This window comes from Zingiber officinale, chromosome 6A (genome assembly GCF_018446385.1).
Source record: "Zingiber officinale cultivar Zhangliang chromosome 6A, Zo_v1.1, whole genome shotgun sequence".
Classification (NCBI taxonomy): domain Eukaryota; kingdom Viridiplantae; phylum Streptophyta; class Magnoliopsida; order Zingiberales; family Zingiberaceae; genus Zingiber; species Zingiber officinale.
Window position 1 is genome coordinate 46,220,421 of NC_055997.1, and position 72,089 is coordinate 46,292,509.

At 37.4% G+C, this 72,089-nt stretch overlaps 1 protein-coding gene across 1 annotated transcript; it reads left to right on the top strand.

The window, feature by feature from the left end:
• Positions 1 to 8,396: 8,396 nt before the first annotated feature.
• Positions 8,397 to 12,894, top strand: LOC121996339 (60S ribosomal protein L9). Its single transcript, XM_042550273.1, has 3 exons — positions 8,397 to 8,805; positions 12,358 to 12,480; positions 12,591 to 12,894. Exons 1-3 carry the CDS (start codon positions 8,443 to 8,445, stop codon positions 12,675 to 12,677), a joined length of 573 nt encoding a protein of 190 aa, XP_042406207.1. The 5' UTR covers positions 8,397 to 8,442; the 3' UTR covers positions 12,678 to 12,894.
• Positions 12,895 to 72,089: the final 59,195 nt, after the last annotated feature.

Consider the following 72,089-nt stretch of genomic DNA (forward strand, 5'->3'; position numbering starts at 1 on the left):
CCTCTGTTGGAGGCGCCCTGGACCTCCGAGATAGAATTTCGAAGGGCTATAAAAGGACCCCTGGAGCTAGGAATTCATAATCAACTCAAGCAATCAATTCTGTAGTCCTTTCTAGCAACTAGTGAGCGTTTTAAGTGTGTAAAAGGCTTCTCCGCCTTCAACAAAGGAGTGTTTCTTACTGCGCTTTTCTTACTGCCCTAGATTAACAACCCTCTTGGTTGTAATCAGGTTAATTTCTGTCTCCTTTTATTTCTTCTATTAATTTTATTATAGTTGCTTTACTTTTGAGTTGAAAGATTCGAGGAGGGTATAATCTTTATTTTCAGAAGCAATTCACCCCCCTCTTGCCGACCTCCGCTGCACCTACACACATATCTAATCACATCAGGGTTAAGAGCCATAACCATGCACCATGTCATATTAAACACATGTTCTTTTATATCACATATAAAATAGAACTAAAACAATGTATACACATTCACAAGTGGCTCTGAAACCACTGTAAGGATATGATGTATAAAATAACACATAACACAACGAAAAAATGATTCCTCTAGAGATCCTTGCAAATACTGTATACTATGTTTTCCTATTCTATCAGATAGAATAGTTACCTTTGTTACATGAACTAGTAGTCCCGACAATAACTTTGATTCGAACGTAGATCTCAGCATGATCAACACGTCTGCACCTCTATGGTATCCACACAAATATGTTCTCCATCCTTCTCACAAACTCACGACTTGGAGAAGAAACAACTTTTATTGTGCTAGCAACTACATAAGGTTGTTTTTGGCCCAGAGAAGAAGAGGAAGAAGAGTAAAAACCAAGAAAATCACCATCAACCAAAAGGTTACTTAACCTATATAAGGTGACTTCACCAAAAGGCTACTTTACTAAAAGATTACTTTACCAAAAAAGTTACTTCATCTAAAGATTACTTTTATAAATAGCTTTTGTACTCATCCAATGAATACAAAAATATTTTTGTCTCTTGATCTTCCTTTTAATTAAAGATGTATTAATCTCTATTAATATTCATAAATCTTATTGGGTTGGATTTAGTATATTAGATTAACCATTAACCCAATAAGCCATTAACCCAATAAACTAATGAGTCTAATGGGTTACTCAATAAGTCTAATCTGAATTCATTTGAGTCTAACTCAATATGTATATTCAGATTAGATTTAACCCTATAACCCATCTCTAAATCAACATATTCTTTGTGTGTGACCCAATAAGCTCTCGTAACGTTGGTAATGTATCTAAAACCATTTTAGATATATAAGCAATGAGTGGGCATCTAACAATGCATCATTACCACCCAAGTGATGACAATTCGACCTAACCTTTCTATATCTATTATCTTGTATGACTCAATCCTTCTATCTTTGATTTCTAGATTGATCAATGAGGCATAGACCGTGTCATCCTCTTATCAATCTTTGTGTTTCTTGATCTCTAAGTAGACACACTCAAACAAATAAGCTCAATATCTCATATTGACTTATTTGAGCATGGTCATGCATTATTGTGTCTTACTAATCAAGGGGCCCACAAATATTGCTTCCGTCATATGGAAGGGATAGATCACATCTACATCACTCACATCCCTTCTCATAACTTATTGTATACCTAGTTATCAACTTTATGATCCACCTTGTTACAGGTGACGTTTGCCAATACTAAAGTATACAACTCCTTATGTAGGGAACCGTAGTAACTTCAGGTCTAAGGACTATTCATACCAATAATCACATGAGAATGTTTATAACACTCATATAACTATCTATGAAATATTCTCATGCTGGGTCATTCAGTATATATTCTCTAATATATACCCATGTATCAACTTGATATCTCATATCCATAACTTATGATATTAAGTCATATGTTGACATATATGCTAATTTTAATGCATTAATATTGTCCTTGTATATTAATTCTTGATTAGAAATAGTTAAGAGTAGCATTCTATATATATATATATATCTATAATATCTCACTATCAATTCAACCAATTGATATGTTGTAGATTAGAACTTTCTACTTTAGGACATTATTATACTTATTCATTTGTCACTGAATTAGTTGATCGCATCAAAACCATCTCAGGGTACTAACACCCGCGACTTGATTAGTACCTTCATCACCGGTCAACTCCTTGGTTGATTTGATCAACAAAATACTATGGCTTTCTAATTTAGCCTCTCTGTACACATCCATCTCCTTGTCATCTAGCTTGGTGGAGTCTCTAAGACAAGGTTTCCCCCAAAATAGAAAAATAAATTAGTTAGATACAATAGTAAGGGAAATTGAATTTCTCAATTAAACTATCAGGCAGTCAAACTTTGATGGGACTTAGACTGAAGTTATACAAAATGTCCTCCAACAACAGCTTGTGAATATGAACTTCAAATTGGCTAGCTAATTAGAGGCATTGAGGTAGATCAACTCCTATCGAAATACGCCTACCTCAGGAACTAGGGGCAATTCCATTTGTCAACCAATCGGGAAGGTTACTAGAGGGACTGATTAAAGATAGAAATAATGAGACTTCCAACCTTTAATGGATATGGGCTTCTTGTCATAAAAAATAGAACCCACTCGAGCTTGGAATAGGAAGACACCTAACCAGATTTTTTTGGGTAATAGAAATAATGAAAGACTCAGGAATGTTGTGGAATTATATTAAATATAAGAGAAATTAAATAATGACTCCATACAATAACCTAATGGAATTAGGGGCTAACTATTGTAGGAGAATGTGGAAGTAATTGTAAACTTTGGTGAAGAATAGATGTAAGGGAAAGCAAAGGCAGGCTAAAAATTGGTCCTTAAAGAAAGTTAAGTAGCCGGCCAGGGATGATTGTAGCCAGTTGGAATGATGATATGATGATCATGGGGGAGATTGTAAGTGAGTTACATTTGGTCCACTTCCCCACCGTTGAAGTCAGAAGTAATGGAAGTGTACCAGAGGTCATGAACAACAATGGGAGGAGTGGAAGCCATGATGAAAAGGAAAGGTGAATGGAAAAGGGAAGGAAAATGCACTTATGCTAAAGAGAGGGAACTTGAACAAACATCGATAACAAAAAAAGAAGGTGAAGATGAAGGCGAAGAAGAAGATGAAGAGGAGAATACAAAAACATGAAGGGTTGCATTGGATAGCATAAACCTTAAAAACCCTTGTGGTGGTATCGCAGTCGTCCTATCACAAATGTGAAGGAGAGAGGATTAATCTAGATCATTGAATTTGAATCAACAAAGGTCATATCAAATCTCATTTCAGATATTCTTTTTGTAGGAGTGCACCATGTGGAGGAAAGATACAGGCCACAATTATTAGGGATGGGAGGCGATAAGCACGCTTATGATAAAAATGTGTGCTCATCATATTAAGCATTAATGATAATTGACATACCCAATTTCCAAAGTGCCCATGTGACGTCACCTCAAGCTTGCTGGGTGCTACTTGGAATATCATTCTGTTTCCCTTGTATAAAAAAATGTGTACAAGCACAGAACTTTTCCTAGCACCCCATGTGCTCTTCAGAAGTTAAACTTGGATTGGAAAGGAAACTTAACATTTTTACTCCAAGTTCGTTCTTCAAAGTTAAACCTGGATTGGAAACAAAACTTAATATTTTTACTTCAAGTTCAACTCTTGTGTTCTTCTGAAGTTAAACCATATTACAGAAGTTGATTAAATATTTATTTCAAGGATCGGCTTCCAGGTCGTAGGCGAGGCACTAGGCCTTCTTGGTTATGGAATCATCCACCACTTCCTAGACAAAGCATTTTAAAGAAAATGAATATTTAAACTTCTCACAGTAACCTTAGGTTTAACTATAGAGATCTCAATCAAAGCACAAGATTGAAACACGAAATCGCTAGCCTCTTGTGTTGATATTTCAGGATCCATACAAAGAAAACAAAACTAGTTGTACTACGGAATAAATAACTAGTTGTACCTTTCTTCGTAGACAAAGACCTCTTGATCTTCTGTCGTATTCCTCTCCTCTTCTTGAACGTCGTGTGGGCGATGATCTACCAAGACAAAAATACCTAAACCCTTTTTGTTTCCAAGCCACCTACCACTAAAGGATACAAAGAAAAGAACGCCTCCTTCTTCTTCTTCTCCTCCAAACCGCCAGCCACCAAGGTGCTTCGTCTCTTCATTTTCTTTTTCTCCAAGCTCCGGCCACCATGAGAAGATGGGGCGTCGGCCCTAGAGGGAAGAAAATGGAAGAAGAAAAGAAGTGGGGCACCGACCCTAGAGGAAAGAAAAGAAAGAATGGGGTGTCGACCTTAAGGGAAAGGAGAGGGTTTTTAGTTGTGGAGAAAAACTTATCAATTCTTAATTGAATTATTGATTTTTTTGTGGCACAACCTCCTCTCCTTTTATAACCCTTTGCCCCAAATAAAAAAGGAGAAAAGCGAATAGATTTTTGTTTAGAAAAAATCTCTAGAAATGTATTAACATAATTCTTTTTAGAAAAATTTCTTAAGAAAGAATTAGTATAATTCTTTTTAGAAAATTTCTAAGAAAGAACCAACATAATTCTTTTTAGAAAAATCTCTAGGAAAGAATTAACTTAATTCTTTTTAGAAAAATTTCTTAAGAATTAATATAATTCTTTTTAGAAAATTTCTAAGAAAGAATCAGCATAATTTTTTTTAGAAAAATCTTTAATTCTGTTGAGAAAAAATCTCCCCTTTTTTTCTTTTCTTTTTCTTTTCTTTTCTTTTCCTTTTGGTTTGGCCGACCCCTTGCTTGGGCACCAAGCAAGGCTTGGCCTGCCCCTTTCTTGGGTAGGAAGCAAGGCTTGGTCGGCCCCTTGGTTTGTTGTGGACATTTTATTGTGCGAGACATCCATTGATCGAAGGGTGATGCCTTTCAAATTTTGGATCAATATCAGCAAGGTGCTCACGACTATAGAGTTTTAAATATGATACCTATAAGATTGAAGAGCAAATTTAAATTTTACATCAACTAGCATTTATACAACAATATAAACATACATATGAATATTGGAAGCTCACCGCTGTACCAAATTCATATTTGTATTTTCTTCCACTTGCTAGAGAATTGTAATGATTCAACGCCATTGATTTGGTGTCCACCATCAACAAGTGGAAGTGTGTATTATCACTGAACAAAGGTATAAAAATATACCTAACCTCTCCATCTTCTGTATCTGTCTTTATCAGTTGTTGGAAGGTAACCTTACTTGAGAATTTTATTAATGACTATAAATATGCAAAGTCATACATACTTAACCAAATAATAAAATGCATTCAAATTTTTACTATTCTCAAATTGATTCCTTATTGTGAAGAAGGTTGAACAATAAATAAACTTGTTGTATGTCCAACCAGACGAGGATGCCCCCCTAAATAGAATTTTACAATACGTGGCAATCACCTCCCCATTTGTCAGCATCTGTCTATTCACACCGGATAAGAGGGAATACACATTTAAAAGCAAAGGGTGGTTCCTCCCAAACTAAATTATTTGTAAACCTACAAAGTAAATCAATGATTATAAGTCATAAAATTTAATTAGAGAACCGTATAATTATCTAAATTAGAAAATCATATAATTGTCTTGACATATAAATTAATTAAATCACCTATGTAATTCATATACTTTAGTTTCTCCAACACTTTTAACAAGTACACCACATCTTCCTCTTATTTTTTTTTCTTCAAAGTCTTAAATTGCTTCTTCACAAACTATGCCCATCAACATAAAAGGAATTTAAATAATGAATTCAATCAAACATATTACTATAAAATTTGCAAATATCTACATACATCAATGGCTTGTGTCGTCATTTTGTTATGTTTGGCAATCCTATCTGCATCCTTCTCTGCCTCATCTCCAGATTTGTCTTCCTTCAATTGTATAATGTCTATTTCTTCTTCCATATCATCTACATTAATTTTTCCTTTCCCCTTCTTCAGAACATCAGTTTCTTTTAAACATTTTTCCCCCTCTCCTTATCTTGAAATGTTCTCCAAAGGCTCACATATTTGTATATTTTTCCGCTGTCTCTTAGGTAAAATTTAGAGCCATAATGGACTATCAATTGGAGTATCCCTGTAATTATAACAACTTTTGTCACGTCCTCTCTTCCTTCTTGTTGCAAAAGCTATTGGTTCACATTGAGAATTGTCTACAGACTCGCTATATTGAGATTGCATGCCTTTATTTTCTAATATTTTAAGTAATTCTTTCACCTTATCATTCAAATGCATGTTCTCCATTGTTAGCTCCTTAATTCTATTTACTTGAATAATGCAATTACAACATTCCTTATTACTTTGGCTTCCTTCTTTATTTACTTCAAATTGTGATGCCTCCATGCACATGGAATGTCATAAACTCCAATAAGGTTCTCAACCAATGATTTCTCGTATTAGGTAGGAATTAGGTCAATCATAACCTATCAAATTATTATAACACATGTTAAAAAAGGATTGTAACCTAACTAAAGTCACAGTAATGAAAATTTACCTCTTCAGATGAGACTCGATCGAACAAATCCCTCACCTTATTAATATGTGAAGGAATATTCCTCCACTTATTTATTCTTACTCTTTCTATTTTATATGATTTTTGGATTGGAACATGCTCCAAAAATCATGCCTGATTCACCATCACAAGTGTTAACTATTCATACATGTCTGTAAATTATTGTTAAATTTAACATCATTTGTAAACTTACTGCCAAAAGACCAACAAAACCCTTTAGGTAAGGGAGGTTGGTGTTAGAATGTAATGCCCGATTTGATGAAAATATGCCCCCAATCTTAGGTGATTGTGGAGCCATAAATTCATGGATAGCTTCAACCCAATTGAATCTAGCAAGATTCTCAAAATCATCTATTATAAATATAGAATTTACAAAATAATAAAACATTATCTTCTCCTTCAACGCGGTTGACATAAAATTTAAGCAACTCCTCAATTCTTGATCTAGTAGCTTCTTTTTTGTTTAAGAAGTATGTTAGAAAGAGTTCACCGGATGCTTTATTTGAATTGATCGGAATCGAAGCTCATCGGTCTGCAATACCAAGCAGCAATGAAACGTCTCTTCTTGTGAAGGCAACCAGAACACCTAACCAAATTAAATGATTAGTTAACATCTACGAACATATATATAAGTATTGGGCACACCGTGGGCCTGATATGATATTGTATCAGGCCCACGTTAGGCTTGATATGATCGTATCAGGCCTACGTTAGACCTGATATTATATCGTATCAGACCCTCGTTTGCCATAAGACCCCACTATTAGTGTTATTAACTGACTAAATTATTCACCGTTGCAAAATATTTTATTTTACTATACAACTACTTCGTGATTTAATTACAAAATTATAAATTGTACCTGAGAATCTAAAGGTTTGAGCACTTGAATCTCAATTTTGAAATATATTGGCTAATATACCATGGATATGCTGCATATCTTGTATGTCTAAAAATATACTAAAGGGTGAATGTTTGATTAATGCTATGTGTCGGTCATGTAAAATAATAGATCCATGATGTCTTCCTTTCTTTGTAGACGCTTGAAAAAAACTTTTAAAGTGACCTAAAATACTGTTCCAATGCAGTTTCTGTCCAATATCAACTGAACTCTACAATTTAGAAAATTTAAAAATTTTTATTCATACTCGTTGAGCTTTTCAAAATCACAGAGTTTTAAATCAAAGAGTTTCTAAGGTGATCCCTTCACAGATAATTGAAGTGGAGAAGATGATACACTCAATCCACTTCTTTGCGCCATTATGAAAGGAGATTATTGACGAAAACCCTAAAACCCTTCACCGGAGCCTCACGAACACTTGAATTTTTAGGTCTATATGCTTGATGCCGCTTGAGGGAGACAGGAAGACATTATGTAGGGTTTCACTACTGGGACGATTTCACCATAAAATTGGAGCTGCAATCGGAGAATTACGAACAGTTGACAGAGGGAAGGAGAAAAATGATCGCATATTTGTTTTTAAATCAAATTGCTTCAAAATGTGATTCGGATGTCTGGAAAATTATGATTGAAGAGGAGATGTTGGCGAGAGGATTAAAATGAAAATTACACATCATTTAACTATGTCATTTTTTGATAATTTTCATATTCTACGTACGTCTTTTGATAAATTATCATTTAATTTTGCATGAGCCATTTGATGATGTGGTTCTAAATTTGGAAAGTAGGAAAGGAAGACTTCTTGATTTTCTTCCATTTCCTTCTCACCACTCTCCATCGTTAATCACAGGCTTAGATTGCAATCCAACGGTTATTACAACGTAGGAAAGCCCCCGCAACCTACGGACCCTTGACTGCTGCTATAAATACGAATCATTGATAGATTGCCTTAGGGTTTTCTGTCATACGGCCGGCCGTAGAGCAGTCAACGATAGGGGGATGAAGACAATTCTTTCCTCCCAGACGATGGACATCCCTGAAGGGATCACCGTGAAGGTTAACGCGAAGATCGTTGAGGTCGAAGGTCCCCGCGGAAAGCTCACCCGCAACTTCAAACACCTCAACCTTGACTTTGCTCTCCTCGAGGGAGGGAAGAAGCTGAAGGTGGAAGCGTGGTTTGGATCCCGCAAGACCATGGCTGCCATCCGCACCGCCATCAGTCATATACAAAATTTGATCACCGGTGTTACCAAGGGTTATAGGTACAAGATGCGTCTTGTTTACGCCCATTTCCCTATCAATGCATCCATCCCTAATAATAACGACTCCATAGAGATCAGGAACTTCCTTGGGGAGAAAAAGGTACGATCTTGCTCAATAATAATGCCTTTTGTTTTCTATCTATTTCGTGCTTTCCTTTTTACCTTTTGATTCCACTTTGGTTGATCGAAGGCGATTTTACACTCTGTATGAGAAGCTTTCTAGTAAATTGGACTGTTTGGGTCTTAGGTTTGCAAAAGTTTTTGTCTTGGGTAAAGGACATATATCCTATTGCTATGTTATGCTATTTCTTGAAGAAATAAGTTCATGACGCCATCTATCAGATCAGTACTTGCTGTTGTTTGTCTTCAAAATTAGCATTTTGGAATGCAAGATTTAACATTCCACTGGTTTATAGGATTATAGTTATATATAAGATCATGCACCAGTAAGTTACTACATTCTTCCATTAGCTGCCACTAAAGTACTGAGCAAGAAAATTGGTATATGCAATATCAACTCAGCTTTCTCAATCTGGAAATTTTAACATGATTTAGCATTTTTTAAACTGACTTAGTTTTCTAGACTGCCTGAAGGGTGAGAACATGGTTCAGGCATTTCATATCAGTGGTAATCTTATCAAATCATCAATGCTGATTGTAGAATTATGTGTTTTGAATTATGCGAAAGCAAATAGGGTATACTCCTTATTCTCGTTAACTCTTATTTATAATAAATTTGAGATGTAAAAAATTACAAAAGTATTCCTATTAGACAACTAAATAGGAAATAATAGCTAAAACATATGTATCCCTATCAACACTCCCTCTCAAGATAGTGTATGGATATTTGTCATACCTATCTTGTACACAAAGGAATAAAATAATTTTCTACACACACCTCGCCCCACATTTTCACCAATGAAGGCACAATATGTAGAAGTGTAGATCTACCATTAGGAGATGCTGCCAATCAACATCAGTTTGTAAAGAGTAATCCTCTCTAGAATTAAATTTTTGATATAGTAGAATTTTAAAAACAACCTTAACATGTATAGATCTAGAGTGATGCATAAATTTACTTACTATACTTATTGTATAGGCAATGTCAAGCTTGTGTATGAGAAAGAAAAATGAGTCTCTCAAATAATCTTTGGTGCTGTTCAATATCAATTAATTTTCCAACATCTCTACTTGCCTATGATTGACTTCAATGGGGGTATTTGCAAGTTTACAGCTTAACATATGCTGTTTTTTGATTGAACAACTTTTATCTCAAGAAAATATCTTAGTTGGTCCAAATCTTTAATCTCAAACTCAGTAGCTTTGTAGGCAAATGTTTTTTCAGTCCAGTTATCTTTTCTTGATTATCATGTGCCTTCACTATATCATCAACATGTACAATAAGTACAGTAATCTTACCATCAAGATATTTGATGAATTTAGTTTGATTTGCATAGTTTTACTAGTAGCCAAAATTGATAATTGCATTTTATTGAATTTGTCAAATGAAGCCCTTTGAGTTGTCTGTTTAAACCTTTAACAAGACAAACAAGGTGGGATTTGGGATTTCTATATAAACTTCTTCTAACTTGCCATGTATGCAAACACTTTTGACATCAAATTGCTAAATATTCCGTCTATGATTAGCAGCACAAGATAAGATAACTTGTAGCAAATTCATTTTGGCAACGGGTGCAAAAGTTTCTTAGCAATCAATTGTGTAGGTTTGGTTGGAACCCTTTTCTACCAATCTTTAACCTCTTAATAGAATTATTTGCCCTATGCTTCACTGTGAATGCCCACTTACATCCTACTTGCTTTTTTTCCAACTAGATCTCAAGTTCTATTTTGACTAAGGCTTTCCAGCTGAGAGTCTCTGTGTTGCCACATCAGTTTTAATTTGATCTCTGTTCAAAATTTTATTATTGCTTTAATGCTCCATTCTCCCCCCGACCACAATATATAGGCAACTTAAGAATAGGTTGAGTCACCTCTTCCACATCATTAGTCTCCTCTTGGAGAAGTCATAGCATAGGAAAAAATATTCTGCCTGTTGAAAAGTAACATCCAAACTCACATAAAACTTTTTAGTGGGTAGATGATACCATTTATAGTCTTTTAGCTAAGTACCCAATAAAAGCATATTTCAAGGGTTTAAGTTCAAGTTTCCCTCAGTGTAATTATGCACAAAACAAATACACCCAAACTTTATCGTGGCCTAAACAAGAAGTATAGGCGAGAGATCTTTTATGAGCACTAGTCATATGATTAGATGTACCTAAATCTAAAATCCTCATTAGCAAAAATACCATAAATATTTTGGACATGATTAGTATTAAAAGATGAACATGGTGTACGAATATACAAGATGAGAAGGAAGTACTATGGTGGAAGAATACTCAAATCTTTCCATAAGGAACTTGAGATTTTGCAATTTCTCATTGGACAATTCACTGGAAGAATTGGTTTCTCTTGGTAGCCTGTTATCAACAGTTTGAGACATATGAGGTTGAGGCCGTGAACCACTAAATTTTTTCCCCACCTTGACCGCGTGGTGGTAGCCTGTTTGGTTTAATGAATCTTTTTCATTAGCTCATATATCTAGGCATCATTAGCTGATTGGGAGTAAGTCTGAGCAGTTATATCTTAAATCTTCTGAACTGTATCTAGAAAGTAACCTTGTACAAACTATGGTTGCATTGAATTCATCAACCATGGCACCTATTTGTTTAATCAAAGATTAGCAATCTCAATATTTGTTTTTTTTCCATTATTGATGATCCTTGTATTCCTCTAGTTTGAATAAATAACAAGCATGATAACGACCAGGTAAGGTAGTTTATTTCATCTAGTTAAGGATTGTCAAGCAATTTTGTTGCCATCATCTTTTGCCTTAGCTAAAGATCCCCTCCTTTATGTCACATGGCTGTTCTCTCCTTAATCAAATCTTTGCAGCGCCAATCACACCTTTCATCCATCATTATCAAGACGCGAGAGATGAGGAAGAGGAGGCTAGGGTTAGCAGTCCTTCAATGGTTGAGGCAAGACAGAAGATTAGGGATTAGAGTGACTGACAAGGGTTTGGAGAGATGTCTAAGATTTGCTCTGATTCCATGTAGAATTAAGCATATAGGATTTTGTGAAAGAAAATAAGGCTATGTTTCATATTTTAGGTAACTCTTATTTATACTAAACTTTGAGATACAAAAATTACAAAATACTATACAACTTTGTTTCTGCAATATTTTGGTCCATGCTGATGCCTCACAATTTACATTCTTTGGGGAAATTTCATTGCACCCCTACAGTTTCCTCTGTTCAAAAGGGCCTTATAGTTTCATCCACCTGTTATTTTACCCTCGATCTGCAATATTGCTATTTCAGATGATGAAATTGTGATGTGGCAAACATGGTATTATTCAAATCCACATGTCATTATTCTGTTACATGATAGTATCAATAGCTAGGACATCAGATATTGAAAATTTTGGTGGCATTTTGACAATTTTGGAAGTACATGGAGATTTTGAAAAAAAAACTAAAAAAAGGAACCTATGGTCTTTTAATGCTGTATTTTATGTTGTAACGTTGTCAATAGCTCAGGTATCTGAGACAGGCATATTTACGATGACAATTATGTCTGTTGTTGCAGGTCAGAAAAGTTGATATGCTTGAAGGTGTGAAAATTCTTCGGTCTGAGAAGGTGAAGGATGAACTTATCCTCGATGGAAATGATGTTGAACTTGTTTCTCGCTCTGCTGCCTTGATCAACCAGGTTTGCATATTTTCAACACGATTTTCCCCTTGTACTTGTTGAGAAGCAATGCAATTTTTTTTCCAGCCCTTTGTTTGTCCAGCAAGCTGATTTTCTTTCATATCTGACAGAAATGCCATGTAAAGAACAAGGATATCAGGAAGTTCTTGGATGGTATCTATGTCAGCGAGAAGGGAACAATTGTTGAAGAAGCATAGTTGTCTTAGGTAGTGAGAAAACTAAACTAGTTGAGTTTGGATTTGAGGCATTGGGTATTTTAAAGCTTATGTTATAAAGCTTGCTTGGATTTGGTTCAATCTGTTTTTTGTTTTTTTTTTCTTGTGAGAACCCTGTATCTCTGTTGTTATTTTCTAATTTCAATACATTTATCCATCTTTTTGGCTTCCGTTTTAATGAATCAACAATTTTGTGATTTTTGTTGCTTTAGCCAGTACAAGTTTATGCAATAGTAAAATTGTTAGTGTGATCATGAGTTTGAGTTATGAACATAATCTCTTATAATACAGGATAAGGTTGGATGATTTAATATGGTTCAATCTTTTCTCGAGACTGTGTTAGTGGGAGTTTAGTGCTTGTCTTTTTTTTTTTATTTAGTACAAGTTTATGAAGATGCTTGCACTTTTTCTACTGGAATTGTTGAGGGGATTTTGTCTCTCGAAATTACTTGTGTCACGGCCAATTGGCTCGGCGTTGGAAGACATTGAGGACAGATGAACACCCAGTTCTGGTTCTTTTATGTGAAAATGTTCAATTCAAGGTTCTTTGTTTATCATATTAATTTGTCCTCTCCCATACCATGAGTTGTTGGGCTTTGTGAGAGAAAATTGATTATATTTGAAGCATATTCAAAAGTTTTATTGTATAATCTTTGAAGTAAACATATTCATAAGGTTTATGGTATAAATTCATTATCTTTGAAGTAAGTATATTCATACGAGCATTTTAATAGGGTGTTAAATGAACATTGTGAATTGTGAATTGTGAATATGTATTATAATATCCCCTCACAAAATAGAGGAGAGAGTGTTCTCAATTTTTTTTTAAATTTTTTTAATTGTAAAATTTTTAATATTATTTTTTTAAAATAGTAAAATTATTTTTTTACAAGTAAGATTATTATTAAAAATAATAATAATTTAAATATTTAAAAATATATTTAAAATATATTTATTTAATATAATATAATTTTAAGATAAGTGAGTGGAAATATGGATGAAAGAGATATATTGTTATAATAAGTATGTGACAATGGACTCATATTTTTTGATGAAATGATGAGTATTATAATGATGATACATTACGAATGCTCTAAGATTTATTGTATAAATTCATTATCTTTGAAGCATAAATTCATTATCCATTCTTTACTTAACCCTATTAGTTTTTCAAAGTAAACTTCTTCAATAAAATTATTGAAGAAATTTAATTTTATATCTAATTGGAAATTTTCTATTTTATTTCTATGGTTATAGCAATAATCAATCTAATTACTTCCATTTGACAATATATTAGAATCAGTTAGATTCATAAAATCTTTTCGATCTAGTTAGTTAAGATTACTAAGAAGTGGAATACTAAAAAAAAAGAAAAATACTAACACAAAATGATTTAATACGATTCAGAAATGGTGGGCCTATTCTACTGCTAATGGACTTGTAAGGTTGTATCAATCTTCATAAAATCTACTATGTTTACTCCTTGTCACTAAAAAAACAGCAGGCAATTTGGGATGAATTCTAAAATGAATTTTTAAAAAAAATTGTAGCAAAAAATTTTAAAATGAATTGTGCGATGAAAATTTTTTCGTCCTTAAATTGCCGTCGCCAAGTTTTGCAATGAAAAAAACTTTTAAATTAGACGTTAAATTTGGCGACAAATTTGATTTTCATCGCCGACTTCGTTGTAATTCTGCAACGAAAACAAAATTTATCTCAAAATTCCCAAATGCTAAGATGCGACGAAATTGTGATTTCATCGCAATTTTAGCTACGAAACTCATTTTCATCACAGATTTGACAATGAAAATGGATTTGTCGTCAAATGTGGGATACCCAAATAATTTCGTCAGCAAATCTGTAATGAATACAGATTCGTCGCTAATATACTAATTCGACAATTCTATGACGAATCTTCTTTCATTGCAGTTGCAAATTCTGCGATAAATCTATGGATTTGTTGGAGAATCTGGGACGAAAGAAGATTCATCGCAAAATAGTCAATATTACAATAATTTATAATAATTTGATGACGGACTATTTTCATTGTCAAATTCATCCCAAAATGAAAAAAATTTAAACAAAACTAAATTCATTTCTACATTTTATCGTGTTAATACAATCCAATCCAATCCAATCCAATTCAATCCAATATAATCCATTTACAAAATGTTACTATCATTGTCACATCTTATTCATAAAGTACACATTCTATTTAACATATATCACATCTTATCTACAAGATACGTATCCTATTAATATTCAAAACTAAATCTATAATAATACAAGTCCAAAGTTGTCAAAATAAAACCATACAAATAAGTCAAAAGAAACATATCAAATCCATATAAGTTATCATATCCAAAAATATCTAATATTCTCTAAGAAGTTTAATAAGTTAATTAAAATGAAAATACACAGACATCACTAACTCATCTTCTTCTTCCACAAAAACTATCTTCTCCTTCCATTCTTCTTTTCCTACATCAAAACAAACAAACAAACAAACAAATAAACAAATAAACAAAAAAAAATGATCATTTATAACAAGAAAGAAAATCCCTTAAATTAACACAAAACTTAATACTTACTTTTTCCCTCCAACGTGAATTTTCAATTTGTACTAGTTTACTTGGCCTCATTAACCTTGTATAAAATAACTTAACGATAAAAATAAAAAAATATAAAATTTAAAGGTTCATAATCAAATAATTAATGTTAAAAAAATACTAATTATGAGATAAATAATATTCAAACATAATTAAAGTCATGAAGAACTATCACCACCATCATTGTTGTTGTCATTGTCGCCACCAACATCACCGGAACAGGGAGAAATCTAACTTAGAGTGGAGCTAAACTGAAGATATTGCATTATGAAGTCCTGTTGTTGATGCAAATTGTTAATTTCTTGATCCCTTTTGCAACATTTGTTGATCCCTTTGCACAATTTCTTGATCCCTTTGCAATATTATCCCCTTCAAATGGCTAACCTCTTCAATAAAGCTATTTATTTGGTCCCTTACTACTGGTGGGGTAGAAGTGTTAGGACTAAAAGAATTTAGATATATCCACAATGATATGATACTGTTCATTTTATGTAGCGCCCGACCTTCTACCCTTACCTCATATAGGACAGACGTTACCTTTTTCTGTATATCTTAAAATTTTGTCATTCTTACATATTATATACTGCTCAGTCCATAGGTCTATTCTAACTCATTTCGACTGATAGGACATGACCTGGAGCCAAGCAGAGCTGCACGATTATGTGAATCCATACGACCGTGCCCCCTTGACTAAGAAAAAGGGGTGCACGACCGTGTGAATTCACACGGCTGTGTCCCCTTGGCCGGAATGAAGAGGGGCACGACCGTGTGAATCCACACGGCCGTGTCCCCTTGGCCGAGAGGAAGAGGAGCAGAGCTGCACAGTTGTGTGAATCCACATGACCGTGTCCCCTTGATTGAGAGAAAGGGGTGCATGACTGTGTAAATCCACACGACCGTGTCCCCTTGGCCGGAATGAAGAGGTGCACAGTCGTGTGAATCCACATGACCGTGTCCCCTTGGCCGAGAGGAAGATGTAGGGGGCCGTGTGAATCCGCACGGTCGTGACACAGGTCGTGCAGAGGTCACACCCCACTCTACAAAAGGTGTGCTCTTCCCTTTGTACTTATCATTGCCACTCCAATTTCTGCCAAATCGATAAATTTATCCTAAGCAACTAATGATAACATTTAATGTAAAGCGGAAAGGAGAAAGATACTTTAGCATCAGTTCTAACATATTCAGATATTCACAAGTTCCCAAATCTTCTTCCATTGTTCCGTTACATACACACAAAACATCTCTCCTGCCGCCTCCTCTTACTTGTGCTTTCCTTTACCTTTATCTGCAGTATAAGGAAATGCAAATCTATAAGCGAATGCTTAGTAAGTACTATCTACTCACAAAATGATGCATTTAAAGAGAACATGCTTTTAAAACTACTTGCAGAAAGCACAAAACTTACACTTAACCGTAATTCACGCTAAAACGCATAAATCAAAGTTATATACATGGCATGCATTTTTAAATAGGTTGATCATGCAAAACATCAACTCAAACCATGCTAGTAATATAATGAAAACAGGAATCTTGGCATATTATGGATTTTATCAATGCTGTACTTTATAACTCAAGTTCTCAAACTTAGGAAGATTTCCACTAAGACAACCAATGAATTTTAAAATCTTTATATTACATAACTAGTGAAAATAGTAAACAACTTACTTTGGGACCGACATTGTACCACTTTGGGTGCATCTTTAATAAGATTCGAGGTAGCTAATCCCGAACCCATTAAGGTACTACTAGGCGAACTAGGGGCCTAGGGGCGATGTAGGAGCCCATCCATGAACCTTGTGTCCAGTACATGCCACTTCAAAGTAAAATACTTCTTTTAAATATTGCTTTCTTATACTTTGCACTTGTCATTTAAACAAGCACCTTATGTACACTTAATCCCCCACACTTATAGGGAAGCATTTTAGGGCACTTGATTATGTTTCTTAGTCCCAAACTAAATGGGAAGCAATTCAAGATACGCTAACCATGCTCTAAATCCCCAAACTTAGAGGGGCATTTCACATATCATGGCTTAAATCTTCTTTAACATGCATATTTCTTAATCATGCATACAACCATACCAACCTACAACAAAGGGGTTCATACATGCATAATCGAAGCAACTTATACTGCAGGTGAGTAGTACTTACATCCTTTCGCTATTTCTTTCAATTATACCACTAAGGTTTTGGGAGAATAAGCCTCCCTTGTATGTCTTGGCCTCCGGATTTCTCTTCACCCGCGTACTAATTCCCGGAAGGACACCCTCCTCTTAGATTCTCCTCTTGAGAAGCTTCAAAGAATGGAACCCTAAGGTTCTTGGCCGAAAATTGAAGGGAGGAAGGTTCTTGGCCGAAAATTGAAGGGAGGAGGGAGAAATTTCGGCTAAAGGAGAAGAGGAAAGGAAAAGATTTTTAGGTTTTGATCTCTTCCATTCCCTTTTATACTAAGTAGAAGTTGAAGCATCTCTTCCCACATAATCTATACATAAGGAATTGTTTCCTATTGTCAATGTGATGCTTTACCACCTCCCTAATGGCAGCTTTAACCAATCATAGATAAAAGGTCTTGGGTTCAATCCTAGCTCAAGGCCATTATAAATCTATTTTTATTTCTTTTATCTTCCCTTATTTCTTTTTTCTCTTTTGAAAGAGAGGAAAATTTACGGGCATTGCAATCCCCCATATCTTATAAAAAGTTCGAACTTAGAACAATTATGAATACTTCTATCTCATATCTTCCTCACGTTCCCATGTTGCTTCTTCATACTGTTGACTTTGCCACAACACTTTCACTAATGGTCCCCTCTTTGTTGCTCAGCTTCTTAACTTCTCGATTTATTATCTAAATAGGTCGACTTTTATAACTGAGATCCTCTTGAACCTATACCGTCTGTGGCTGAATCACTTGCTTTGCATTAGGAACATGCTTCTTCAACATTGAGACATGAAATACATTATGAATGACTGACATTTCCTGTGGTAGTTCCAACTCATAAGCTACCTTGCCAACCCTTTTAGTGATCCGGTATGGCTCCACGTAATGTGGACTCAACTTTCCTTTCTTTCCAAACCGCATCACTCCTTTCATAGGCGCTACTTTGAGGAACACTGAGTCCCCAACCTCAAATTCCAGCAGTCTACGACGCACATTCGCATAGCTCTTCTGTCGGCTTTGAGCAGTTTCTATTCTCTGGAGAATGCTCTGAATGGCTTTGGTGGTATCCTCGATAAAATCTGTCTGAAGTCCCATTTCTTTCTTTTTACCACCTTCATACCAGTAGATAGGAGATCTACATCTCCTCCCATATAGAGCCTCGTAGGGTGTCATTCTGATAGTAGCTTGATAGCTATTATTATATGTGAATTCTGCTAAGCATAGGTATCAACACCAGCTCCCTTTGAAATCTAATGCACAAGCCCATAGCATATCCTCCAGAACTTGATTTACTCGTTCTGTTTGCCCATCAGTTTGAGGATGAAATGCAGTGCTAAACCGCAGCTTAGTGCCAAGAGCCCTCTGAACACACTCCCAGAAGTGTGAAGTAAAACGACCATCTCTATCAGAAATTATGATCTTGGGAACTCCATGCAATCTGATGACCTCTTTAACGTACAATTACGCTAACTGTTCAATAGAGTAGGATATTCTGATAGCTAGAAAATGAGCAGACTTAGTCAATCTGTCCACTATTACCCAGATAGCGTCGTAACTATTCGTCGTTCTGGGTAATCCTACTATAAAATCCATAGATATATCCTCCCACTTCCACTCTGGAATCTGGATAGACTGTAGAACTCCGCCTGGTCTCAAATATTCTGCTTTAACTTGTTGACACGTCGGACAGGTACTGACATATCTAGCAACATCTCTTTTCATTCCAGACCACCAGAAGCTTTCCTTTATATCTTGGTACATCTTGGTGGAACCAGGATGCATAGCGTAGGGTGTTCCATGGGATTCATCTAGAATTTTCTTTCGTAGTTCCTCTTGATTAAGGACACAGTGGCGATTACCGAAATATAATATCCCACGGTCTGATACTTGAAACTCTCCATTTTCTTCTTCCTGTATTCCCTGCTTGATCTTCTGAATATTAGGATCTTCATCCTGCCCTTTCTGTATATTTTCAATCAGAGTTGACACTAATGTCAAGGTGGAGAGCTGCCCGGTAATAATTTCAAGCTCAAAATTTACTATTTCTTTCTGTAGGGAATGGGACATAACAGATATAAACAATAACGTTGCACAAGATTTCCTACTTAGTGCATCTGTCACTTTGTTCGCTTTCCCTAGATAGTAGAGCATTTCACAGTCATAGTCTTTGACCAGCTCCAGCTATCTCCGATGTCTCATGTTCAGATCTTTCTGAGTGAACAAATACCTAAGACTCTGGTGATCGCTGTAAATCTTGTACTAAGCTCCGTATAAGTAATATCTCTAAATTTTGAGAGCGAAGACTACTGCTGCTAACTCAAGGTCATGAGTAGGATAACTCTTCTCATAATCTTTGAGTTGTCTCGAGGCGTAGGCAATGACTTTGTCATTCTGTATCAGTATAACTTCGAGTCCCAATTTAGAAGCATCGCTGTAAATATCAAAGCTCCCGCTATGTTTTGGAAGAGTCAGGATTGGAGCACTGGTCAATCTCCTTTTCAGTTCAATGAAACTCTTCTCACAATCCGTTGCCCACTCAAATTTTCTATTATTTCTGGTAAGTATTGTCAATGGAGAGGCGATCATTGAGAAGTTCTCTACAAATTTCCTATAGTAGCCTGCTAGCCCAAGGAAACTTCTGATTTCACAGACATTCTTGGGTCTATTTCAGTTACTCACAACTTCTATTTTTGTCGGGTCTACCATAACCCCATCTTTGGAAATAATGTGACCTAGGAAGGACACTTGATCGAGCTAAAACTCGCACTTGGAGAACTTCGCGTACAACTGTCTCTGGTGAAGAATCTGTAATACCGTCTTCAGATGTTCAGCATGTTCTTCCTGAGTTCTGGAGTATATAAGGATATCATCTATGAAGACGATTACAAATTTATCCAAATACGCTTTGAATACTCTGTTCATCAGGTCCATAAACGTAGCAGGAGCGTCCGTCACTCCAAAAGGCATGACTACGAACTCGTAGTGTCCATACCTCGTTTGGAATGTCGTCTTCGGTACATCTTCTGCTTTCACTTTTACTTGATGATATCCGGACTACAAGTCTATCTTGTAAAAGCTTGTGGCTCCCTTTAACTGATCAAATAGATCATCAATTCTCGGTAGGGGATACCTATTCTTGATTGTTACTTTGTTCAGCGTCCGGTAGTCCACACACATTCGCATGGACCCATCCTTCTTCTTTACGAACAACACCAGAGCTCCCCATGGTGAGTGACTAGGGCGAATGAGACCCTTGTCGAATAACTCCTATAACTGTCCCTGAAATTCTTTTAATTCTGCCAGAGCCATGCAGTAAGATGCTTTTGAGATTGGATGAGTACCAGAAATGAGTTCAACCATAAATTCAATTTGTCACGCCCCAGGAAGTCCCTGTCAGAAGAAATTTCGATAGCATCTCCTCTGTACGGGTGACAATATAAAACTTTCTACAATGGCCTCAGGGCCACATATACATCGGCCAACACGGTCGGAACAATAACAATAAAAATAAAAGTACAATAAGCAAGCATCCACGCAGTTTAATAGTAACAACTAAACTAAAGCAAAGATAAGGAAATCATCGTAAAATTCCTACTCAACTACACCGATAAAACACAAATCACCAGCATACATCCAAACAAAAATCCATCGATAATAAGGAAACATACAAGATCCAAATACCAGAAGACACAAGTCTGAAACATAGTCCAACATAATAAGAAAAACCAAAATGTGCGAACTCGTCGCGACACGCAGTTGTGGGGAACTAGCGACTAGAACCTCCTGAACAACCTCAACCTGAAAATAGTAATAACGGGGTGTGAGTCCAACACTCAGCGGATACCTAGCTGACATGCATAGTAAATAATAACCAGTAGTAATAAATATGCGTACAGTCTCCTAGATAGAAAATGCAAAACTGTAAGGTAAGGAGAAGTTGTACTAACCGAAACCTGAGTATAGGGATATCAAGGTCGTCAGACCCAGAATATCATAAATCCTGTATGCATGTCAAATAATGCATCCACCAAAAATACAGCATATTAAGTGCAGCAAACATAAGGCCGTCAGACCCAGAGTATCATAAATCCTGTATGCATGTCAAACAATGCATCCACAAAAAATACAGCATATAAAGTGCAGAAAACACAAGCAATAAATGCAAATAATGCATATGATGCCAATAACATGTCCTGGTCACCCCTGACGCCAGTCAACCATCTCACACACGATAGTGAGATCGAGTGGGCAGGGTTGTGACAACCGTGTACTCTGTCATCACTGCTCTTGAGCGACCGAGTGGACGGGATCATGTCGGAGTACACCTATCCTCCTACTCCAAATCATAAGTGAGGGAGCGCAATGCTCTCATCTCCCTGAGCCAGCCCAGAGGAGGGATCCCTACCGGCTACCACACTGCGTCACACTACCCATGAGCGGACCAACAGAGCCAAACAGAGCAACCTGCTGCACACACCCTGCCTGAATAAAAACCACTAACCCATGAGTGGTTGTGTGTGTAAATCCATGTAACTAGCGATGCGCTCAATAATAATGGAGCCGACTATCGCACAGCATGCAATCATGTTAGATGGTGCATGACACTAAGCATAGAAATATCCTGATCCTATCTACCTCCATAAAACCATGTACCATATATATGGATCAAATAATATGATCTAGGTACACATGTCAGATATGGTGTCTAACTAGTCCGGTATATCATAAAGCATGACATGTCACTACCTCCATACCATAAATAATAAACAGGGCATGAACGCTAAATAAGTAACAAACAAATCATGCTCGGAAACAAATAGTGGCATGCCGATGCAGATATAAACATAATTATTGCTTCTTGCTAAAATCTACTAAACATATTAATAAGACATACCAAAATAGATAGGTCAAGGTACCCGCCTCCAATAGAAAGGTCCAATCCGAAATAGATCCAAAGTCAAGACGCCCGTCTCGAATCAGAGTCCTTTGTCAAACAATATATATATTTTATTTAGCTAAATCCAAAAGAATAACTAAATAAAATCCCTAATACCAAGTTAGGGCAAAACCCTAATCACAACACAACTAATTACAATCCTCAAATCAAGCCTACACATGATCTACCACATGTTCCAACCATACTAATCATGAAATCCTCCAAATTTAATATGATCTACAACCAAGATCAATTACCTACATTCAACTAATCAATCACACTTAACCTGATTCATCTAGAACATGTATCAATTACTCCTACACATACATCAATCAAGCTACTGGAAAGCAAGGTGATCTGGTGGCGCTGCTACCGGAACCAAGGGTGGAGCTACAACAATTGTCCAACTAGAGAAGTCAACTAATAAATAAATCTCTAATCCCTAATCAATACATATACCATACCTCAAGCTCGGCCAAAACGTTTATTGCCGGAAGGAGGTCCTGTCGAATCCAAGGTGAGATGCTGGATCAAAGAGAAACCCACAACACACAATCTTGCTAAAATCTTTTCCTCATAGCCATGATCACTGATCCACTGCCAAGAGACGGTTGCTGCCCAGAAAGAGCAACTACCGGTGACCAAGAAAGCCCCACAAACTAGATCTACCAAAACCCTACACCTGTTGGACCAGATCAGAAGGGAAAAATCAAGAGTTCAACCAAGCATTGCAAGTACAACCAACTCACCTTACCAGCTCGGAACTAGGGCACAACTCAAGAACAGGGGAGAGACAGTGAGCAGAGAGGGAGATCCAATTTCTCACCCTCGAAGCCCTAACTGTCCCATTCACGCCGGCGGTCGGAGGGTCTGGCCTTGGTTGCTGGCTCAAGGAGAAAGATTGGTCGACTCTTGCTCAAGTGGTGGCGAGGAGGGAAGGGAGGGAGTCACGGGTCAGCCGGGGCTAGGGCTCTCAGACAGCGGCAACCGGTGCTGCTCAGCGGGAGTGGAGTTCGCGTCGACGCTGTTGGCAGACGCTAGGGCGTGCACACAACCAAGACTAGGGCAGAGGGAGAGGAAGGCGATTGGGTTCAACCACGAAGAGGAGAGGCCCTTGGCTGAGGGGTTTAATCATGAGGGGGGGGACCGTTGCGGTTGCAGCGTCGTTGGGTGAACGACGTCGGCGCGTCCGTTGGGGAAGAGACGGCGTCGGGTGAGGGAGAGAAAACGGCGATCGGGAGGATTAGGGCACGGGTTCGGCGATGAAGAGAAGGAAAAGAAAAGGGAAAAATAAAAAAAATAAAATAAAACTTTTCCTCGCTTAAATAGGGTAGCCTAAACAGACTTTCCCGAGGTCCAATATTTATCCCCATAACCTAAGCCATATGGGCTCCAAAAAATTCCCAGAAAATTTTGTTATGGTGATACACCCTTTTTTGGTATTTTACACAATTTCCCTATCCGGAGCTAAACCTGGCAACTCATCCGAAAACAATTCTGGGTAGTCACATACGACTCTAACTTCCTCTAACTTTTGGGCTCTTTCTTGCTGGGTGTAAACCACATGAGCTAGAAACCCAGCACATTCATCGGCTAACATTTTTTTAGCTTTTATGGCCGATAAGAATTTTTGGGCTCTCTTCTTTGATTCTCCTGTTGGGTTTTTCGGGCAACGAAAACCGCTTTTTCGCGTCGCGAAAACCCCGAAACCCCAAGCCACCGGATCCGTGCGAAGTAAAATAAAAAAAAAATATGAGTACGAGTTTACTAATGCCTAGATCTACACTAGGAGAAGAGCCTTTACCCTTGATGCGCGCCCTTCGCAATCCCGCTCGTCCAAGGTGCCGGATCTAAAAATTGTCAAAGTAGACAATCCTCTAGAAGTATCCACACGAACAAACTAGGTGGAGAAACCTAACACAAAGGTGTGCTAGCACCTTGGTAAGGTTCGGCCAAGAGAGGAGAGGGAGAGCAAGAAGAGAGAGCAAGGAAGAAGATGAAGTGAATGCCCTTGAATGAAAAATGAATTTTCACTCCTCACAAAAGTGGCCGGCCACTAAAGGAATTGTAACCTCCATTCATATTTAATGTGGTCATTAAAGAGGGGATTTGTAACCTCCATTAGGTGGCACACACATGTGCTAACTATGATGATGTGGCACATCATCATTGGCCACTTAATGCCAACTCACAAATGAGGTGGCAAATGGTCAAGTCAAACTTGACCTTTCATCTTCCTTCTCAAGTCAAGTCAAACTTGACTTAATCTCTCTCATGGTTGATCTAATCCAACCATTTAATTCAAGCCAATTTAATATAATGAATCTAATTCATTTAATTAAATTGATTCAATGAGTCATAATCTAAATTAGACTCATTGAACACATGAATCAACTTGAGTTCAACTCAATTAGCCCAATTAGGATTACTCTTAATCCAATTTGATTCATCACATGAATCTAATCCTCTTGGTTCATCATATGAACCTAATCTCCATCTAATTGTCCTTAGTGTGTGACCCTATAGGTTCTTGTAATGTTGGCAATGCCCCTAAACCCATTTAGGAGCATAAGTAATGAGCGGTATCTAGCAACACATCATTACTACCCAAGTTACAAGAATGTTGAGATCCAACATCACCTTGTAACTACTAATTATGACTCCTCACAATATATGACAAGTGTCCTTCTATCCTAGACATCTAGATTGATCAATGTGAGGCATAGACCGTGTCATCCTCTGACCAATCTAAATCTTGAACTCCAAGTAGACTCACTAAATCAAATGAGCTCAATATCTCATATTGACTGATTTGGGCATGGCCATGCACTTCGTGGTCTCACTCTATCAAGAATATCGATGTCACTCCCATCATATAGGAGGGATAGATCCCATCTACATCACTCACATCCCTCCACATAATTTGTTACATACCCAGTAATCGCCTTTATAGTCCACCCAGTTACGGGTGACGTTTGACAAAACCAAAGTACATAACTCCTTATGTAGGGAACCATGGTGACTTCAGGTCTAAGGACTAGTAGTCATACTAATAGTCACATGAGAAAGTATATGACACTCATATAATGATCCATGATACTTTCTCATAGCGGGTCATTCAGTATACATTCTCCAATGCATACCCATGTGTCAACTTGATATCTCTATATCCATAACTTGTGAGATCAAGTCATCGAGTTGACCTACATGCTAGTCTTATTGCATTAACATTGTTCCTGAATGTTAATACTCGACTAAGAATGATTAAGAGTAGTGTTCCCTATATCATCTCACTATCGATTCAACCAATCGATTGATATAGGTAAGAACCTTTTACTCAAGGACGCTATTATACTTAGTTTATTTGGCACCAATACAAGTAAGTATAATAACCAAAAATAAATACCTTTATTTATATAAGAATATGATACAACAAGTTCATAATACAACCATCAAATTATTGACTCTAGGGCTCTGACTAACAATCTCCCACTAGCACTAGTGCCAATCAGAGTAGGCTCTAAGCCCCAATGACCTAGTGTGGCCATCATGCTTTCTCTGTGCCAAAGCCTTGGTCAAGGGATCTGCGATGTTAGCCTCTGTAGGTACTCTGCAAATCTTCACATCTCCTCTCTCGATAATCTCTCGAATGAGATGGAAGCGCCGTAGTATGTGTTTGGTCCGCTGGTGTGAGCGAGGTTCCTTAGCCTGTGCTATAGCTCCATTGTTGTCACAATATAGCTCAATAGGGTCAACGATACTAGGAACCACCCAAAGTTCAGTGATGAACTTGCGGATCCAAACTACCTCCTTTGCTGCCTCTGATGAAGCAATGTACTCGGCCTCTGTCGTAGAATGAGCGACTGTGTCCTGCTTCAAACTCTTCCAGCTCACAGCACCACCATTTATGCAAAACACGAACCCTGACTGTGATTGATAATCATCCTGATCGGTCTGGAAGCTGACATCACTGTAACCCTTTACATCTAGCTCATCATTGCCTCCATATATCAAGAAATATTCTTTAGTCTTTCTTAAGTACTTAAGAATATTCTTGACCGCTACCAGTGACTTTCACCTAGATCTAAATGGTATCTGCTCGTCATGCTCAAAGCATACGAGACATCAGGACGAATACATAGCATGATGTACATGATAGATCCTATGGCTGAGGCATAAGGGATCTGATCCATGCGGTCTCTCTCCTCTCTAGAAGAGGGACCTTGAGTCTTCGAAAGTCTCACGCCATGTGACATCGACAGAAATCCCTTCTTGGAGTTCTGCATGGCAAACCGAAGGAGTACCATGTCAATGTATGTACTCTGACTTAGGCCAAGCAATCTCTTAGATCTATCTCTATAGATCTGTATCCCTAGAATGCGGGATGCTTCACCTAAGTCCTTCATTGAGAAACAACTCCCTAGCCAGGTCTTGATAGACTTAAGCAAAGGGATGTCTTTCCCAATGAGTAGTATGTCATCCACATACAATATGAGGAAGACAACTACATCCCCTACAACCTCCTTGTAGACACAAGGTTCATCTTCATTCTTAATGAAACCAAACTGTTTGATTGCATCATCGAATCGAAGATTCCAACTCCGAGAAGCTTGCTTTAGTACATAAATGGACCTATGCAGCTTGCATACTCTGCCAGTATGCTGTGGATCTACAAAACCCTCAGGTTGTGTCATGTACACATCCTCGAGCAGGTTTCCATTCAGAAACATAGTTTTGACATCCATCTGCCATATCTCATAGTCATGGTATGCTGCAATAGCAAGCATGATCCGAATGGACTTAAACATCGTTACTGGAGAAAAGGTTTCATCATAGTCAATACCATGAATCTGCTTGAAACCTTTAGCTACAAAGCGACCCTTATAGATAAGTCCATCCATGTCAGTCTTTCTCTTAAAGACCCACTTACACCCTATGGGTTTTACCCCTTCAGGTGGATCAACCAAAGTCCATACTTGGTTAGTGTACATGGATTCCATCTCAGATCTCATGGCTTCTAGCCATTTCTCATAATCTGGTCTCATCACAACTTCCTGATAGGTGGTAGGCTCATCCTCTATGAGCACAACGTCATCATGGTCAAACAAGAGAAATGAGTATCTCTCAGGCTGACGACGTACCCTATCAGACCTGCAAAGAGGTATGTCTACTTGAACTGGTTGTTGTTCCTCAACTCTTTGTGGAACAACATCATCCACAACTCTTTGTGGTTCCAGTCCAACTTCCATCGAGGCTTCAGTGCTATGGTCCGTATCTTGAACTTCTTCAAGATCGAACGTACTCCCACTAGTCTTTCTAGAAACAAAGTCCCTTTCTAGAAAGACCCCAGTCTTTGCCACAACTACCTTGTGTTGACTGGGAATGTAGAAGTAATATCCCTTAGTTTCCTTGGGATATCCAATAAAGTAGCACTTGTCGGATTTGAGTCCTCATTTGTCTGAGACTTAACGTCTAACGTAAGCCTCACAACCCCAAATCCACATAAAAGACACCTGGGCATCTCTCCCAGTCCATATCCTATATGGTGTCTTTATCACGGCCTTGGATGGAACTCGGTTGAGTATAAAAGCTACCGTATCTAGAGGATAGCCCCAAAGGAATGTCGAAAGATCTGTGTGACTCATCATAGATCGTACCATATCTAATAGGGTACGATTCCTCCTTTCGGATACACCATTTCACTGTGGTGTTCTAGGAGGAGTGAGTTGGGATAGAATCTCACACTCAGCTAGATAGTCATGAAACTCATGGCTAAGGTATTCTCCACCTCGATCTGATTGAAGTATCTTAATACTCTTGCCAAGCTGGTTCTGTACTTCATTCTTGAATTCTTTGAACTTTTCAAAGGATTCTGATTTATGTGTCATCAAGTACACATAACCATATCTACTGAAGTCATCAGTAAATGTGATGAAGTACCTATAACGGCCTCTAGCAGCGACAATGAAAGGGCCACATACATCACTATGTATAAGTCCTAACAAATCAGTCACTCTCTCACTGTGCCCATTAAAGGGAGTCTTGGTCATCTTGCCTAGTAGGCATGACTCGCACGTCTCATAGGATTAAAAATCAAATGAGTCCAGCAAACCATCCTTATGGAGCTGGGATAAGCGATTGTCATTTATATGACCTAAGCGACAGTACCAGAGATAGGTTTGGTTCATGTCATTTGACTTGAACCTCTTGGTATTTATGTTATAGATAGGGCTTTCAAGGTCTAGAATGTAGAGTCTGTTCATCAGAGGTGCACTACAATAGAACATATCTTTTAAATAAACAGAACATCATTTGTCCTTTATTAAAAAAGAGAAACCTTTCTTGTCCAAATAAGAAACTGAAATTATGTTCTTAGTTAAAGCAGGCACATAACAACAATCATCCAACTCTAGTAAAAGCCCAGAGGGCAAAGATAGAAAATAAGTCCCTACAGCAACAGCAGCAACCCGTGCTCCATTGCTTACTCGTAGGTCCACCTCGCCCTTTGCCAATGTCCTGCTATTTCTCAGCGCCTGCACATTAGTACAAATGTGAGAAGCACATCCGGTATCTAATACACATGATGAAGAAATAGATAGATTGACTTCTATAACATATATACCTGAAGTGGAAGTCTCACTTCACTTCTTCTTAAGATCTTCCAGGTATACCTTGTAGTTCATCTTCCAATGCCTGGTCTGACCGTGGTGGAAACAGGTAGCATCCTTGGCGCCCCTCCTTTAGGCTTCATTGCCTTGCCTTTGCCCTTGGCTTGGGACTTTCCCTTGCCTTTGGGCTTGCCCTTGCCCTTATGTTTCTGAACCATCAGAACAGAGTTGGGCTTAACCTTCTTAAGGTTGAGCTCAGCAGTTCTTAACATGCTAAGCAGCTCGGGCAGTGGCTTGTCAATTTCATTCATGTTGTAGTTTAGAACGAATTGACTATAGCTATCCGACAAGGATTGCAAGATCAGGTTAGTGGCCAACTCTTGGCCAAGCGGGAACCCCAACCTTTGTAGGTTTTCTAAGTACCCAATCATTTTGAGTACATATGGGCCTACGGGAGCCCCATCTGACATCTTGCACTGAAATAGTGCCTTAGAGATCTCGAATCTCTCGTGCCTCGCTTGTCCTTGATACAGTTGACGAAGATGTTCAACCATATCGTAAGCGCCCATCAACTCATGTTGCTTCTGAAGCTCTGAGTTCATGGTCGCGAGCATCAAACAGGACACATCTAATGCGTCATCTTGATGCTTCTTGTAAGCATCTCGGTCAGGTCGCGTGGCAGTGGCAGGAGGAGCCTCCGGAATGGGCTGCTCCAGAACGTACAGTTTACGTTCTTGGGTGAGAACTATTCTCAAGTTCCTGTACCAGTCCAGGAAATTTGCTCCGTTGAGCTTGTCCTTCTCAAGGACAGAACGCATGGAGAAAGAATTCATATTTGACGTCATGGTTATCTACAACAGAAAATGCAGAAAATAAATATAATATTTTTTTAAATCATTTAATTAGGCCTTTAACTAAATGATGCTCCCACTAAATTCTATAATTCATGTGGGATAAGATCCACATCATACTAACCCTTGAGTTAGTTTTGGCTAATACGCCCAAGATTTAGTATGATTGATAGGTAACGATTTACCAATTACATCTCTATGCAACTCTTGTTTATAGGATCATTATCCGCAGTTATATTAAAACTTGAGTTAGCTTTGGCTAATACGCCCAAGAATTAATATAAATGTGATTTATGTCCTATCTTTCCAACCGTTGGAAGAATTCCTATAGTTGTACTCGATCCAACCGAGTTAACTAGGAATACTCAATCTAATTGAGTTTGTACTCACCCATGCGTTGATAAGCGGGACTAAGATTGTCCCTCCGTACCCTACCAAGATAATATGTGTTGCTCTGATTTGGCAAATTCAACAACACATGTGATCGAGGTAGTGATAGGTATCATGGCACGGTAGGCATTTGAGTTGACGCGATTGAGATCTAATCTAATCAAAAGGGTGCATCTTGTACACCATTTAGATCTAATCTAATCGTTAGGCACTAATTAATTACTAATTATGCATCACATACACACAAGTAATTAATTAAGTTATTTGTGATTAGTCATGGCCCTACTACGATCTTCTCAAGCCAATGAGAAGATCGGATGGTCAACCTAAGGTCAACAACTTCTCAAGCTCCTCCCTTTGACCACCTTGTGTTGCTCGCGCCCTCCTCGTAACTCCGTCTCGAGTGGACCTTCCACCGCTCTAATTTTGTACATTACAATTTTGAAACTCAAGTTACATTCGAGTCTAAACTAATTTACAACAATAATATAAAATAGAGAAAGGCACGACGCGCAGGTCGCGAATCAAATATACAACACGCACATCACATGACGGCACACAGGCCGTATTATGAATTACAACACAAATATTCCAATTAAATTGGGTCTTTTTAGGCCATGACCATCACAAATTATACATAATTCTAAATTATATAATTTTCTATAATTTTATTACTAATTTTTACAATTTTATGAGGAAAAATTCCCGGCGGTCCCGATTAGCGGTTTTCGGGCGCAATCGCGGAACGAATCCCCTTGCGGGGCCGGGGGCAGCGCCCCTACCCGCGATCTAACCATCGCGAGTGTTCATTAGCAATCCTACAACACCTTAGTCTACTGTCACAAAAAGATTTGGGGTGAAACCTTGCCGTTTTAGAAAAATCTTCTCGGTAGTCGAAACCTACAAATGTCTAAACACTTGTGCTTCGCTTCTACGAGAAAATTACTCATAAAAACCATAAAAAACCTAAATTTACAGAAAATCATAGAACCTACATTTTTCATAAAAATACAAACTAAACTCGTACAAGACTTCGAACGTGGCTCTGATACCACTGTTGGGTTTTTCGAGCCGCGAAAACCGCTTTTTCGCGTCGCGAAAACCCCGAAACCCCAAGCCACCGGATCCGTGAGAAGTAAAATAAAACAAACATATGAGTACGAGTTTACTAATGCCTAGATCTACACTAGGAGAAGAGCCTTTACCCTTGATGTGCGCCCTTCGCGAATCCCGCTCGTCCAAGGTGCCGGATCTTAAGATTGTCAAAGTACACAATCCTCTAGAAGTATCCACACGAACAAACTAGGTGGAGAAACCTAACACAAAGGTGTGCTAGCACCTTGGTAAGGTTCGGCCAAGAGAGGAGAGGGAGAGCAAGAAGAGAGAGCAAGGAAGAAGATGAAGTGAATGCCCTTGAATGAAAAATGAATTTTCATTCCTCACAAAAGTGGTCGACCACTAAAGGAATTGTAACCTCCATTCATATTTAATGTGGTCATTAAAGAGGGGATTTGTAACCTCCATTAGGTGGCACACACATGTGCTAACTATGATGATGTGGCACATCATCATTGGCCACTTAATGCCAACTCACAAATGAGGTGGCAAATGGTCAAGTCAAACTTGACCTTTCATCTTCCTTCTCAAGTCAAGTCAAACTTGACTTAATCTCTCTCATGGTTGATCTAATCCAACCATTTAATTCATGCCAATTTAATATAATGAATCTAATTCATTTAATTAAATTGATTCAATGAGTCATAATCTAAATTAGACTCATTGAACACATGAATCAACTTGAGTCCAACTCAATTAGCCCAATTAGGATTACTCTTAATCCAATTTGATTCATCAAATGAATTTAATCCTCTTGGTTCATCATATGAACCTAATCTCCATCTAATTGTCCTTAGTGTGTGACCCTATAGGTTCTTGTAACGTTGGCAATGCCCTAAACCCATTTAGGAGCATAAGTAATGAGCGGTATCTAGCAACACATCATTACTACCCAAGTTACAAGAATGTTGAGATCCAACATCACCTTGTGACTACTAATTGTGACTCCTCATAAAATATGACAAGTGTCCTTCTATCCTAGACATCTAGATTGATCAATGTGAGGCATAGACTGTGTCATTCTCTGATCAATCTAAATCCTGAACTCCAAGTAGACTCACTAAATCAAATGAGCTTAATATCTCATATTGACTCATTTGGGCATAGCCATGCACTTCGTGGTCTCACTCTATCAAGAATACCGATGTCTCTCTCGTCATATAGGAGGGATAGATCCCATCTACATCACTCACATCCCTCCACATAATTTGTTACATACCCAGTAATCACCTTTATAGTCCACCCAATTACGGGTGACGTTTGACGAAACCAAAGTACATAACTCCTTATGTAGGGAACCATGGTGACTTCAGGTCTAAGGACTAGTAGTCATACTAATATTCACATGAGAAAGTATATGACACTCATATAACGATCCATGATACTTTCTCATGGCGGGTCATTCAGTATACATTCTCCAATGCATACCCATGTGTCAACTTGATATCTTTATATCCATGACTTGTGAGATCAAGTCATCGTGTTGACCTACATGCTAGTCTTATTGCGTTAACATTGTCCCTGAATGTTAATACTTGACTAGGAATGATTAAGAGTAGTGTTCCCTATTTCATCTCACTATCGATTCAACTAATCGATTGATATAGGTAAGAACCTTCTACTCAAGGACGCTATTATATTTAGTTTATTTGGCACCAATACAAGTATAATAACCAAAAATAAATGTCTTTATTTATATAAGAATATGATACAACAAGTCCATAATACAATCATCAAATGATTGGCTCTAGGGCTCTAACTAACATCTCCAATGAACTCAAATTTAGACTCTTCCTCGGGTTGGAATAGGACTCTTTGCTTACAGCACTCGATGGAAGCACCATACTTGCTCAGAAAATCCATCCCAAAAATAGCATCATAATCAGACATGTTCAGCATTATCAGATCACTGTACAGTTCTCTGTCTGAAATTTTGACTGGCACAACACGTAGCCAGTGCATAGATGTCATTATCTCTCCCGAGGGTATTGTCATTAAGAATTGTCGGCGTAGGACCTCTGGGGGTATACCTATTCTTTCAGCAAATGACACGGAGACAAACGAATGGGTTGCCCAGTATCAAATAGCACAGTTGCATATAGACTAAAAATGTGTATCTGACCTGTGACAACAGTGGAGGCATTTGCCACCTCCTCTCTGGTAAGGGAGAAAACTTAAGAATTTGTAGCACTTGGTGGAGCCTCCAGTCTTCTTTGACTAATATAAGGGCCCTCCAACGTGGCCTGCATCTGGTGTAACTGTGTTGGCTTGTCTCCATACTGAACAGGTTGGGCTGGACGTAGGTGGATGTTGGTCGGGCAATACTTGGCCATATGTCCTTCTTGACTACATGTATAACAAGCACTAGTGCCCTTGCGACAAACTCTGGGATGTATCCTTCCACACGAGGGACATGTAGCATACTTAGGCTGCTTGCTTACGGATCCTCCCTTTTTATTACTCCATTGCTTCCTCATAGAGCTCCCCTTCCAGGTTAAACCTTGGCCCTGGGGTTTTTGAGTGTCAGAACTCCCTTGACTTTTATTCTCAATCAGTACTGGCTTCTGTTGCTTGATATTGTTCAGGTAATGTTCCGTGATCAAGGCACTACTAACCAACTCTTCTATAGTCTGTGGTCTATTTATTCCACCAACCACATTCAGAGCTATCTCTAGCCTCAACATCTTGAGAATTAGCCTTACCCTCTCTTGTTCTGTGCTGACCAGTTCAGGGCATAGGCAAGACAGCCTATTGAATTTCTTCACGGCTTCGTCAACTGATAAACTGTTAGTTAGAGCCCTAGAGTCAATCATATGATTATTGTTGTATGGACTCATTGTATCATATTCTTATGTATATAAAAACATTTGTTTTTGGTTATTATACTTACTTGTATTGGTGCCAAATAACTAAGTATAATAGCGTCCTTGAGTAGAAGGTTCTTATCTATATCAATCGATTGGTTGAATCGATAGTGAGATGGTATAGAGGACACTACTCTTAATCATTCCTAGTCAAGTATTAACATTCAGGGACAATGTTAATGCGACGAGACTAGCATGTAGGTCAACTCGATGACTTGATCTCACAAGTCATGGATATGGAGATATCAAGTTGACACATGGGTATGCATTGGAGAATGTATACTGAATGACCCGCCATGAGAAAGTATCATGGATCGTTATATGAGTGTCATATACTTTCTCATGTGACTATTGGTATGACTATTAGTCCTTGGACCTGAAGTCACCATGGTTCCCTACATAAGGAGTTGCATATTTTGGCTTCATCAAACGTCACCCGTAACTGGGTGAACTATAAAGGTGATTACTGGGTATGTAACAAATTATTCGGAGGGAAGTGAGTGATGTAGATGAGATCTATCCTTCCTATATAACGGGGGTGACATCATTATTCTTGATAGAGTGAGACCACTAAGTGCATGGTTATGCCCAAATGAGTCAATATGAGATATTGAACTCATTTGATTATAGCGATTCTACTTGGAGTTCAAGATTTAGATTGATCAGAGGATGACGTCGTCTATGCCTCAAATTTATCAATCTAGATGTCAAGGATAGAAGGACACTTGTCATATATTGTGAAGAGTCACAATTAGTAGTCACAAGGTGATGTTGGATCTCAACATTCTTGTAACTTGGGTAGTAATGATGTGTTGCTAGATACCGCTCATTACTTATGCTTCTAAATGAGTTTAGGAGCATTGCCAACGTTACAAGAACATATAGGGTCACACATAAAGGGCAATTAGATGGCGATTAGGTTTATTTGATGTACCTAGAGGATTAGGTTCATGTGATGAACCAATTTAGATTAAGAGTAATCCAAATTAGATTAATTGAGTAAGACTCGATTGAGTTAGACTTGAGTTAGACTCAAGTGAGGCTAGACTTGAGTTAGACTCAAGTGAGGCTTAATGATGATATTCATTGAATTTTGAATTCAATGATAAATGGAATTCAATTTGAATTTTAGATTCAAATTTTGAATGAGTTTCAAAATGGCCATATGAAGAATATTAAATACTCATTAAGGCTCATTAATGAGACTCATTAATGGTGTTAATGAGCATTAAGTATTTTCATTAGATGAAAATACTTAAGTCATTTTTACTCTCATTTTCATGATCGATCATTATTATTCCTCCTTGCTTCTTCTTCTCTCCCTCTCCTCCTCCTTGGTCGAACACCTTTAGAGTGCTAGCACACTCTAAGTGTTTTCTCCATCTCTATTATTCGTGTGGATACGTATAGAGGTGTGTCCACTTGAACACACTCGAGATCTGACAACTTTTGGACGAGCGGTATTCGCGAAGGGCTTCGCTACAAGGGTAATCTCTTAACCATGTAGATCTAATGTAGATCTAGGATAGCGCAAAAAGCAGTTTTTGCGGCTCGAAAGTCCCAACATAAACTTCCCTAACGGAATTCTGTGAACTCATCGTAATGTTTGTTCATGACTCTCATATGGAAGAACTCTTCAAAAAACCCAGTCTCAAAGTCAGACCAGGTCATTTGATTCACTATTCTTTTAGCCTTGACCCATTCCCACCACATTCTTGCATCACCAGTGAGGCAGAAGGAGGCACACTTTATCTTTTCTACCTCTGGCCAGTCCAGTAGCTCCATTATACTCTCCAGGGTTTTGAACCATGGGTGAGCATCCCACGGTTCGTTGGTGCCAGAGAAGTTCTCTGGTTTCAGTTTCTGCCACTGGATAAGGTATGCTTCTTGTTAGATCGGATGAGTGCGATAGAGGGTGGTGAATATCGCACTTTTAAAACTTTTCTTTTACTTTAGAAAACAGAGTCGTGCAGCAAAAAGTAAAAAGAAACTCGTTCGGTTACTTGGTTCGGAGCCTAGGTTGACTCCTACTCCAAGGTCTGCGATCTTTGATCGCACCGATGGGCAGATCTTTGATCGCACCAATGGGCAATCCACTAAGATTATTTTTCTCGAAAATCTCGGAAAGAAGCAATGCGTACAGTATGCAATAATATAAGATAGTAACAAGCCTACTATCTTACATGAGTTTGAAGTGCAATACAAAAGTAAAGTATACCGACAGTATGTGAAAGTCGAAGCTCGGTCGACACTTGCTTACGTGTAGAAGAGTTGTAGAGCAGTAGCACGAACAGCAGCAGCTAGCATAGAGATTGACTTCGAACCCGAACAGTGTTGCTCAGCCCTGGACGTCGAGCTCTCTTTTATAAGAACCGTCGACATTCGATCGACCGATCCCTGGGTTCGGTCGACCGAACCCGCTCCCTTCCTTCTGTGATGAGATTCGCTGAGATCTGATCTTCGAGCATTAACTGATCTTTAATGGTTCGGTCAACTGATAACCTTGTTCGATCGACCGAATAGTAGCCTTCCCTGTTCCTCGAGATCTTGAATTAATGCACCATTAATGTCTTCATTGTTCAGTCGATCGAACCTCATTTTCGATCGACCAATCATGCTATGATACCATGTTTGCAAGCCTGATTTGTTTTGCCATTTTTGCCTGTTTGGTTGACCGTACCTTTTTTTGGTTGACTGATAAAATGCCTTTTTTGGTCGATTGAATCTACTATTCAGTCAACCAAACCCTTGGTCAAATGAAGGTTTCTGAGTGCTGGTCGCGTGGTCACTGACAGAGCCTGATTCTGAGTTCTGAGTCAAAAGTGTTAGTTAGAGCCCTAGAGCCAATCATTTGATGATTGTATGGACTCATGTATATCATATTCTTAATAAAGGCATTTGTTTGGTTATTATACTTATTTGTATTAGTGCCAAATAGACTAAGTATAATAGCATCCTTGAGTAGAAGGTTCATACCTATATCAATCGATTAGTTGAATCGATAGTGAGATGATATAGGGAACACTACTCTAAATCATTCCTAGTCGAGTATTAACATTCAGGGACAATGTTAATGCAATAAGACTAGCATGTAGGTCAGCTCGATGACTTGATCTCATAAGTCATGGATATAGAGATATCATGCTGACACATGGGTATACATTGGAGAATGTATACTGAATGACCCGCCATGAGAAAGTATCATGGATCGTTATATGAGTGTCATATACTTTCTCATGTGGCTATTAGTATGACTATTAGTCCTTAGACCTGAAGTCACCATGGATCCCTACATAAGGAGTTATGTACTTTAGTTTCGTCAAACGTCACCCGTAACTGGGTGGACTATAAAAGCGATTACTGGGTATGTAACGAATTATGCAGAGGGATGTGAGTGATGTAGATGGGATCTATCCCTCCCATATGACGGGAGCGACATCGCTATTCTTGATAGAGTGAGACCACGAAGTGCATGGCCATGCCCAAATGAGTCAACATTAGATGTTGAGCTCATTTGATCGAGTGAGTCTACTTGGAGTTCAAGATTTAGATTGATTAGAGGATGACACGGTCTATGCCTCACATTAATCAATCTAGATGTCTAGGATAGAAGGACACTTGTCACATATTGTGAGGAGTCACAATTAGTAGTCACAAGGTGATGTTGGATCTCAACATTCTTGTAACTTGGGTAGCAATGATGTATTGCTAGATGCCGCTCATTGCTTATGTTTCTAAAGGAGTTTAGAAACATTGTCAACGTTACAAGAACCTATTGGGTCACACACAAAGAACAAGTGGATGGAGATTAGGTTCATATGATGAACCAATTGGATTAGGTTCATGTGATGAACCAAATTGGATTAAGAGTAATCCAAATTGGGCTAATTGAGTTAGACTCAAGTTGATTCATGTGTTCAATGAGTCTAATTTGGATTATGACTCATTGAATCAATTTAATTAAATGAATTAGATTCATTATATTAAGTTGGCTTGAATCAAATGGTTAGATTAGATCAACCATGAGAGAGATTTGGTCAAGTTTGACTTGATTTGAGAAGGAAGATCAAAGGTCAATTTTGAATTGACCATTTGCCACCTCATTTGTGAGTTGGCATAAGGTGGACCATTGATGATGCTCCACATCATCATGGTTGCACATGTGTGTGCCACCTCATGGAGGTTACAAATCCCCTCTTTAATGGCCACATTAAATGGGAAGGGGGTTACACACACATGAAGGAGAGTGAATGCAATTCATTCTCATTGATTCCATCTTCTTCCTCCTTAGCTCTCTCTTGCTTTCTCCTCTCTTTTGGTCGTGGGTTCCATGAAGGGAGAGAAGGTGGTTGAGTTGTATTCCAAGAGAAGAAAGAAAGGGTGAAGGTCACAAAAGAGGAGACTACTTCTTGAGTGTAAGAGTTTCCTTTCTTCTTTCTTTTTCCCTCCATTTAAATCCTATCCGAGAGCTCTAGAAAGTGCTAGCACACTTGGGGCTCTCTTCTCCATCCTTTGAGTGTGAGAGACACTCCTTGTTCGTGTGGATATCACTAGAGAAGTATCTACCTTGATACTTTGGAGATTCGACAAGTACCTTGGACGAGCGGGATTTTACAAGGGCACGCATCGAAGGTAAAATGGTTTTTCCTTTGTAGATCTACTGTAGATCGTAGTATAAAACTCGTATTTGTGTTTTCGAAATTTTTCCTTGCACGGATCTACGGCTTTGGGTGATTCGGGGTTTCCGCGACGCGAAAAGCGGTTTTCGCGGCCCGAAAAACCCAACAGTGGTATCAGAGCCACGTGCAAGGCTTGTACGAGTTTGTTTTTATTTTTATGAAAAATAAAACCTTCTGTGATTTTCTGTTAAAATTAGTTTTTTATGATTTTATGGGTAATTTTTCCGTAGAAGCGAAGCACAAGTGTCTCGGCACTTGTAGGCTTCGGCTACTGGAAAGATCTTTCAAAACCGGCTTCGTTTTGCCCCAAATCCATTTGGGACAGCGGGCTTGGGTGCCATTAGATCGCAAAGGAGCAACTCACGATGGTTAGATCGTGGGTAGGGGTACTGCCCCTAACCCCGCAAGGGGATTTGCTCCGCGATCGAACCCGAAATCGCTAAAAACGAACCCGCCGGGAAGATTTTTCCGAAACGGCAATGTCTCGACCCAAATCGTTTTGGGACAGCGGGTTTAGGCACTGTTGGATCGCAAAGGAACCCTCGCGATGGTTAGATCGCGGGTAGGGGTGATGCCCCTGGGCCCCGCAAGGGGATCCGTTCCGCGATTGCGCCCGAAACCGCTAAACGGGACCGCCGGGAAATTTTATTCGTAAAATTGTAAAAATTAATTTTAAAATTATAGAAAATTATGAAAAATATATAATTTTGAATTATATATTAATTTGTGATAGTCATGGCCCAAAGCCCAATATGATTGGTTGTGTTGTAATTCATAATACGGCCTGCGTGCCGTTGTGTGTTTGCGAGTGTTGTATTATATTCGCGACCTGCGCGTCGTGCCTTCTCTTATTTTCTTGTTGTAAATTAGATTTAGACTCGAATGTAACTCGAGTTTCAAATTGTAATGTACAAATTGGAGCGGTGGAGGGTCCACACGAGACGGAGTTCCGAGGCGGGCACGAGCAACACAAGGTGGTCAAAGGGAGTAGCTTGAAGAAGCTGTTGACCCTAGGTTGACCAATCGATCTTCTCATTGGCTTGAGAAGATCGTAGTAGGGCCATGACTAAATCACAAATAGATTAATTAATTGCTTGTGTATGTGATGCATATTTAATAAGTAGTTAATTAATTAGTGCCTAACGATTAGATTAGATCTAAGTCGTGCACATGATGCACCCTTGCGATTAGATTAGATCTAAGTCGTGCACAAGATGCATCCCTTCTCGATTAGATTAGATCTCAATTGACTCAACTCTAATGCCTAACCGTGTCGTGATACCTATCACTACCTCGATCACATGTATTGTTGAATCTGCCAAAGCAGAGCAATACATATTATCTTGGTAGGGTACGGAGGGACAATCTTGGTCCCGTCTATCAACGCATGGGTGAATACAAACTCAATTAGATTGAGTATTCATAGTTACTCGGTTGGATCGAGTCAACTATAGGCATTCTTCCAATAGTTGGAAAGATAGGTCAATATCACATCTATATTAACTCTCGGTATTAGCCAAAGCTAACTCGAGTTCTAATATAAATGCGGATATTGATTCTATAAACAAGAGTTGCATAGAGATGTAATTGGTAATCGTTACCTACCGATCATACTAAGCCTTGGGCGTATTAGCCAAAGCTAACTCAAGGGTTAGTATGATGTGGATCTTGTCCCACAAGAATTATAGAATTCAGTGGGAGCATCATTTAATTAAAGGCCTAATTAAATGATTTTAAAGAATATGATACTTATTTCTGCATTTATTTCTGTTGTAGAATTGCCATGACGTTGAATACGAACATTTTCTCCCTGCGATCTGTCCTTAAGAAGGACAAGCTCAACGGAGCAAATTTCCTGGACTGGTACAGGAACCTGAGAATAGTTCTCACTCAGGAACGTAAAATGTACGTTCTGGAGCAGCCCATTCCGGAGGCTCCTCCTGCCAATGCCCCGCGAGCTGACAAAGATTCTTACAAGAAGCATCAAGATGACGCATTAGATGTGTCATGTCTAATGCTCGCAACCATGAACTCTGAGCTTCAGAAGTAACATAAGTTAATGGGTGCTTACGATATGGTTGCACATCTTTGTCAACTATATCAAGGACAAGCAGGGCACTGGAAGAGGAACTTCACAGGATACCTGGAAGATCTTAACAAGAAGAGAAATAAGATTTCTACTTCAGGTATAAATGTTATAGAAGTCAACCTCTCTATTTCTTCGTCGTGGGTATTAGATACCGGATGTGCTTCGCACATTTGTACTAGTGTACAAGCACTGAGAAATAACAGAGCATTGACAAAGGGCGAGATAGACCTACGAGTAGGCAATGGAGCACGGGTTGCTGCTGTTGCTGTAGGGACTTATTTTCTATCTCTGCCCTCTGGGCTTATACTAGAGTTAGACGATTGTTGTTATGTGCCTGCATTGACTAAGAACATTATATCAGTTTCTTGTTTGGACAAGAAAGGATTTTCGTTTATAATAAAGAACAAATGTTGTTCTATCTATTTAAACGATATGTTCTATTGTAGTGCACCTCTGATAAACGGACTCTATATTCTAGATCTAGAGAGCCCTATCTATAACGTTAGTACCAAGAGGTTCAAATCGAATGATATGAACTACACCTATCTCTGGCACTGTCGCTTAGGTCATATAAATGACAAGCGCTTATCCCAGCTCCATAAGGATGGTTTGCTGGACTCATTTGATTTTGAATCATATGAGATATGCGAGTCATGCCTACGAGGCAAGATGACCAAGACTCCTTTTAGTGGGCACAGTGAAAGAGCGACTGATTTGTTAGGACTCATACATAGTGATGTATGTGGCCCTTTCAATGTCGCTGCTAGAGGCGGTTATAGGTACTTCATCACATTTACTAATGACTTCAGTAGATATGGTTATGTGTATTTGATGACACATAAATCTGAATCCTTTGAAAAGTTCAAAGAATTCAAGAATGAAGTACAGAACCAGCTTGGCAAGAGTATTAAGATACTTTGATCAGATCGAGGTGGTGAATACTTAAGCCATGAGTTTCGTGACTACTTAGCTGAGTGTGGGATTTTATCTCAACTCACTCCTCCTGGAACACCACAGTGGAATGGTGTATCCGAAAGGAGGAATCGTACCTTATTAGATATGGTACGATCTATGATGAGTCACACAGATCTTCCGATATATCTATGGGGATATGCTCTAGACACGGCAGCTTTCATTCTCAACCGAGTTCCATGCAAGGCCGTGATAAAGACACCATATAGGATATGGACTAGGAGAGATGCCCGGGTGTCTTTCATGAGGATTTGGGGTTGTGAGGCTTACGTACGACGTCAAGTCTCAGACAAATTAGGACCCAAATCCGACAAGTGTTATTTCATCGGATATCCCAAGGAAACTAAGGGATATTACTTCTACATTCCCAGCCAGCACAAGGTAGTTGTGGCAAAGACTGGGGTCTTTCTAGAAAGGGACTTTGTTTCTAGAAAGACTAGTGGGAGCGCGTTCGATCTTGAAGAAGTTCAAGATGCGAACAATAGCACTGATGCCTCGATGGAAGTTGAACTGGAACCACAAAGTGTTGTGGATGATGTTGTTCCACAAAGAGTTGAGGAACAACAACCAGTTCAAGTAGACATACCTCTTCGCAGGTCTGATAGGGTACGTCGTCAGCCTGAGAGATACTCATTTCTCTTGTCTGACCATGATGACGTTATGCTCATAGAGGATGAGCCTACCACCTATCAGGAAGCTGTGATGAGACCAGATTCCGAGAAATGGCTAGAAGCCATGAGATCCGAGATGGAATCCATGTACACCAACCAAGTATGGACTTTGGTTGATCCACCTGAAGGGGTAAAACCCATTGGGTGTAAGTGGGTCTTTAAGAGAAAGACTGACATGGATGGACTTATCTATAAGGGTCGCTTGGTAGCTAAAGGTTTCAAGCAGATTCATGGTATTGACTATGATGAACCTTTTCTCCAGTAGCGATGTTTAAGTCCATTCGGATCATGCTTGCTATTGCAGCCTACCATGACTATGAGATATGGCAAATGGATGTCAAAACTGCGTTTCTGAATGGAAACCTACTCGAGGATGTGTACATGACACAACCTGAGGGTTTTGTAGATCCACAGCATACTAGTAGAGTATGCAAGCTGCATAGGTCCATTTATGGACTAAAGCAAGCTTCTCGGAGCTGGAATCTTCAATTCGATGATGCGATCAAACAGTTTGGTTTCATCAAGAACGAAGATGAGCCTTGTGTCTACAAGAAGGTTGTAGGGGACATAGTTGTCTTCCTCATATTGTATGTGGATGACATACTACTCATTGAGAAGGACATCCCTATGCTTCAGTCTGTCAAGACCTGGCTAGGGAGTTGCTTCTCAATGAAGGACTTAGGTGAGACATCCCGCATTCTAGGGATTCAGATCTATAGAGATAGATCTAAGAGATTGCTTGGCCTAAGTCAGAGTACATACATTGACAAGGTACTCCTTCGGTTTGCCATGCAGAACTCCAAGAAGGGATTTCTGCCGATGTCACATGGCGTGAGTCTTTCGAAGACTCAAGGTCCCTCTTCTAGAGAGGAGAGAGACCGCATGGATCAGATCCCTTATGCCTCAGCCATAGGATCGATCATGTACGCCATGCTATGTACTCGACCTGATGTCTCGTATGCTTTGAGCATGATGAGCAGATACCAGTCAGATCCAGGTGAAAGTCACTGGATAGCGGTCAAGAATATTCTTAAGTACTTAAGAAGGACTAAAGAATATTTCTTGATATATGGAGGCAATGATGAGCTAACTGTAAAGGGTTACAGTGATGCTAGCTTCCAGACCGATCAGGATGACTATAGATCACAGTCGGGGTTCGTATTTTGCATTAATGGTGGCGTCACTGGAAGAGTTCGAAGCGGATACGATGTGATTCTACAAGCGAGTACATTCTTTCGCATCGAGGCGAAGGAGGCAGTTTGGATCCACAAGTTCATCACTGAACTTGGGGTGGTTCCCAGCATTGCTGACCCCATTGAGCTCTATTGTGACAACAATGGAGCTATAGCACAGGCGAAGGAACCTCGCTCACACCAGCGGACCAAGCATATACTACGACGCTTCCATCTCATTCGAGAGATTATCGATAGAGGAGATGTGAAGATTTGCAGAGTACCTACAGAGGCTAACATCGCAGATCCCGTGACCAAGGCTTTGGCACAGAGGAAGCATGATGGTCACACTAGGTCTTTAGGCCTTAGAGCCTATACTGATTGGCACTAGTGCTAGTGGGAGATTGTTAGTTAGAGCCCTAGAGCCAATCATTTGATGATTGTATGGACTCATGTATATCATATTCTTAATAAAGGCATTTGTTTGGTTATTATACTTATTTGTATTAGTGCCAAATAGACTAAGTATAATAGCGTCCTTGAGTAGAAGGTTCATACCTATATCAATCGATTAGTTGAATCGATAGTGAGATGATATAGGGAACACTACTCTAAATCATTCCTAGTCGAGTATTAACATTCAGGGACAATGTTAATGCAATAAGACTAGCATGTAGGTCAGCTCGATGACTTGATCTCACAAGTCATGGATATAGAGATATCATGCTGACACATGGGTATACATTGGAGAATGTATACTGAATGACCCGCCATGAGAAAGTATCATGGATCGTTATATGAGTGTCATATACTTTCTCATGTGGCTATTAGTATGACTATTAGTCCTTAGACCTGAAGTCACCATGGATCCCTACATAAGGAGTTATGTACTTTAGTTTCGTCAAACGTCACCCGTAACTGGGTGGACTATAAAGGCGATTACTGGGTATGTAACGAATTATGCAGAGGGATGTGAGTGATGTAGATGGGATCTATCCCTCCCATATGACAGGAGCGACATCGCTATTCTTGATAGAGTGAGACCACGAAGTGCATGGCCATGCCCAAATGAGTCAACATTAGATGTTGAACTCATTTGATCGAGTGAGTCTACTTGGAGTTCAAGATTTAGATTGATTAGAGGATGACACGGTCTATGCCTCACATTAATCAATCTAGATGTCTAGGATAGAAGGACACTTGTCACATATTGTGAGGAGTCACAATTAGTAGTCACAAGGTGATGTTGGATCTCAACATTCTTGTAACTTGGGTAGCAATGATGTATTGCTAGATGCCGCTCATTGCTTATGTTTCTAAAGGAGTTTAGAAACATTGCCAACGTTACAAGAACCTATTGGGTCACACACAAAGAACAAGTGGATGGAGATTAGGTTCATATGATGAACCAATTGGATTAGGTTCATGTGATGAACCAAATTGGATTAAGAGTAATCCAAATTGGGCTAATTGAGTTAGACTCAAGTTGATTCATGTGTTCAATGAGTCTAATTTGGATTATGACTCATTGAATCAATTTAATTAAATGAATTAGATTCATTATATTAAGTTGGCTTGAATCAAATGGTTAGATTAGATCAACCATGAGAGAGATTTGGTCAAGTTTGACTTGATTTGAGAAGGAAGATCAAAGGTCAATTTTGAATTGACCATTTGCCACCTCATTTGTGAGTTGGCATAAGGTGGACCATTGATGATGCTCCACATCATCATGGTTGCACATGTGTGTGACACCTCATGGAGGTTACAAATCCCCTCTTTAATGGCCACATTAAATAGGAAGGGGGTTACACACACATGAAGGAGAGTGAATGCAATTCATTCTCATTGATTCCATCTTCTTCCTCCTTAGCTCTCTCTTGCTTTCTCCTCTCTTTTGGTCGTGGGTTCCATGAAGGGAGAGAAGGTGGTTGAGTTGTATTCCAAGAGAAGAAAGAAAGGGTGAAGGTCACAAAAGAGGAGACTACTTCTTGAGTGTAAGAGTTTCCTTTCTTCTTTCTTTTTCCCTCCATTTAAATCCTATCCGAGAGCTCTAGAAAGTGCTAGCACACTTGGGGCTCTCTTCTCCATCCTTTGAGTGTGAGAGACACTCCTTGTTCGTGTGGATATCACTAGAGAAGTATCTACCTTGATACTTTAGAGATTCGACAAGTACCTTGGACGAGCGGGATTTTACAAGGGCACGCATCGAAGGTAAAATGGTTTTTCCTTTGTAGATCTACTGTAGATCGTAGTATAAAACTCGTATTTGTGTTTTCGAAATTTTTCCTTGCACGGATCTACGGCTTTGGGTGATTCGGGGTTTCCGCGACGCGAAAAGCGGTTTTCGCGGCCCGAAAAACCCAACAAAAAGTTATGATCATTTGAAGTCCAAGGGGTCATATGATTCTGCAATACAAAGTTAGTTCGATATAACAATAACATTCCTACAAAACAAAGTTAGCACAGTTATAATACATGAGTAGTAATATGCATGAGTATAACAGTTAGGACTATCTTGATCTTAACTTGGAAACCTTCCCGGTTTCTTCAATTGGATCAACGACCTTAGGTTGTTCCCTTTAGGAACCCGACCTCACTGTCACTCCTCCAGTTATTTACCTCAACCTACCTGCCAAACATTGAGTCCTCCAAACCTATTTGGACTTTACTATCTGGTCATGACTAGGCCTTTCTCGATTGAGTAAATAGCCTGCACACTTAGCCAAATCATCAGATCATAACAAGACTTAACTTGAACCTTTGACAACATCAAAACTCAAGTTTGATTCTGGTGCACCTTGCACCAACAATCTCTCCCTTTTTGATGTTTGGAAACTAAGGTTCATAGTTAAGTTTAAATTATGCAGAGTTAAGTAAAAAAGATTTTAACTCTCCACCTAAATTTACTATCTCTCCCCCTTTGACACACATCAAAAATAGGGGTAATATCTGTTGACCCCCATGGTTGTTTTGATGTGATCAACCAAATTAGGTTAGGTCCTGCTTATTATTTGATCCTTGTGTCTAAGTGTGCAGGAACTTAGGAGCGCATGAGGTCGAGTGGAAGACGCAGCTAGCGAGAAGGATGACACGAGAAGGGAGCCGACGGGCTCGGTGCGTCCGAAGGACGAGAGAGCTGCGGAAGAGTACTCCGGTGGACGAGAAGAACGTGTGCAGCGTTCGAGGGACGAGAAGTCGGGATAGAAGCATGCTCGAGGAAAAGACCGGAAGATGGGTTCGGGTGAGCCCTATTCCGGATAGCGGAGATCACCCACACAAATGGAGCCGGAGCGGAAAAGACCCGGACCGAGGAGGATAGTTGAAAACTGAGCAGAAGGCCCGAACCAAAAGTCAAACCTAAGTTGACATTCATGTCTAAGCGCCCGGAACAGCCCGGGGCGCCTGGAGTTGGATTTTAACCAGATCGAGCCAAAACTTTATCTGAACGTTGGGGGATAAAATTTTATCCCCCCAGGGCGCCTAAAACCCTACAAGGCGCCCCGACCAAGGCTATAAATAAAGCCTTGGTCCAGATCTTTTCATTAATTCAAGCAATCAATTCTGAATTCATTTCTAGCAATATTTCTGAGCTTTTAGTGTGTAAAAGGCTTCTCCGCCTTCAGAGAAGGAGATCGTTAGTGTGCTTTTCATCGTCTTGGATTAACAATCATCTTAGTTGTAATCAAGTCAACTTCTGGTCTTCTCTGATTCTTTTTATCTTATTACTTTATTATTATTGCTATTTATTTTGAGTTGAAAGTCTTGAGGAGGGTATCTTTAATTTTACAAGCAATTCACCCCCCTCTTGTCGACCCCCGCTGCGCCAACAAGTGGTTTCAGAGCCCGACAACCTCAGAAGGACTAACCACCGACTGAAGTATAAAGATCAGGATGATGGTCGGCGCGAACATTCATCCCCCGAAATTCGACGGGGACTTCGCTACTTAGAAGCGAAAAATGTAAGTATTTTTTAAGACCGAATTCGATATCCTTTTAATAATGAAATATGGATATACAACGCCAAAAGACAAAGAAGAATACAACTGGACGAAGAAGGAGCAGGCTGATTTTGTGGCCAACGGAAAAGTGGAATTTCACCTGCTCAGCGTTCTGTCGCCCCAGGAGGTAAGTCGGATCGGAAGCTATGACTCCACCAAAGACCTCTGGGATAAAATCCTGGAGCTCCACGAAGGCACCTCAGAAGCAAAGCTAGCGAGGCGCAACATCCTTCGGACCCAGTTACCGAACCTCCGGATGAACAATGGCGAGAAGGTAGCGCAACTCCAGGCAAGAATTAAGAAGTTGATAACTCAACTGACCAACCTCGGAGAACCGGTAACGAACAGAGACTCTATCCGGTATGCACTCAACGCCTTCCCAAGAACTCCAGAGTGGGTGTCCTTAGTAGATGCTTACTACATCTCTAAGGACCTTGAGGTAAGTAGTTTAGAAAATTTATTCTCTACATTTGAACTTCACGAGTCTTGAATCATAGAGCCTAAACAAACAGAGAAGATGAACCTCAATATTGCCCTACAAGTTGAAAAGGACGATCCCGATTCTGAAGCATCGATCGACGAAACTGAAGCGGCTCTTCTGGTAAGAAAATTAAATAAATTTATTAAAACTAACAAATTTAGATCACAGTCGAAAAAGCATCAACGCTATAAAAAGACAGTTCGATGCTATAATTACAACGAGGAAGGGCACATCTAGGATGACTGCCCCAAATTAAAGAAAAAGGATAAGTCTCAGAGACCGATATCCACTAAACGTAAAAGTCTGAAGGCCACTTAGGATGGTTCTTCATTATCCGAATCAGAAGTCGAAGCCTTCTCAGGAGTAGCACTGATGGCCAACCATCTCTTTGAAGATGACTCTGACTCAGAGATGAGCATAGATGAAGGAGGATCCTCAGAAGAAGAAGAAAGTTGTGATGAAGGGGGAGCATCACCAAGAGAGGTAAGTAAGGTACGTGATCTCACCCCTACTCAGTGCTTTAAATTTATCAAAATGCTTATGAAAGGTCTAGCAAAATTAGAAAAACAAAATGCTGAATTGAAATTGAACTTAACAAAAGCATGTCCACTAAAAATGTATGATAATTTAAAATTAGAAAATGAAAGATTAAAAATTGAAATTGAGAAGTTGAAAAATAATCATGTATGCTTAAATAAATTTCCAAAATCAAAACTAAGAACTTTTGGAAAACTAAATTGGTATATTAGAAAACATCAAGGACAACTTAGGAAAGTTCCAAGAAACTATATACCCCCTAAATTTCTGATTAATCCAGTAGGAAGGAACCTTTACTGGGTTCCAAAACCACTGCTAGATTTAAAAAGTTAAAGGCTTTCAATAAGAAAATTAAACAGTGAATTTCCTTATGAGGCTTTGACTAGAAAGTGGTTGTTGCTTTGATAACCAAGAAGGTCTAGTGTCTCGCCATTGTCTGGAAGACAAATATAGAAATGAAATGTTTAATTAACTTTCTTGAAAAGTATTAAAATTAGAATTAAATAATGCTTGTAACAGTTCTTCAAACATTTTTTTCTTCAAAAATATTTTTTGACAAAATATTTTTGTTAAAGTTAAAATGTTTTAAAAATCTATACTTAGAGAAATTCTCCTGCGAATTTTTTTTTTAACTTAAAATTTTTTGGAAAATCTTTAAAATTATTTTTTGCCTAAGTTAAAAAGTTCTCTAAAAGTTAGAATTTTTTTTTAAATCTAGGATTAACTTAGAATTTTTGCGAAATCTTAAGGAAATTTCTAGAAATCTTTTTGAAAATAACTGATTTTGTACTCAGAATTTTTTTTTGAAATTTTCTCAAACATATATATATTTTCAAAATCATCTCTGAAAAACCCTTACCTTATACTTTTTTACCCCATTCTTTTTGCTGTGATCAAAGGGGGAGAGGTAGGTATACAAGTTAAGGGGGAGTTAGGAAAATTGACAAATTAAATTTTTTTTGGTATTGTAAATTTCTTTTTGTAATTTTTATGCTTAAACTGTTAGTTAGTAATTTCTTTCAAATTACTATTTGTTTTTATACCCTAACTTGAACTTGGGTTGATACACATCAAAAAGGGGGAAATTGTTGAACCCCGTGGTTGTTTTGATGTGATCAACCAAGTTAGGTTAGGTCGTGCTTGTTATTTGATCTCTGTGTCTAATTGTGCAGGAACTTAGGAGCGCAGGAAGTCGAGCGGAAGACGCAGCTAGCGAGAAGGACGGCATGGGAAGGGAGTCAACGGGTTCAGTGCGTCAGAAGGACGAGAGAGCAGCGAAAGAGTACTCCGGTGGACGAGAAGAACGTGCGCGGCGTTCGAGGGACGAGAAGTCGAGATGGAAGCCTGCTCGAGGAAAAGACCGGAAGATGGGTTCAGGTGAGCCCTATTTCGGATAGCATAGATCACCCAAACAAACGGAGCTAGAGCGGAAAAGACCCGGATCGAGGAGGCGAGCTGAAAACGAAGCAGAAGGCCCGGACCAAAAGTCAAACTTGAGTTGACTTTCATGTCCGGGCGCCCGGATCAATCCCGGGCGCCCGGAGTTGGATTTTGACCAGATCGAGTCAAAACTCGATCTGAACGTTGGAGGATAAAATTTTATCCCCTTAGGGCGCCTGAAACCCTTCAGGGCGCCCCGACCAAGGCTATAAATAAAGTCTTGGTCCAGATCTTTTCATTAATTCAAGCAATCAACTCTGTATTCTTTTCTAGTAATATTTCTGAGCTTTTAGTGTGTAAAAGGTTTCTCCGCCTTCAGAGAAGGAGATCGTTAGTGCGCTTTTCATCATCTTGGATTAACAACCATCTTGGTTGTAACCAAGTCAACTTCTGGTCTTCTCTTATTCTTTTTATCTTATTACTTTATTATTATTGCTATTTATTTTGAGTTGAAAGTCTTGAGGAGGGTATCTTTAATTTTGCAGGCAATTCACCCCCCCCTCTTACCGGCCCCCGCTGCGCCAACAATACCAACCAACATATTTGAAGCAGCTCAAGAGAAAAATTAAGAGTTTTAGTTAGAAAAATCATTTGATTTTTTTTTAAAAAAATCAAGGTTTTCTAAGTATAAGTTAGAAGTTATGTGATTGAAAATAATAGTAATTTAAAAAAAATCATAAAATATCTAAGCATTTTAATAGAATTAAGTTAAAATTTTTAAAAATATATTTAGAACAACTTAAAATTTTCCATGAATAAGTGTGAGTTAAAGAAAGCATAAATTTTACGATTTGTTAGAAAAAATTTCTAAGAAAAACTTTTGAAGTTAGAAAATTTTCTAAGAGAAAATAGTGAACTAAGTTTTGAAATTAGTCTTTAGAGTTTTTTTTTTAAAAAAAAGATCCTAAGTCAAAATTTTGAAGAAGAAAGTTTGATGCAAAAGTTAAGTTTTGAAATGCTGAAGCAAAACTTTATAATTAAAAACATTTATACTTTTTAGTAAAATAAGTGTATAATTTTTGAAATATTTTGGAAAGAGAATTTTGAAATATATTTTAAAATCCATAAGTCTAAAAGAAATATTTAACAAATAAGCTTTGAAAATATGAATTTTGAAAATTTCTAGGAAAAATTGGTCTTGAAATGATGTTGATGCTCCCCCTTAATTAAATAATAACCTAAGGTCCAAGTGGGATATGAAAAATATATGTTAGACCAAAGTTTTGGAATAGTTTTTGATTTAATTAATTAATCTCACCATTTTTAAGTTATCAAACTAAATAAACATATAGTTGTGTGAGATGATTCAAATTATTTAGGTAATTAGGTTAAATTAATAATTAATTGAAGTTTAATTTATGGTTAAAGTTTAAAGTTAATTTAATTAATGAGTAAGTTTGATTTAATTAATCAAATATTATTTGCTAAATTTGATTATCGAATTATTTAAGTTAAATTTAATTAAGGTTAGTTTTGAATTGAGTAAGATTAATTAATTATTATTTAAATTTATCAATTAGGATTAATAATTTATTAAAATAATTGATTAATTAAATTTAAATTAATAAAATAAGATGATTAGTTTAAGTTGTTGATCAATTTTAGATTAAATAAAGCAAGTTAATAATCAATTGATTAATTTTAAATTAATTAATGTTAATTTTTAATTAAAATATATTAAGATCATTTAAACTTGAATTAATTTACGTATTAAATTAAATAATTAATTGATTAAGTTGAGAATTCAATTTGGATTAGTTTGAATTTTGTGTTAATTAGATTTGTAAAGTTAAATTAATTAACTTCAAATTAATTAATGATTTAATTATTAAATGAAGGTAACAAAAAATGGGCTTAATAATGCTAGTAGTCTTTGAAGAAGAAATTTCAAATCTATATCCACCACCAAGTAACTTCCAAACAATTGTACTATTAAAATTGTTAGGGATTAGTCTATTCTCTCCACATGGTAAATCAAAACATGAGTTAAAGTCATCAAGTGTCCACTCGTAATTATCATTGAACAATGGGAATAAAAATTTTCCTATACCAAATGTATTTTAGAAATTTATAGAGCTTATAAGTTCTAAGTTGATTCTAGGATATGCGGGGTAGTTCATACTCATAAAAATATTCCATCCAATCCTATTGATTGACCATTCAACATTATTTTAAAACCCAAAACGTGCAAAGTGGCATAGCCTAAATATTTAGTGTAAGCAATAAGATGCTTTACTAAGCAATCAAAATGATATTTTTGTTCATCACTATGAAAGATAATACCAAAGTTGTTATCTATACCTTTAAAGTGTGCCTTTTATTCTCTCATAGTCTCAAGATTTTCTTTGCCTTTACGTTTTCCTTCGCTTTTGGATGCATCTTCCTTTTGTGAAATGAATCCTTTCTTAAGACATTTCAACATCTTAAATGGGCTTAAGGGCAAGTATAAGGAGATTTGATGGTTGAAGAAGAGGGCAAATCTCTCTTTTTAGAGAAGAAAGGAGTGGGGATGAGAAGATCTTGAGTGGGAAGTTGGAAATGGTAGTATAAAAGAAGTGAAGGAAGGAGGAGAAGGAATAAGGAAGAAAGGAGGAATGGGGAGTGCACTGTGGCCGCATGATCATATGAGAAAAAATATGCCCATGCCCTAGGTTTTAACCTTTGGGTTTGGGTAACATGACTGTGTTAGGGAGACACGACCATGCTGTGTGTTTTTCTATGTATGCGATACAACCATGCCATGTGTTTTTCTATGTATGCGACACGACCGTGCCAAATGGCATGACCTCAGCGTGTGTTCCTCTATTATTCAAGGCACGACTATGTCAAAAGACACAACCCAACTGTGTATTCTATTGAGTATATGACATGATCGTGCCTTTAGGGCATGACTGTGGTGTGGTTTCTTTGGTTAATAGGACACGACAGTATCCCATAAGACACAATCGTGTCATGTGAGTTGCTACCCAACACGACCTAGGTGTTATTTATGTTGGTGCAGGAAGCATCCGATGATTGAACCCAAGTTTTGATAATGGCAAAGGGTTCAAAGTTAATTCGTGTTGTTATCTAACATGTTGAATGAGTGTTTCAGGAAAGTCCTAACTGCGGTTAGGTAGGTGAAAACCCTAGGGGGTGGTAACCCTAGGTCTTAGGGGGCGGTAACCCTAGGTGGAGAAAAGTCCTAGCTGCGGTTAGGCAAAGGGAAAACCCTAGGGGGTGGTAACCCTAGGTCATAGGGGGTGGTAACCCTATGCGGGAAGTCTTGGCAGGTCGATGGCTTCAGGCAAAAGTCCTAGGGGGTGGTAACCCTAGGTGGAAAGTCCTGGTGTCGCGAACCAGGTGAAAGACTGGACTAGCCGGGAAGCGGATGTCCAGCAGAAAGTCCGGAAGCGTCGAGTGCTGAGCAAAAGTCCAGTCGATTTGGAGGATCGCACTGGAAGCAGGTAAATCTCCTGAGTGGAGTAGGTGAGGACGCGTTCCCCGTAGAGGGAATAGTAGGCGTCGGGTCAACCTAGGATTTCCAGACGGAAATCCGAAGTCATAGCCGGACAGTCCGGAGACTGTCATAAACATTCTTTATTATTCATTCTGTTATTTTGTGCTAACTTTGTGTTGCAGGATATTTTTTGGGACTAACATGTCTTGCAGGTACAAAATAACGAAGATTTGCCTCGGATGAACAGTGTCCGAGGCGCCTCCATGGAGCTTGGTGGCGCCTCGGGTGCAAAAGCTGACCTGGCTGCGAAACTTCATTGGAGGAGGCGCCTTCATGAGGGTATAAGGCACCTTGGAAGGCGCCTTGAGCAAGTTATAAGGTGCCTTAAAGGGATGAAGTTCGACCAGATCAAGTTTGATCCACGCGGAAGACTCAGCAGCATGGAGGCACCTTGAACAGCCTTCAAGGCGCCTTGAACACCCTTTATAAGGGGGTTTCGACCAGCACTTCAATGAATCAAGTTCTAAGCTTTCCTTCTTCAACGTGCTGCTAACAAAGTCATTCCGAAGTGCTGCTGCGACATTTCGACGACCTGGAGCTCCAAACTTCTTCTTTCTTAAGTTGTCGGTACAAGTTTATTTCAATAACTTCAGTGTAATTTGTAATTTCTATCGTGCTTATAGTTGTTGCCCACCGGAAGCGATCAAGGATCGCGGGCCTTCGAGTAGGAGTCGCCTTAGGCTCCGAACAAAGTAAAATCCCTGTGTCCATCTGTTTGTGTTTCTTTGTTCTAATTCCGCTGCTTTAACTCCGATAAATTTCACGATTCCGATAAACGTACAAAATAGCCGCGAGCGCTATTCACCCCCCCCCCCCTCTAGCGCGGTCTCGATCCAACAATTGGTATCAGAGCGGGGTCGCTTTGAACTGGTGCAACCACCATTCAAGCATTTTTCTTGGCTTTGTCGTTTGTATAGGGTAAAAATAACGCCTTTCATTTTTTCCCTCCAAAATTATTTTCGAAAAATTCATTTTCATCCTTTCACGGTTTATTAGTATTGATAAAATATTGAATTTGGCAAAATTTGAAATAATATTTTTTATTAATATTTTATTATTATTTTTTCTCGAAACTGGTGAACTTCTATTTCTATCCTTCGATACCGCACTGCTAATCCAGGATCAAGTCCTGGTACATTTTTTGTGCTATTTTTTGTGTGCAAGGTTCTTTTAAAATGGCATTCCAAGAAGGATTCTGCACCGTCCGACCGCCGCTCTTTTCTGGCGAGGACTTTGGATACTGGAAGAACCGGATGGAATACCACCTCAAGACGCAAGTCGAGATGTGGATCATCATCCAGACCGGACTCGAACTTCCACGTGACGACATCGAAGAACTTATCTCATGCATCAACTGGGATTCTAGCACAATGAAAAAAGTTGAAGTCGATGCCAAAGCAACTTGCATGCTACAATGTAGCCTAACCAATGAAGAACTGAACCGCATCGGCCCCTTCGCAAGTACAAAAGAGTTGTGGCAAAAGTTGATGGAACTACACGAGGGCACTTCCGACGCTCAAGTAAGTAAGCATAATTTAATAAATGATTTATTTGAATTAGATGAGCAGAATAATACTACTTCGGCCGAGGAAGGTATTACGATGGTTGCAGGTACAAGTAAGACAGAGGAAAAGATATGGTCCGAGTCTTCAAATGAATCCGGGTTCGACGAAGATGAACTGACGAGCTTCCTTGCTCTACCAGTACTAGCTACCGTGGCGGAAACTGAGTCCGAGTATGAGTCAAAAACCGAGAGCGAATCCGGGACTGAGTCTGATCGCAGCCACGAATCCGCATTCGTTTCCGAAGGACCAAAACCCACTGTAGTTCACTACTCGAAGAATTTCAATTAGATAACCTGCATGAATTATTACCTTACTTAGTAAAAAAGTTGGCTAAATCCAATGTCCGAGTTAAGTCGCTCCAAAAGGAGGTAACAGCCCTTAAGGAAGCGACTGACTCGAGCTCTTTAACTGAGTTAGTTCAAATTGAAAGTTCAACTCAAGTCCAACAACTTGAGGAAGAAAATTCCAATTTGAAAGCTCAAATTAAAGAACTCAAGGACACGTTGGAACGGTTCACCTTGGGCTCCAAGAATTTGGATCTGATTCTTGGAAAACAGCGAGCCGTTTACAACAAAACTGGACTTGGATTTAAAACTAAAATAAAATACAAATCATATTTATCGCTAGTTAATAGAAATAATAGAAAAATTCTCCAAGCATGGGTGCCAAAATCCAACTTGGTTAATCAAGTTGGAACTGGTCACTATTGGGTCCCCAAGGATCAAGTCTATTACCTTGATAGACCATATCGAGGCTATGATCCAGGGGGAGCTAATAGAAAAATAATATTAAGAACATAATTCAAAATTCAAAATTTAATTAAAAATTCAAAATTAAATTAAAAATTTAAAATTCAATTAAAAATTCAAAATTAAATTAAAAATTCAAAATTCAATTAAAAATTCAAAATTAAATTCAAAATTCAAAATTCAATTAAAAATTTGAAATTAAATTAAATTCGAAATTCAATTCGAAATTAATTCAAAATTAAAAGTAAATTTCAACTTAAGTTAAATAAAAATAGATGGAGGATCCAGACTCACTGGCACCCCCAACTGAACTACCCGACAAGGTAACTGAACGTAATCTACCCGAAATGGGTAAAATAAGAGTAGATTACCCGGTAGGGTAATTAAAGTTAGATCAAAACAGGCTAGGTTTAACTTGACCCATAGTACTGGTGAAGTTTTTGGATGATAGTACGTTAGGGAAGCTTGGGCATCACATGTCTAGGAAGATGTGGCTTCGACCTGGTGCATTTGGCCAAGTGGAACTGACCGAAGCTACCCTTAAATGGATCCTAACTAGTTAGACCAAGGTTTAGTATTAAACTCAATGGGTAGGACTATTTGGGAAACCTCGAAGGCATGGTTACTTTAATGAGTACCTTGTGACTCACCATAGTCCAGAAGTTTATCCAAAGAATGCTTACTTGTTGAACCCAAAGCTAAACCTGAATCTAACACAAAGTTAAACCAAACCCTTAAATTGAACCTCAATTCATCTCACAAAAATTATAGGATTCCCTGATTGAAAATTTAGATGGGTGAGATGACTAAGGAATTTAAAAAATTCAAACTGATAGTTATTTAAAAAAAAACCTTTAAAACTTAATTTCAAAATTCTTTTAAAATTTATTTGAAAAATCTTTTCAAAATCTTTTTTAAAATCTTTTTAAAACTCAATTTCTAAATCATTCTAAATTGTCTAAAATTATTTTTCAAAGATTAATTAGCATTAAAATTATCTTTCAAAAATTAATTTCAAAATTATTTAAAAATCATTTCAAAATTAATTTAAAAATTATTTAAAAATCTTTTCAAAATTACTTTCAAAATTATTTAAAAATATTTTCAACATTATCTTTCAAATTAATTAACTTTAAAATTATCTTTCAAATTAAATTAACTTTAAAATTATCTTTCAAAAATTATCTTTCAAATTTAATTAACTTTAAAATTATCTTTCAAAATTAATTAACTTTAAAATTATCTTTCAAAAATTATCTTTCAAATTTATTAAACTTTAAAATTAATTTCAAAATCATTTTAAAAATCTTTTCAAAATTAATTTCAAAATTATTTTAAAATCTTTTCAAAATTAATTTCAAAATTATTTAAAATTACTTTCAAAATTATTTAGAAATCTTTTCAAAATTATTTCAAAATCTTTTCAAAATTAATTTCAAAATTATTTAAAAATCTTTTCAAAATTACTTTCAAAATTATTTTAAAATCTTTTCAAAACTTAATTTCAAAATCATTTAAAATTTCAATTCAAAATCATTTTAAAAATCATTTTAAACTTCATTTCAAAATTATTTGAAAAATCTTTCAAAATCATTTTAAAAATCTTTTTAAACTTCATTTCAAAATTATTTGAAAAATCTTTCAAAATCATTTTAAAAATCTTTTTAAACTTCATTTCAAAATTATTTGAAAAATCTTTCAAAATCATTTTAAAAATCTTTTTAAACTTCATTTCAAAATTATTTGAAAAAAACTTTCAAAATCAGTTTAAAAATCTGTTTAAGCTTCATTTCAAAATTATTTGAAAAATCTTTCAAAATCATTTTAAAAATCTTTTTAAAATTCATTTCAAAATTATTTGAAAAAACTTTCAAAATCATTTTAAAAATCATTTTAAACTTCATTTCAAAATTATTTGAAAAAACTTTCAAAATCATTTTAAAAATCATTTTAAACTTCATTTCAAAATTATTTGAAAAAACTTTCAAAATAAATTTAAAAATCATTTTAAACTTCATTTCAAAATTATTTGAAAAATCTTTCAAAATCATTTTAAAAATCTTTTTAAACTTCATTTCAAAATTATTTGAAAAAACTTTCAAAATCATTTTAAACTTCATTTCAAAATTATTTGAAAAAACTTTCAAAATCATTTTAAAAATCATTTTAAACTTCATTTCAAAATTATTTGAAAAATCTTTCAAAATCATTTTAAAAATTGTTTTAAACTTCATTTCAAAATTATTTGAAAAATCTTTCAAAATCATTTTAAAAATCATTTTAAACTTCATTTCAAAATTATTTGAAAAAACTTTCAAAATCATTTTAAAAATCTTTTTAAACTTCATTTCAAAATTATTTGAAAAACCTTTCAAAATCATTTTAAAAATCATTTTAAACTTCATTTCAAAATTATTTGAAAAAACTTTCAAAATCATTTTAAAAATCATTTTAAACTTCATTTCAAAATTATTTGAAAAATCTTTCAAAATCATTTTAAAAATATTTTTAAACTTAATTTCAAAATTATTTGAAAAATCTTTCAAAATCATTTTAAACTTCATTTCAAAATTATTTAAAAAATCTTTCAAAATCATTTTAAAAATCTTTAAACTTTAGGGCTCTGATACCTGATCTACACCAATTAGATAATTTGATTATTATTTAAACGTGACTCATGCTTGGACTTAAGGACCAACTGAATAAATTGTTGGGTTCAGAGCGCAGCGGAAGACATATATTGATCATGGATCTTTTCGTGGTATATATAGTTTTGCACAAAAGTAATATAAAAACATACCTCGAGTCCTCGATAGGTGTAAATGATATCACAAACAGATAGACAGATAAGAGCCCCACGTGTGACTCCTCTAGCGGTATCCACGCGCACTAGATCACGAACTTGATACGATCCGTTAGGTGCTAGCCACTTGGATCGACAAAGTCTTGGAAGCACTACCGATCTCTTCCGGTGGAAGACGAAGTTGACGAAGGAGAAATGGAGAGAATGAAATCCTTACCTTGATTCTTTCCGAGGATGGCTATTTATAGCTTCCAAGGAATACGAAGAGTTAAGCTTTCAAATAATTCATCATTTATGATCTTCATTAATAAGGAAGATGAAGAGTTATAGGCTCCATAAATTCTTCATTTATAACCTTCATTATGATAACTCTTCAAATTCTTCATTAATTATCATTATGATGACTCTTCGAATTCTCCATTAATCATCATGATTATGGCTATTCGAATTCTCTCTTCTTTGTATCAAATAAATCCATATTTGATCTTGATCTCGACTAGCTTCCGATACTCTTGTTCATGTCTACGTGCTATGCGTGCGACCCTCTAGGTTTTATACACGAAGGCAGTGTAAATCCATACACAGACTAAGGTAACCGTCTAGCAACAGTTTTTAGCCACCCAACGTGATAAAATTAATATCAGTCATAAACTGTAAACCACTATGAACCGATTACTGTGTAATTCAATCTCTTCATCTAAGCCTACATCCCAATTAATTTAATACATTATGCATCATTACCAAATTAATTGTTTTACTTGATTTCCAAGATATAATAGACTCCTCTTGAATGATAAATCATTCCTCCCATGGCCATGGATTTTGAGTCACTAATATCTCTATCAAGCGGCCAGGATGTTAACTCCTAATCTAAGAGAGCGATGAATCCTCTATTGACTCAATACTATTCTCTCTACGCTTTGTCATACACCCAACTACCGTATTAATCACAATCCGATTAAAGACTGCTTTTAACGGCGTCAAAGCACATAACTCCACGCATAGAATAAATGAAGGTCTCAAGTCAAAAGATCAATTACACTCGTTCATAAAAGGAAAGACCAATGATGCTTAATATGTGGTCTCCTTTTAAGCGGGTCGTGTCCAGTGTACCTCTAAACTCAAGGCACCCCCAAGTACAACTTGGATATTCATCCCTCCGGTCTATCTCGACCTAGTCATACTCAGCGTTGATCTAGATATCCATGTCCCCTCTAGATATCTATCTGATCAAGGACTATTTTCAGATTAATATACTCATTAATCTGTGGGACTTTATCATTAATCATATACGTACAGAAAAGTAATTAATTAATGATAAATTCTTGCATTTATTAAATAATTATCCACAAAATACATAAGGAGTGTCTTGGCGCATAAGTGCACACACTAACATAAATAACCCAAAATTTTAGCTACTCTCTCTCTTCAACCTAAAAGTTAACAATTTTTTTTCAAAAATAAGTATTATTTTATTCAAAATTAAGTTAAGTCCCTTTTTCACTTAAGCTATATTTTCAAAATTTAATGTTTGCAAAAGGCTCAGCTAAGTGACCCATATAGCAACTTTCAAACTTAGCCATCTTTATGAATTTTTGCTGAGTTACCTATTAGATTCATTCTATACTTAGCTAAAAGTATTAAAAGCATATTCCTTTACTTGCAAATTTTTTTTTTTGCCAAGTAAAAAGAGCCTTCAAAATAATATGCCTTCAAAATAATATGCCTCCAAAATTCTTTAAAATCTAGCTAAGTTTTTCTAAACTTAGTTACATATTTTTTTCTCTTTTCCTCTAAAACCAACTAAGTTTACAAAGAGGCTAAAGTCATCCTTCAAGTCATCCATAAATTAGCCTTTTTAACTTAGGAGAAAAATAACTAACAAATTTTTCAGTTACTAGCTAAGTGTTTCACAAGCATTTTTCAAAAGACTAAAACTACTTTTTTCTAAAAACTTAAAACATGCTTTCCAACTGGCTTATTTTTTGATATATGACAAAGGGGGAGAGTAAGAAATTCAAAATCATTAATTCAAAATCAAAAGTAAAAAGTGTTTTATTAAGGGGGAGAGTAGGTAATTCAAAAGTAAAACTTTATTTAAATTCAAAAAGGAAACCCTGTATTAAGGGAGAGCTTCACAAGAGTTTAAGTGTTAGCTTAAGTTAGGCGTTCATTTGAATTTAAATACTTAAGTTTGCTCACTTAAAACTTTTTAATATACTTATGCATTTGTTTTACTTAACTTTGAATTTGGGTTGTCATAATCAAAAAGGGGGAGATTGTTGGTGCAGGAAGCATCCGACGATTGAACCCAAGTTTTGATAATGACAAAGGGTTCAAAGTTAAGTCGTGTTGTTATCTAACATGTTGAATGAGTGTTTCAGGAAAGTCCTAACTGCGGTTAGGCAGGTGAAAACCCTAGGGGGTGGTAACCCTAGGTCCTAGGGGGCGGTAACCCTAGGTGGAGAAAAGTACTAGCTGCGGTTAGGCAAAGGGAAAACCCTAGGGGGTGGTAACCCTAGGTCATAGGGGGTGGTAACCCTATGCAGAAAGTCTTGGCAGGTCGATGACTTCAGGCAAAAGTCCTAGGGGGTGGTAACCCTAGGTGGAAAGTCCTGGTGTTGCGAACCAGGTGAAAGACTGGACTAGCCGGGAAGCGGATGTCCAGCAGAAAGTCTGGAAGCGTCGAGTGCTGAGCAAAAGTCCAGTCGATTTGGAGGATCGCACTGGCAGCAGGTAAATCTCCTGAGTGGAGTAGGTGAGGACGCGTTCCCCGTAGAGGGAACAGTAGGCGTCGGGTCGACCTAGGATTTCCGGATGGAAATCCGAAGTCAGACCCAGACAGTCCGGAGACTGTCATAAACATTCTTTATTATTCATTCTGTTATTTTGTGCTAACTTTGTGTTGCAGGATGTTGTTTGGGACTAACATGTCTTGCAGGTACAAAATAACGAAGATTTGCCTCGGATGAACAGTGTCCGAGGCGCCTCCATGGAGCTTGGTGGCGCCTCGGGTGCAAAAGCTGACCTGGCTGCGAAACTTCATTGGAGGCGCCTTCATGAGGGTATAAGCCGCCTTGGAAGGCGCCTTGAGCAGGTTATAAGGCGCCTTAAGGGATGAAGTTCGACCAGATCAAGTTTGATTCACGCGGAAGACTCGGCAGCATGGAGGCGCCTTGAACAGCCTTCAAGGCGCCTGAACACCCTTTATAAGGGGGTTTCGACCAGCACTTCAATGAATCAAGTTCTAAGCTTTCCTTCTTCAACGTGCTGCTAACAAAGTCATTCCGAAGTGCTGTTGCGACATTCTGACGACCCGGAGCTCCAAACTTCTTCTTTCTTAAGTTGTCGGTACAAGTTTATTTCAATAACTTCAGTGTAATTTGTAATTTCTATCGTGCTTATAGTTGTTGTCCATCGGAAGTGATCAAGGATCGCGGGCCTTCGAGTAGGAGTTGCCTTAGGCTCCGAACGAAGTAAAATCCCTGTGTCCATCTGTTTGTGTTTCTTTGTTCTAATTCCGCTGCTTTAACTCCGATAAGTTTCACGATTCCGATAAACGTACAAAATAGCCGCGAGCGCTATTCACCCCCCCCCTCTAGCGCGGTCTTGATCCAACAATTTCTTCCTCCAAAGATCTTTCATGCCTGTAGAAAAGATGATGACTAGCTCGTAAAGGTTACTAACCCTGAACATGAGAATAAACATGAATTAAACTCAAGAAAAAGAAACTAAAAATAAGAACAAAAATAAGAGAAAAGAACACTTGGGATGCCTCCCAAGAAGCACTTGTTTGTGGTTATGAGCTCGACCCATGTCTTGCTCAATTTAGGAGATGGGGTTCAAAAAATAAGTCTTTCATCTCCCTCAATCGGCATTCCCAAAAAATATATTTTCAGTCGCTACCCATTCACTTTCTAAAATCCTAATTCCTTATTCCAAATGTCAACTGCTCCATAAGGATATACCTTGTGAACTCTATAGGGACCTACCCATCATGATCTTAACCTTCCTAAAATTTTTGTCATACAATGTGTCTATCATGTCATTTCTTCATTCTTTCCTTGTAAGATTTTGCATGCTCATAAGTGTCCATCCTTAGCTCATCTAGTTCATTAAGTTGAAGTTTTTTGTTCTCTTCGGCCAACTTTAAATCAAAATTGAGTCATTGAATTGCCCAAAAATCCTTATGCTCCAATTCTATTGGAAGATGACATGGCCTTTTATAGACTAACTGAAACTGTGTCATTCCAATTGAAGTCTTATAAGTAGTTCGATAAGCCTATAAAGAATCGTCCAACTTTAGAGATCAATCCTTCTTGCATGTAAATACTATTTTTTCTAATATACTTTTGATCTCACTATTTGAAATTTCTACTTATCCACTTGTCTGTGGATGATATGGCATTGTAATTTTATGGATATCCCATATTTCTTAAGTAAGTTCTTATAATGCTTTTTTTAATGAAGTGAGATCCTCCATCACTGATGATTGCTCTGGGAACTCTAAACCGGGGAAAGATAATCTTCTTGAACATCCTGATAACCGTCTTGACATCACAAGTAGGAGAAGTTATAGCGTCCACCCATTTATACACATAATCCACTACAATTAGGGCTTAACTATTTCCACATGATGAAGGAAATTGCCCTGTGACACCCACTCCTCAAACATCGAATAACTCAATTTTAAGAATATAGTTCAAAGGCATCTCATGTCGCTTAGTAATATTACCTATTTTCTGATAGCAGTCACAAGACAGAATATATTCTTGGGCATCTTGGAACCGATGGGCCCAAAAAATCTAGCTTGTAGAATTTTAATTATTGTTTTTACAATTCCTAGATGTCCCCCATAAGATGATGAATGATAGTGATTTAAAGTTTCCTTGGTTTCATCCTCAAGCACGCATCTTCAGTAGATCACATTAGTGAAGGTGGGGTTCATCCCACGCATAATACTTAACATCAGTGAAGAATTTCTTTCTCTGCTAGGCAGTAAGATTTAATGGAAGAATCTCACTGTCGAGATAGTTTACAATATCGGCATACCATGATACATTCATGCTAGAGACTGATAAGAGATGTTCATCTCGAAATGAATCATTAATGGGTAAATCACCCCCATGTTTCCTTCCCATCTTGATATGTCCTAGATAAATGATCCTCCACAATATTTTCTGCCCTTTTCTTATCTCTGATTTCTTGATCAAATTCTTGAAGGAGCAATATCCATCTGATGAGCGATGGTTTAACATCTTTCTTGCTAAGTAGATATTGAATAACTGCATGATTTGTATAGACTATTACTTTTGACCCCACTAAATATGATCTGAATTTTTCAAATGTGAAGACGACCGCCAATAACTCTTTTTTCTATAATAGCATAATTGATCTAGGCATTATCTAAAGTTTTGTTTGCATAGTGGATGACATATAATTTTTTATCCTTCCTTTATCCCAATATTGCATCTAAAGCAAAGTCGCTAGCATCACACATGATTTTAACTAGGAGCCCCCAAGCTAGTGCTTGAATTATGGGAGTGGTTATGAGGGAACTTTTGATCTTATCGAAGGCCTCTAGGAAATTTTGATCAAAACAAAATTCAATATCTTTTATTAGGAGATTAGTCAAAGGTTTGGAAATTTTGGAGAAATTCTTTATAAAATGTTGATAGAATCCTGCATGACGTAAGAACTCAATTGTTTCAACCTTTGCCTTAACAACTTCAATTCCCTGTTCAAAAATCTTAAAACCTAAAACAATCCATTGTTTGACCATAAAATGACACTTCTCCCAATTCAAGACTAAATTTACCTCTTTGCATCTCCATATAACTCTTGAAAGATTAGATAGGTATGTGTCAAAGTTAGTTCCATATATCAAAAATCATCCATTAAAACCTCCATTATGTCTTTTATTAAGTTTGAAAAAAATAGACATCATACAAAGCTAAAAAGTAGCAGGAGAATTACATAGGCTAAAGGGAATTCATTCATAAACAAAAGTTTCATATGGGCATGTAAAGGTGGTCTTCTCCTGATCATGAGGGTGTATAGGAATTTGATAAAACCCAAAATACTCATCCAAAGAGCAAAAATATGAGTGCTTGTCAAGTCTCTCAAGCATTCGATCAATGAAGGGAAGAGGAAAATGATCATTTCTAGTCTCTTTATTTAACTTCTGATAATCAATACACATTCATCATCCGATAACTGTCCTAATTGGGATCAATTCGTTTCTCTCATTTTTAACCACTATCATCCCTCCTTTTTTAGAACTACATGCACTAGGCTTACCCATTCACTATCAGAGATGGGGTAAATGATTCCCACATCCAGCAGCTTAAGTACTTCTCTTTGACTACCTCTTTCATATTAGGATTTATCCTTATTTGATGTTCGACTACACATTTATGACCATCCTCAAGAAAAATTCTATGCATGAACATAGAAGGGTTAACTCCTTTGATGTCATCGATGGTATATCTAATTACCTTCCAATGCAAGCTCGGCTCTTTGATCAATTTCCTTGTCTCCAATTCATTCAGATTTGCATTAACAATCATTAAAAATGTAGAATTTGGCCCAAGAAATTTATATCTAAAATTAGAAGGCAGAGGTTTAAGTTCTATCTAAGGTGGCATCATTTCAGGTATAGTTGGGCCTTGTTCAAGTGTCTTAATCTACTCATGCACTAGAGTTAAGCCAGGAACTTCATCTAATCTTTGTACAATTCCATTAAACTCGTTATCTTGAATTCCCGGCTTCCCATAAACCAAGTTTTCCTCTAAAGGGTCTTCTAGTGTTTGCTGAAGCATCTCTTCAAGATAATCCCCCTCTTTCCACATAACTTCTCACAATACCTATCAAAGTTTATTTCAGTTGAGGGTGTTAATTTGTCTATCATTTGTTTCAAGGATCTACTGCACCAAGGTGGCAATTTCTCCACTTGTTATCTCATTGCTCAAAGTTTTCAACTACTGCTCATTTGACATTGTACCTCTTCAACATTTAGCTTTGCCTCCTTGCTTTATACCTCAAGGATTTCTAGTGAGGGAGTCATTAATTTTTTTCCTAACCATTCATTAAGGTTTGTTACTACCTGATCAATCAGATCATATGCTTCATTCAAACTCTTATTCATCAAAAAGCCTCCTGCAATTAAATCCAACTGAGCCTTATTTAGAAAAGATAATCCAATATAGAATATGTGGATAATCAACCACTCCTTTAGCCCATGATGTGGACATTGTTGTAACAGAATCAAATATCTATCATATGCTTGACATAATGACTCTATCTTTTTGTTCAAAGTTCATAATTTGATTCCTCATATTGGTTATCTTACTAGGAGGGAAATACTTGTCCAAAATTAATTGCTCTAATTCTTTCCAAGTTGTGATACTTTTAGGTTGCAGAGTATTTAACCAAGTTCTACCTGAGTCTTTAAGGATAAAAGGAAAGGCCAGTAACAAAATAGTATATGTAGGAATCCCTTAATATTCCAATGCATTACAGTATCCATATAATTCCATAAGATGTAGATAGGGATTTTCAAAATCTGACCCACTAAATTAATCTTCTTGAATTTTAGAAATAAATGTCGGATCAAGCATAAAATCGAGAGCATAAATTTTATAGAGGTACAATAGGAACCAATTTTCTTCCATACTTGGGAGCAACATAATCTTTTAGTGGTCTTTATACCATTATGAACAATTGTTTGCAAATATAAAAATATAGAATTTAAAAGTAAGAAAATAAATGCAAAATTGGGAAAGAAATTGTAAGATATTTACAAAATGAATAAATACAAAATTTTATTAAAAAAAAAAGAAAAGTGTCTAGAATAACTAAATGACTTATCAACTAATGTTAACCACAAATAATCCTGGCAGCAAAGCCAAAAACTTGTTGTACAACCATAAGTATATGATTATATCTCAAAGTAATAAAATATTGATCTTATAGGGACCGTGTGTTAAGCGCTAGTTGAGTATGCAAAGTAAATTATCTAGACTATCGAATGTTGTTCAAAAGATTAACAATAAGAGATTAACACAGAGAGAGAGAGAGAGAGAGAGAGAGAGAGAGTTGAGAACAAGAGAGAGGTCCAGAGAATGCAAAAAAATTGGAAAGTTAGTTGGGAAACCATTCTAGGATTTTAGTTTCATTGTAATGCTAGTTGATGTACTATGAATTATTCATCTCCTATCCTTTATGATCTCTTGTAGGGATTCTAACTAAACCCCACGATGGTTACATTGAAGTGTTTATCCTATTGGATTTCAATGCTATTAAGTAGAGATAATGTAGAAAGTTTGATAAAAGGGATACCCCTGTCACATAAGGGACTCTCGGTCATATAGGCTAAATTACACAGATCATTTCCTAACATAGAACTGGGAAAAACTCATTAATCTCTAATTAAATAATCCCTTGTAGAAAATTGATCTCCATTTTAAGGTGATACTCTAGAAAGTTTGGTTAAAGGGATATCATCTGTCACTAAAGGCCCCTAGTCATACAATCTAGAGCATCTCCCCTACATGGTGATCAATCCTTTACATCCATTCAATCAAATACACATATAGCAAGCATTCATCACACACACACATATTCAATCAAATAGGAACAAGGCATAAACATGTCACTAAAATAAGAAATTGGCAAATTTATAGAGTTTACATCAACCATCAACATTAGATTACATTTATTTCCTACATCCTATAATTCAAAGATGTACTCTATAACAAAGAAATTACAACCAAAACACATTAAATAAAGTAATCTATAACTTAAATCTAGATGAGAAGAGAAAGCTTAACTAGGAGAAATCAGAGTCTTCAAGAGGATATCCTTACTTGGATGATGGGTGTGATGATGAATTCGGCCTGGGATCATCGAAGAATCATCGGAATTTGCCATTGATTTGGACCTTGTGGGTTTCCCTATGGAGGAAACCCTTCCCCCCTCAAAAGGGGAAGAAGATCCCCTTTTATAGGTAGGGGACACGACCCTTGCCTCCATGCCACACAACCGTGCTTGAGGGGCATGACTGCGGCATGTAAGCCTCGAGAAAAGGAGGCATGACCGTGCCTCTTAGGAATGACTAGGCTATGGGAAGTTCTAGAAGATGAGGTACGCTCATGCCCAAGAGGCGCCACTGAGTTGTGGAAACCTCTAGAAAGGGAGCACGACTTTGTCCATGGGACATGACCCCGGTGTTGGTCTTGTTGGAGCGAGACATAACTGTGTTGTGAGTTCTATTGTGCACGACTCTAGTTGGCTCTTGAGAGACATGGTTGTGTCTCATGAGACACGACCATGTCAGCTAGTAGAACATGGTCGTACCAAGGGGCACTACCATATTTACTATTTTTCCTCCAAATATGCTTCAATATTTGTTTTTGCTCTATTTTTACTCCAAAAAACATCATATTGATAAAAATACACAAAAAGTAGATATCTGAATAAAAAGATTAATTATGATAATATAATGATAAAATAGTGTACGATAACGTAAATCATACTCATGAAATATAAGTAAATGTGCGTCAAACAATGCATAAAAATATATATAATCTATATATATATTAGATCATTGACTTGAGTGTTTTTCTAATAACCCAAATATAGTGGGGATCACCTAGGAAACCAAGGTACTAGTCTAATGTATGAATTATAACTAATCTCGGATGTATCAACTATGAAAATCAAGTATAAAGTGAAAGTAAAATACTAAGCAAGTAGGCCAATACTGAAATTATCTTACTCAACAATGCTCATATCATGCTACCACAAATAGAAAGATATATATCGCTAAAGATACAAGCTGTTTTTTCACTTAAACATAGAGTTTATCATGTCAATATCGTGCTATAAGAATCAACTAAATAAATGTATGATAATCTAGTAGGCATGATGATAAAAATAAATAAAAAGACATGATAATGCAAAAAAAAAAAACACCAGACTTGAAAGAAGCATTGTCCTTAATGAAAAATAATAGTCCACTGAGAAGGTAGTGGAAAAGAGGGAAGTGAAGGAGGTTACTAATTGATACATGCTAGCTGTACATATTGTCCATTTATAGCGGTTGTTGTCTAATCGCAAGTGTATGAAAAGTCTTTAAGTAATAAAAATATCAATCTCACAAGAACTATTGATTAGACATTAGTCAATTTCAAAAAGCTAGTCATTTAGATGATCGAAGGTTGTGTGAAAGATTTAGAACTAGAGTTTGAAAAAGAGAGAGAGAGAGAGAGAGAGAGAGTTGAGAGAGCAAGAGAGAGAGAGAGAGAGAGAGAGGAAGTGAGCAAAGAGGAAGAAAGAGTGATTGGAGTTTTGATTCTAGAACTTCGATTTCACTATGATGTGAATTAATGCCCCTATGAATTATTCATTACCTTACCTCCATACTTACACTCTTGTAGGGATTCTTAGTCCCCAGGCCATGGTGTTGCGGTAGGACATCCAGATTGTCACCCAGGCACTTGCGGTTCAAACCTCAGCTACTGCGTATTTGCAGGAATTTTTCCTCCAATAGGGGGCGTAACCAAAGGATGTTGGCCTTATGGACTGGCCACCGCGTGCGCTTCCCGATTTACCCTGATGACTAGTGGAAAAATTCCGTGGGGTCGGGTCAGTCATCCCCAGAGATAATCAATGATGCTAACTGGGATTATCATTTTTTTTGTAGGGATTTTTACCAAATAATAGTATGACTTGGCGAAGATTGCACCAAAGGGTTTATACCAATTTCCAACATCATTAAGTAAGAGAGTAACTCTAGAAAGTCAAGTTCAAGGGATACCCTAGGGCTCCCAGTCATACAATCTCTAGAGTTATCTCAATTATTTCCTAATGTTAGATTAATGTTATTAAGTAAAGAAGTAATATAGAAAGCCCGGTTCAAGGGATACCCTCTATCACTAAGGGTCTCCCGGTAATACAATCTAGATTATACAAGTTATTTCCTAACATTAAGTTAAGGAAAACCTATTTAGTCAATCCCTTGTAAAAAGTTGACTTCCATTTCAAGGCGATGCTCTAGAAAGTCCGGTTAAAGGGATATCCCCTGTCACAGGACCCCCTGTAATAAAATCCAAAGCATCTCCTCTATATGGTGATCAATCCTTTACATCTAGATGTATTTGCCATACACATATTTTGTCAAACATAAATAAGTTACAACATGACAGAACAAGTCAAAAAATATCAATAAATAAGGAAATGAGCAAATACATAGTTTATACATCAACATCATATTTTAATTACTCCCTATATCCTGGATTTGGTAAATCTACTCCATAGAGAAGGGAGACACAACCAATAAACAAAAATAATATTCTACAACTCAATACATGAAATAAAGAGAAGAGAACTATTTATCCATGAATTCCAACATTATTGGAAGTGTTCCCTTGCTTTGGAGTTGGATGGATAGTTGATGGCAACACTTAGAAGAGGTTCTAGGGTTTCCCCCAAGGGGAGAAACCTTCCCCCAAGGAAAGAGGCTAAGCCCCAAACCCAAGATATCTCAAAAATGGGAGAAAAATCTCCTTTTATAAGTAGGGGCATGACCCCTGCCTGTTCACCACATAGCCGTGCCTCATGGCTTGGTCTAGCCGTGGGAGGCATGACGAAAAATGGCATGACTGTGCCTCAAGACACGGCCTGGCCTTGTGAGATGTGAGATGATGAGGCACGACTATGCCTTTTAGCCTGGCCTAGCCATGGTTTGCTTTTGGAAAGGGGGCATGACCGTGCCCTTTTACCACGGTCGTCCCTTGGAAATTTCTGGAGAGTGAGACACGGTCATTCCTCTAGGCACAACTAGGGCATATTTTGCACTAGAGAGGGGCACGACCTAGCATGGTTGGTTCTGTGGAGGAGACACGGTCGTATGCCTATGAGGCATGACTGTGTCTACTGCTGTAGTATACTCCGACGTCCAATTTACTCCATTTTCCCTTCAAAATCGCATCTGTCAATGAAAACATACAAAAAGTAATTGTTTGAACAAAACAAGTAATTATACTAATAAAATAATAAAATGGAGTGTAATAACATAAATCATAATCCAAAAATACAAGTGATTGTACATTAAACAATGCATAAAACATATATAATCTACGTACATTAACGGAAACCCTCCATTTGGTGATAGTGATCCTCCTCTCTCTGTAGATGATCCTCCTCTCATGGTGATGCTTCTCCATGTGGTGACACTCATCTGCATGGTGATAATAATCATTTGCTCTTTGGTAGTATTTCTCCAATCTGTCATTATACATATCTGATATGCGTCTTTGCTTAGCCTGCTAGTCTTTGATGGCAGGATAGTGATGCTATTTGAAAAATCATAAGCTGAATTCACTACTAGAAACAAAAATTAGATTATCGGTGAATCAAAATGTCCGATAAACCCATTTTTGGCTAGTAATATGGATTACCGACAAAAATAATTTTGTAAATTTCTAAAATTAATGGGCAAATATATATTTGCCGATAACCTTTTAAAATAAATAACTTGTAAAATTATAAAAATGCCAACCAAATATATATTTATTCCGTAACTTTTAAAACTTTATCCGTCAATATATATTTAGTCAGTATTTTCAATTGAATTACCAGCTAAAACACATTTGACTAGTAAATTTAAAAATAAAATATTAAACATTTTAATAAATTTATCAATTATTTCTACAATATAATAATGGACGCAATTAATAAAAACTAATTAAATATTCGATAGATGAAATTTACACAAAGAATTAAATTATCTAAAAATGATAAAAGAAAATAAATGTCAAACGACTAATAAAAAGATACTACAATAAAAGATATAAGTATAGCATCAAGAGCTATTTAGATCATTTTCTCCTTTGTGAGTAGAGGCGACTCAGACGGTTATAGTAATCTATTATAGGTTGGTATCGCATGAATAGCTGATAGTCTACTCTAACTTTACGCAATGTTTTTGTGTTTTAACTTTCTGTTGAGCCATATTTCAGTCGAGATATTTGTGTCTTCCAAAAGAACAAAGGATATATTTAAAGTCAGGTTTATATCTTGCAATCTGACTAATTCTAAAATAATAGATCTAATCTTATATTTTACCAACACATCAAAACTGGTCAATCTCTAGACTTTGAACTAAACCAAAACCCAACCCTTATGAGCAGGCCATACTGCAA

Excerpts from the sequence above, each read along its gene's own strand:
- LOC121996339 (XM_042550273.1), top strand. The coding sequence starts at position 8,443 with ATGAAGACAATTCTTTCCTCCCAGACGATGGACATCCCTGAAGGGATC. Across the intron at positions 8,806-12,357 it reads ACTTCCTTGGGGAGAAAAAG|GTCAGAAAAGTTGATATGCT; the intron begins GTACGATCTTGC and ends CTGTTGTTGCAG. Across the intron at positions 12,481-12,590 it reads CTGCTGCCTTGATCAACCAG|AAATGCCATGTAAAGAACAA; the intron begins GTTTGCATATTT and ends CATATCTGACAG.